Raw genomic sequence first — 60,948 nt, forward strand, 5'->3', positions numbered from 1 at the left:
ACCTTTAGCTCTAGCTATGGAGGGAACCCTAGTTAAACTCGTTGACATGATCATGGAGAAAGCAAAACTTTTTTCTTAAAAAAAAAAAGAACCAAGATGAGGGGTTTCCTCAAAATTTTAAAGGTACCAGATGGCATAACTTGTAATTAAAATTGATTACTTGAATAACTATATATTGTTCGTAAAATGTTTTCCTATATGACTTTATTAATGAAATATTTTTTAATTTCATAAAATTGATTACTACTCTATATAATTATATATTGTTCATTGTACACTTTAATTAGCATCTTTGCTTTTGTTTGTTCTGTTTTAGCAACAACAAAGAACAAATTTGTCTTAGACCCCCTTCTGTCATTCTCTTATACATTTTGATCTTTTTTAAGTCTGGTGCAGTTCATTTATGTGTTGCATCATGATGTTAATTGAAAGTTTATTTGACTATCATGCATGTTGAATTACTATTTTAAATTATATATATATACACACACAGCTCCGAAATATATCATTTCAATTTGGCAATCCAATTGTTTCCATTGCAAGTAGAGAGGTTCTTGCTTGAGCCATGGACCATCAATGGCGACACCATCTGGGGAAAAAAAATTAGTGTGAAAAGCATCTTTGCCCCACGCATCCGGATTTTTCACACTGTCCAACACAAGTCCTAATTTCAAAACATCCAAATTATTTCAGCATGCACACAATGGAGATTATAGGAGACTATACATGAGCGTAAAATTACTTAATTCAACAGCAGATAATGAGAAGAGAATAAAACAGAATGTACAAAGGGCATAAATCAGGTTGTTTAGGATAACAAAAACATTAATGAAGGGTGCAGCCCCTCTCATTGAAAATTGTAATCCGGTAATTTGAACACGTGAACTATAAATTCATAGAAAAGACACCAACATAAATCAAACTTGATGGTATTTTGTAATGGTTCCCTGTAAGAAAATCTTTGTTGACCAGAATGTACATCGGATAAATTCAGGGGCAGACCAAAATTGCAGAACCAAATACCAAAGATATGAGAAACAGCTCAACAGAGACTCCTTAAAAGAGCAGCTAGTACTGTAAGGCTGCTAAACAAGTAGGAAAAGATGAGAAAGACCATTTCTAAATGTCCAGCGCATCCATAATTGTCCATGAAAATTAATATGTACATATGCTCTCTCAATGCATACGACCCAAAGTGATGGAAGCACAGGAATATAATAGCATGGACAGGAGCCCTCCTGCCATATCTCTTGTGCACAATAGATGTCCCAATGTGAGAGAAACAGACACAAATTTAAGGGTGCAAATCACATTTACAGGTTCAAAACTTCCTTTCTCAACATATCCATTTGGGCAATTCATGTAGTAGCATTATACTAAGAGCTAGATTTGTTCCTTTTATTACATTGGTACACGGATGATGAATAACACTACTGAAGAGCACAAATAAACAGAACTAGATGCACATGTAGTAAAACACGAATTGAAGGCAGGCTCAAAATTTACTTGTAAATGGGATCAGCATCGCCAGCACTAGCATCTAAAGCTCCAACAAGACCTGAAAACACCAGAAAGAAACCAACGCAATATTGATCTACCATTAAGAAATAATCGAGAATTAAAAAGCTCAAAACTTGCTAAAAACCAACAAGGGGCAAATACAAGTAAGAGGCTAATACTTCATTCTTTAGTTAACAATAAACACCAAAAAGGAAACAGATTTTCTTCGATGATTTGGATCATGCATTTTGGAAACATGCAAATGGGTTCACATTAAAATTATGTAGTAAAAAAAAACTAAAAAAACTTTACAGTAATTGATTCAACATAGTTAGAAAAGGACCAAAACAAGAGCTTGAATAGAGAAAAATAATAGATCAGCAAAATGGGTGATTTACCTTATGTTTCTTGAAGAAAGCAGTTGGAAAGTGAATTCTTTTGCTTCTGTTTCTATCCCCAACACATTCAAATGAAGATTTACCAATGAATCCAGGAACCTTGGACCGATATACAATCTCCGAGATAGAAGAGTGAAGAGAGATATTCTGAAGACTATTGCGTCAGAAGGAAAGATAAACAGTCGAAACGTGAACTAAATGGTTTCTTAAGCTTGATGGGCCAGAAGATATAGTCCCGTTACAACTATTATCTCCATTTCTAACCCAGCCAAGGTATTGGGTTGTTGGTTAGGTAGTTTAGCCCATGGCCTAGGTAAGGTAACTTTGTTTTGATTTTCTTTTTTAAAGAAAAACACTTAAATAATTACTATTAAATAATAAAATTAAAACAAATTCAATAAATATTAAAAAAATAAAAGGGCCAAAACTAAGAGCGAGCCCAAACACGTCGGCTAGCTAGTTTTTTCTTTTGAGGGGAGCCTTGACATAACACATGCCTATTTTTTATATATATATATATATATATATATATATATATATAAACAAACAAACGGTTAGGAATAAAGTAAGTTGACTTGATTTTTTGAATTAAAAAATTAAAAAAATTAAAATAACATTGTTTTGGTAAAAAGACACTTCAAGATGAAATTTGATCCAACTTGGTTTAACCTATTAAATTTATGATCTAAGTTATAAACTCTACTATTAATCATTATATATATAATAAAAAAATCACATAGTGGAAAAAAATTGAAGGATAAAATTAAAAAAATTCAATAAGAATCCGATATTAAAAAAAAAATTGAAAACAAAATCAAAAAACCCAAAAAGAAAACGGGCTAAAAATAAGAGCCCAAACATACATGCTAGCTGATTTTCTTTTTCCTTTGTAGGGGATGCATGACTTGTCTTCCGCCCTTTTTTTATAAAAAACAATAAGCAAAAGCAAGCAATGTGTCGCTTACTAGACTCTAGTCTAGATTTTGACCATTATTGTGGTGGTTAGAAAATCAGTAAGAAGTTTTTTGAGTATAAAAATTCCATATTTCAAGTTATTTTCATCCAAAAAAAAATCTCAAAGCCAATCATTCAAAAAAAAATCAAAATTGGCTCAATAAAAAAAAAAACTAAACTTGATCTCTCTTTTTAGGGATGTTTTAGATGAGAAAAAAAACATCATTATTAAATTCTTCTCATCAAATAGAACTCATTAACATTAAGAATAACAAGTTTCGTCTCTAAAAAATAACTAATTTTAATGAAAAATTCTTTTCCTAACAAATGAACACCACGATACTCCATTAAAAAAAGTAGAAAATAAAGAAGAACTGCACAAATTGAGATGGTGTTTGTTTCAGAATTTTTCACTTCATTTCTTTTACAAACAATAGGTTAAACTCTTTTGAAACTAATCACGAAAATGATGGCTAACATAAAAATATAAACTAATTTAAATTATCTTGGCCATAATAATATAAGTAAAGAAAAAATAATTTATGATATAATTTGTTTGATTAATATAATGATAATTAAATTACACGTATATTACATATTTACAGTAATAAATAAATAATTACACGTATATTTCAAAAGATGGTTAAAATATAAGCTGGCAATCAACGGTGGTGATGAGATGCTTGCACTGCTAGGAAGGGAGACCAACAAGTTTAACAATGATATTCTGGGATCCTATTAATTTCAACCAAATTGTTTTATGTGCCAAAACTGCAACTTTTCTTTTTATGTTTACGTTCACGTGCTGCATATATTTTTTGGTTCTTTAGAACCTAAAGATGGTTAAAATGTAAGCTGGCAATCAACGATGATGATGAGATTCTTGCACTACTGGAAAGGGAGAGCAATAAGTTTAGCAATGATATTCTGGGATCCTATTAATTTATATCAAATTGTTTTTTGTTCAAAAACTGCAACTTTTCTTTTTAATTTTATGTTCACCTGCTGCATATATTTTTTGGTTCTTTAGAACCTACAGATGGTTAAAATGTAAGCTGACAATCAACCGTGGTGATGAGATGCTTGCACTGCTGGAAAGGGAGAGCAATCAGTTTAGCAATGATATTCTGGTATCATAACAATTTCTATGAAATTGTTTTTTGTTCGAAAACTGAAACTTTTCTTTTTACGTTTACGTTCACCTGCTGCATATATTTTTTGGTTCTGTAGAACTGAAAGATGGTTAAGATATAAGCTGCCAATCAACGATGGTGATGAGATGCTTGCACTGCTGGGAAGGGAGACCAACAAGTTTAGCAATGATATTCTGGGATCCTATTAATTTCACTCAAATTGTTTTATGTGCCAAAACTGCAACTTTTCTTTTTATGTTTACGTTCACGTGCTGCATATATTTTTTGGTTCTTTAGAACATAAAGATGGTTAAAATATAAGCTGACAATCAACTGTGGTGATGAGATGCTTGCACTACTGGAAAGGAAGAGCAATAAGTTTAGAAATGATATTCTGGATCCTATTAATTTCAATCAAATTGTTTTTTGTTCCAAAACTGCAACTTTTCTTTTTATGTTTACGTTCACGTGCTGCATATATGTTTTGGTTCTTTAGAACCAAAAGATGGTTAAAATGTAAGCTGGAAATCAACCGTGGTGATGAGATGCTTGCACTGCTGGGAAGGGAGAGCAAAAAGGTTATCAATGATATTCTGGGATGCTATTAATTTCAATCAAATGGTTTTTTATCCCAAAATTGCAACATTTCTTTTTATGTTTAAGTTCACCTACTGCATATATTTTTTGGTTTTTTAGAAGCCAAAGATGGTTAAAATGTAAGCTGGCAATCAACGGTGGTAATGAGATGCTTGCACTGCTGGAAAGGGAGAGTAATACGTTTAGCAATGATATTCTGGGATCCTATTAGTTTCAATCAAATTGTTTTTTTTCCAAAACTGCAACTTTTTTTTTTTATGTTTACGTTCACCTGCTGCATATATTTTTTGGTTCTTTAGAAGCTACAGATGGTTAAAATGTAAGCTGGCAATCACCGGTGGTGATGAGACGCTTGCACTGCTGGAAAGGGAGAGCAATAAGTTTAGCAATGATATTCTGGGATCATATTACTTTCAATCAAATTGTTTTTTGTCCCAAAACTACAACTTTTCTTTTTTATGTTTAAGTTCACCTGCTGCATATATTTTTTGGTTCTTTAGAAGCTACAAATGGTTAAAATGTAAGCTGACAATCGACGGTGGTGATGAGATGTTTGCACTGTTAGGAAGGGAGAGCAATAAGTTTAGCAATGATATTCTGGGATCCTATTAATTTCAATTAACTTGTTTTTTGTTCCTAAATTGCAACTTTTCTTTTTATGTTTAAATTCACCTGCTGCATATATTTTTTGGTTCTTTAGAAGCTACAGATGGTTAAAATGTAAGCTGGCAATCAACGGTGGTGATGAGATGTTTGCACTGCTGGGAAGGGAGATCAATAAGCTTAGCAACGATATTCTAGGATCCTATATATTCATTTCAATCAAATTGTTTTTTATCCCAAAACTACAACTTTTCTTTTTTTGTTTACGTTTACCTGCTGCAAATTTTTTTTGGTTCTCTAGAACCAAAAGATGGTTAAAATGTATGCTGGCAATCAACCGTGGTGATGAGATGCTTGCACTGCTGGGAAGGGAGAGCAATAAGTTTAGCAATGATATTCTGGGATCCTATTAATTTTAATCAAATTGTTTTTTGTCCAAAAACTGCAACTTTTCTTTTTATGTTCAAGTTCACCTGCTACATATATTTTTTGGTTCTTTAGAAGCTACAGATGGTTAAAATGTAAGCTGACAATCAACGGTGGTGATGAGATGCTTGCGCTGCTAGAAAGGAAGAGCAATAAGTTTAGCAATGATATTCTGAGATCCTATTAATTTCAATCAAATTGTTTTTTGTTCCAAAACTGCAACTTTTCTTTTTATGTTTATGTTCACGTGCTGCATATATATTTTGGTTCTTTAGAACCAAAAGATGGTTAAAATGTAAGCTAGCAATCAACATAAAAAGAATATCTAAAAGTGGTAACCATTATTCTGACGTTACTAGGTCTTTTTTTTCATTTTCCTTTTTTTATTCTTTTTTGGTTGACCCACACTCCTTTTTAGGTTTGGGGGTAGTACAATTATATCTTCATCTTCTGGATCCAATACAGCCTTTAGTAATAGGTAAATAATCTCAAAGTATGTCTTCTTAAATGTTTCCACAATGTAATATGTATGATAGAAATCTTCAACTTCAATTCTTTTTTGCTTCAAACAAAGTACTACATGGCTTAATGGAATTCTAATCATCTTTCATTCACCACAAGAATATTTTTTTTCTTATCCAAATCAATACAAAACCTTTTTTAACCATCATATACTTGATACTCTATGGTAATATTTAGAATCATTATTATGTTTCTCCCTTTCTCAACATAAAGTCTTGTTACCAGCACAGTTATTAAACCCGGCCCAGCCCGGCAGGTCGACCCGGGACCCGGTCGACCCGGTGGCTGGACTGGTCCGGGTTTAATAAAAGACCGGCTGTGGCAACAGCCCGGCCAAACCCGGGCGACCTGGCGGGTTGACCCGGAACCCGGATGACCCGGGCTAACCCGGACGAGACCCGATTTTTTTTTTTTTTTTTCAAATGTGGGATTTGAAACCCATTAGTATATATACTCTATGTTCCCATGAAAAAAACCATGTTTTTTTCAATGTGGGATAAAAACCTTTTGGTTTAAATATTTCAACTTAAAAGAATAACATAATATCTTTTCAATGTGGGATTTGAAGCCCTTTCATATATATACACTATGTTCCCATGAAAAAAACCATGTTTTTTCAATGTGGGATAAAAAACCTTTTGGTTTAAATACTTCAACTTAAAAGGATAACATGGTATCTTTTCAATGTGGGATTTGAAGCCCTTTCATATATATACTCTATGTTCCCATGAAAAAAACCATGTTTTTTCAATGTGGGATTTGAAACCCATTAGTATATATACTCTATGTTCCCAAGAAAAAAATCATGTTTTTTCAATGTGGGATAAAAAACCTTTTGGTTTAAATACTTCAACTTAAAAGGATAATATATTATCTTTTCAATGTGGGATTTGAAACTCTTTCATATATATACTCTATGTTCCCATGAAAAAAAGTTATGTTTTTTCAATGTGGGATTTGAAACCCATTAATATATATACTCTATGTTTCCAAGAAAAAAGTTATGTTTTTTCAATGTAGGATAAAAAACTTTTTTAGTTTAAATACTTTAACTTAAAAGCTTAACATAATATCTTTTTAATGTAGGATAAAAAACTTTTTAAAATATTCTTTTAAACTTCATAATATGTATAATCTATATTTACATGGATTTTTTCATATGAAATATTAAAACTTTAATTTTTTTTTAATTTTTCCGGGTTGACCCGAGTTGACCCGGGTTGACCAATGAAACCCGGGACCCGGCCCCTTGGCCGGGTCAACCCCCGGGCCGGGTTTAATAACTATGGTTACCAGGAACTAAAGAAGCATATATCCACCACACATAACCATCACCCATGCATGTAGCTCCAATATTCTCCTTCTAATTAATGTATCTTTTCATATGATATTTATATTTCACTTTATATTCTCTAAGAACATTTATGAATTGAGTGATATTAGTGAAAATCTTACATTTGGTAAATTTAATTGATCCATTAGCACTCGCCTTAAATGTCTTGCACTTAAATCCATTTGTAGGATAAATAATCTTGTTTTTTTGCTTATTTCCATCACTACCATTTTCATCATCATCATTTTCATCACTACTATCAGAATTTTCACTTTCTTTAACATCAACATCTTCGCCATCAGAACTTAACTCCCATTCATTCTCTAAGTCCAATGCATCATCCAATGTTTGGCCAAAGCAGGCATCTTCTTGCAAGTTATCAATCCATTCATCTTCATTTGCATTTGAGAATTTAAATCATTTATCATCTGAAAAAATATAGTCCTAATCATCTTTACTAAAATCATTATCCTGATAATCTTTCTCACATCCAATATCATCCTTTTTACTAAATCTAGTCCTATCACTTCCTATATTATAATATAAACTACCCACACCAACATGCATACCAACACTCATACCAACACATGCACCTTCACTAGAACTACCAACATTCACTTGAAAATCAACGTCACAACTTGAAAATCAACATCACAACTTCTAACATTAACACCAATACCTATAGTTGCACCTTCTTCAACAACCATACTAACACCATCATTCCTTCTAACATGATTAACATAACTTTCCATAGTTGTAGTTTCACCCTTTCCAACACCTATACCAACATCATCATCTTTTTCATCAAAATCTAAACTTTTTTCTCCAACAATCAGTGTAACTTAACTTCTATCATTATAATCTGGAAAGTATTTTATTCTAGTAGACCTACCAGTAACATTTGGTTTGCTTGTATAACACTTATGCATTTTGATTGTTAATAAAACAACATTAGTATCGACATCAATATAAATATGGATTTCTTCATCTTCTTTTACTTCATGCATATTCAAGATTTACATTATTAACGCATCATCAACTATTTTATTACCTTTTTCATCCTTTATAGTAAAAACATGCAAATCCACTTCGTAAACTTACTTGCATATAGACAACATATCTATGTAAGACATATACTCAAAGAAGCAATTTCTCATAATGTATGAAGTAACTCCATGATGTATAATAATGCTAGGCATTTTGTTTCCTACTGTGGTGATTCAAAACTAACATTACAAGAATAATTATGGTAGAATTTAACATAAATGAATATTTGGAATGATTGTGGACAAATTAATAGTAACCCGTAAGACAACATTTTGGGTTTTATTAAGGTTTGTAATAACAAGTTACTAATTAAGCTAAACCATGGTTTAACAAAGTTAATATAAGTTGCTTAAACATTAATTAAACATGTTACAATAAAAGAATAAAAAACTAAGGTCATATGAGCAGTAACCCTAATTTTTAATTTGAGGATTTCTTTGGGTTTTCAAGAAAACAATCTAGATTGTTTCCCACTTTCCTAAACCCCTTTAAGATTATGAACATTGAAGTTTGAATAAGAAATAACTTGAAATGTTAGGGTTTTAAACTTAGGGATCTACGAGTTCCACAGTAACCCTAATTTTGTGCATTATTGTTTAATCGAGTAATACAATTTATATTATAAGAAAATAACAATAATTTAACAACAACTAAACCTATTAACTTGATTATTAAAGTCTTGATTTGAAAAAACAATTAAGATGACATACTTGTTCGTCATCTCATTCTCAATGATAGAGGTATATGAGAGAAATTCCACAAACTGATGACTTGAACAAACATCTCATTTCTAAGAGAATCATGTACAAACCCCCCTAAACTTTGATTGTGTAAATTTTAGGTTTTGAGATTGTTTTAATTTTAAAAAGTTTTTATTTAGAAATTGTAAGCTCATGAGAGAGAAAAGGGATAGGGTTGTGTTTTTTGTTTGTTGTGTTTGTGGATATAATATATGTAGGGTTATTTTGGTCATTTATACGATTTAAAGTTTTTTGTTGACCGAGAATATTTTCTGTAATTTTCAAAACAAGAAAGGTAAAGTGTAAAAAGAATAAACTATAGGATCCTCAGAATAATTGTTTCTTAAAAAAAATATATAGTTCTAACATAAATGAGTTGTTTTTTAATGAAAAATTCTTTTCCATTTCTGACAAAATGAGCACTACAATATTCCATTCAAAAATTAAAAATAAAAAAGTAATACACAAATTGAGATGGTATTTGTTTCAAAATTTGCCTCTCCATTTCTTGACCAAAAATAAAAATAATTAGTGAGATGGTTGATAGGTTAAACTCTTGAAAACTAATCACAAAGATTAATGGAGTTGGTGGTGTTAAAATAGAATAAAAATGATGGCTAATATAAAACTATAAACTAATTTAAATTATCTTACCCATAGGAATTTAAGTAAAGAAATGGGAAGGGATATCTTTTACACAAGCATTAATGATCATTGATAGAAACAATATCTCTTACACAAGCATGAAAGAAAAAAGAAAAAAGAAAAAAGAAATCCTAGGGTATGTCTTAAGGCTTAAAAAAAAGGTCAAGATCTATTCTTTAGGGCTAGGCTCAGGCGGTGCGCCCGATCCCAGAAAAAGGTATGGGCAGGAGCTCTCAACACCTAGACTCTTGCCTTACTCACTATGGCTCGGGTGCTATAAGGTGTTTTGAAAATAGATAAAAAAAACATATTTCCATAACTTTTATGAGTTTTGTGTAAAAAAAAAAAAAAAGAGGATTAAATCTTAACCCATCAATATCAAATTCCAAGGTACTCATTTTTTTCAAAAATAATTGGAATCAATTTGCTCATGAACGAGCATCAAATGATTTCAATCCAGTCGTGATGGTAAGACATTGTTGCCTGTAAATCACACTGATTCGGCAACAGTTGAGCTGGTGAGCAATAAACCTTATAAATTAATTAGAAAGGATTGAATGTGCACCATTGTCGACATGCATGACGGCTATGGATATGGAAACAACCATGCAAAACAAAATAAAAAGTCTCTGTTATTCCATTCCACATAATCCTCCACTTATTGCTCCAAATTGGCTACTACTTGTTGTACACTAACAAACACCAAATAGACCTGATCAACCTTATACGTGGCTTATGAAAGATTTTTTCCATGCATGGCCCATCATAGCTGAAATAGGTAAAAAGATGCACATACATGACACACGTGTCCTTTAAGAAATTAACAAAATTCAAGTTCACAAAATTATCAGCGGTAACATTTTGACACTCAAGGACTAACAAACCTGAATTCAGGGGGAGTCAATGACCCAATGTTGCCCATCGGTGTGGATTTTAAGCCCATTCATCTGAGCAAATAAATTTACTGCTCTCCTCACACCTCTATTGTCCGCTGCGGTAAAATAATCGTGCCCAAAAATTATCCCACCGGGTCTCAAGATCCGGTACGCCCGGTTTATATCAGCCCACGCCGAGTTAAAATCATGGCCCGCATCGATTTCTATCAAATCACCAAACACACCCCACTCACATAATTTCTCCAAGGCCGACCCGCTCGAAAATGGCATTGGCAAAACCGACCCAGTAGCATTTTTGTGAATAACGTTCTGCATGAACTGGTACAGCAACAAAACGTCGCTGTTTATCATATTAACATAACCAAACCGGTCACGAAACCCGGGCCACCCGCGAAAATCGTCTATGCAAAGAATCTGTGAGTCCAGCCCGAGTTTGCGAGTCAACTCGGCCATGTGGAGAGCCGATGCGCCCAAGAAAGTACCCACTTCGATGATCACTTTAGGCTTCACTTTTTGGATAAGGTGTTCAAAAACTTCACCGTAGGAGCCCCATCCCTTGAACTTTTTCTCTCTAAGGAGGCCGCTAACGTACGCGGGAGGAAAATTGTCATATGGTGACGTGGAGTTGAAAACCCGGTCAAGAATTGTTTGATGGACGAGCTGGGGTGGAAGGGGTTTGGCACAGTGAGTCTTGACTCGGAAGTTGTCGAGTTGGGTGTTGAGGTTATCACCCACCTTCAAGATTTCTGGAGATGGTAAAGGCTGCGGTGGAGAGCGGGAGCTTGGAGCTGATAAGTAACCTAGTGCGTAGGATAGCAGTAAGAGGATAACGTAAACGGCTGGAGAATTCAATAATCTGAATACCAATCTTGTCTTCTTGTTATTGTCGGTGTGGCGATGGTTGAAAGATGGTAACTGCTCTTCCTTCATGTTTCTTTTCAAGTAATTCTTGAAAGAGAACAAAAGATATATACCAAGCTTCAACTGTGCAGGAATACTGGCGGTATCAGATACGTATTTTTGGTGCTGTACTTGCTAGAACTGTAAGGTTTTTCTGAAGAAAGATGAATCGAAACGAAGTTTCTGGTTGCGTGGCTTGAGTCAGTTGCGTCTTCAGTACACAGATGGAGATGGCGTGTTAAGAAAGGACATGGAAAATGTGATGGGCTTCAATGGAATTGCCACAGTTTTGGGGTTTTGGAAGGGTTAAGGTCATAGTCCATCTTATAATCTGTTCAGTCTATGGCCTTATTATAGAAGAAGTGAATGGTTCCATTCTCCGGTCTTAGATGGAATTATCTCTCTCCTTGAAATTTAGCTACCCAGAATTCAACCGACTGCAAAAGTCGCTTTCTTTACTTGTTTTCTTTATAATGGCTTATGTTATACTTTTCATATCAATTTGCTTTTTAATATGTTTTTTTTAATATATTAAAATAATATATTTTTTAAAATTTATTTTGAATGATAACATATTAAAAATATATAAAAATAATAATTTTAAACAGGCGGCCAACAGTTATTAATTGCAAAACAGGTTCTTTGTAGGTTAGACATCAACGTTCAGAAGTTGAAGAAGTTATTCTTTCAAATTATTTTAAGTTCTTAGCTCATATGAGAATTAAGTTTGAATTAATAGCAGCAGTTGGCACATCATGAATGAAGATTAGTATATTTTCTTGGTAAAAGATAGGGTTCCTTACGCAGCAATTCATCAAGCTCAAGTAAGCTGATCCAATATGGATTCTCACATTTTCTTGTTTAACTCAACCAAAAAATGTTTTTTAGTACAAATCCGGCGAGGAAGCTGGCTTCAGGGTCACGATGAAGGTCCCTTTTTCACCGAGTCTGATGAAGGTCCTTTTTCTAAAGCATTGTTTATGGCCAGTTTAAACTTTAAACAATTAGACATTAAGGAATTGTTTGATTGGTTGAAAGTAAATTTTTAAAACTTATTTTTTAAATTTTCTTGTATTTATTTATCATTAAAAAAATTAATTAACAAAAAATATTTTCTAGTCAAAGAAAAATTTAGCTTGGTTTCCAGAAAAGTGTTTTCCTTTTATTTTGGACAGAAAATACTTTTCAGAAGTTGTGAAAAATTTAGAAATATCATATTATTTGTTGATTATAACAAATTTGATCCTCAAACTTTTGATTGCTGTATATTTTGTTTTGAATTTTTTTTTTCAATTTCACATCTTAGAATTTGATTTTTATATTAACTTTTGTCCTTATTTTTATAATTGTTATTTGTTTTTTTCTTATTATTTTTTTAATTAAAATTTTTTATATATCAAATTTGATCATCATTTTTTTAATTGTTACTTATTTTATTTGAAATAATTTATGAAATTATAATAATTATTATTATTTTAATCTCATCATCTTTTAATTTTTTTATCTGTTAGATTTAATTTTTATTATTTTTATTATTATTTATTTTATTTGAGTTAATTTATGAAATTAGATTATTTTTTTAATTTCATTCTCATTTAATTTTTTAATTTGTAAGATTTGATCTTTATTATTATAATAAACTTAAAAAAATATATTAATAAATTATTTTCTAGCTCATTTCCCATGACATAACCAAACACTGAAAAGTATTTTTCAACTGATTTTTCATAACATTGTCAAATATTGAAAAATAATTCACTTTTCAAAAATTCACTTTCTAAAAAAACTATTTTTTAAAAAGAAACTTTCCAGCAAACAAACGGGATCTTAAATTATGTTTATTTACGCTATGTTTTTCAAAATTTTTATTTTTTTAAAAAATTATTTTTATAAATATTTTTAAATTGTTTTAATATACTAGTATCAAAAATAAATTTTAAAAAATAAAAATTAAATATCATTTTAATATATTTCCAAACAAAACATTTTAAAAATCATCACTTGAATAAATATATCATAATAAACTAATCCAAAACTATGATCTAAAAATGCCTGTTGATTCTATGGCCCAGTTAGCAATTCTGGAAAATTGTGCCATTCAAAACTAGCTCGAAACGATGACCCTATGAGACCAAGATTCTACAATACCAAGCATCATCTTCAAGTTGTTACAAAATGACGGACGTACAACTAGAGACAGACATCAATGAGAGAACACAAGCTTCCATCTCTTCCTTCTACACAAACTACAACAGCCTCTGTCTCACCCGTGTTTTGATTTTGATTCATTGGCATACCAAGACCTTGTGATTTACCTACCTAACTTGTCAACACTAAGGGAAACATAAAATGTCAACTCTTTACTCAAACTAACATAGATCAACAGAACAATACCAGTTCTGCAATAAGGGGTGCCTACTATCAACAGCCAAAGGGATTTGCACAGAATCCCTCAGGAAGCCACATCATTTTGCATCCTCAGAGCCATCATCACCATTATGCCTGGCAGCAGAACCCCCCTGGCCATCAGCACCAGTTGTGCCAGCCTCGGAGGCATGTTGTTTGCTTCCCCCACACATGTCATTTGTGCCAGCACTTGCAGAAGGGCCACTACTTCCAAGAGCAATCTCGGCATGCATGGGATGCGTGCCATTGTTAGCCCCTATAGGTCTAATTCCCATTTGCCCTTGAATGGCTTGCTGGTGTAACAACTGAGGATCCTGCATGTGATGTACAGCATTGAATTGTAATGGCATCTTCGGGGGGAAAATACCTGCTTGCTGAGCCATTGCTGCTGCCTGAGGATGTTGCATGTAATATGTTCCTTGTTGCATTGCAAGATGCGGGGCCATCTGAAAGCAATACTAATAAGCATGAGCAGAGTAAATGAATTGCAAATGACCAGTCTCATTAATTACTATACACCTGAGGAGGCATTGCTGGTGTCTGTGGTTGTGCATCAGCAATTGCAGCCAAATACATCAAATTCTTCTGCAGCTGGGTTTGATACCTAGTTCATTGAAATTTTATACATGACTTATAAATGGTGGCAATAAACATGCTTTTAGATAAAAAGGGGCATGCAACATTTCATTCCATATAGTTTAAAAAATGAAGCATTCTCAAAAAAAAAAAAAAAAACACTGTGATATTCATGAGTGCATTGCCTCTTTTTGGCTGGTAAATTCAGATCCCGTCTAAATTTTTATCCTATGGCTCTCCTCCATTTCACCTGGACTGCCATCTAACTGTAAGCACATACTTTATTATACAAGATCCTACCTTCTTCAAGAGATGTTTATTCTTGCTAAGAACATTGAAGCAGTACCAGTACAAACAGTAACCAAGCACTCCCATTATATGATATAGAATATATGTAGTAACATGATGATTGAGCCAAAAGAACAAGTAAATACCTCAACTATGGATGCAATGGCACCATTAATATCTGGCATGCACTCTAACCATCCCCGCCATTATAAACAAATAAAAGATTATTGAAGGCATAAACTGGTAACGGACAAAGCCCACAAGTTCAGTCCCATTTCCAACAGGGCAAAATATAATTGACCCCAAATTAAAATAGGCAATCAAGAATATATAAGATATGCCATTCCATGTTTTCATCACCAATAATGATGCCAGCTACCAACTGAATGTGTTGGATTTGATTGTTTAGAAAATATTAAAATACTAGTGGGTAATTAGGAACTCAGAGAACTGATCCAGTCTTGTTCTGAATAGGTACCAGAACACAAACTTTGAGATTTCTACCTGTTTCTGCCCTAATTATGATGGAGATTCTTATACATTTGATAGAGTCTATTTGTTAGAGAAAAGTTACCAAGATTGGATTTCAAAACCAGCCCATAAGTCATAAGACCCTTTTTTTCAAGTTTCCTAAACAGGAAACAGCCCCACTTACTTCTAATAGATCAGAACTTGCATTATGCTTAACACACAAGAAACACTAGGATAGCATGGGCATACACTCGCACGCATGAGAACAAATCACTTACTGGGCACATTCAGCAAGTTTTCCAAGGTTTTGGTTGTCCCATATCGCCAAAATCAACCTTTTGTTTTCATCAAGGTACTGCAGAAAGAATTAAAAAAGATAAATCAACCATCATATGGCAGATATTAGCAAATAATACATCCTAGAGTTGCACATGAAGGGGCAACCAAAAATGGAAACTAAGATCAGTTATTGCTCAGCATGGCATTAAGGGGAAAGCCAAACTTGAATAGGTGTGAAAGCCTATAAATAAAAACAGCTATTAGCACACGGTACAACCAATCAACCATGGATTTGAATTCACGCATCACATGGTAAATTCTCCACTATTTTTTCATGCATTGCTATATAGCATGACATTTTGTCATGTTTCATGAACAGGAAAACACATCTACTAGCTGCAAGAATGAATTTGCATACATGAATATTGAGGATTTCATGAAGATGGAATGGGTTTGCGATACAAAAATGTACATCATAAATATGGGAATTTGCAGAAGTAGAAGCTTCAAAAGGAATACTTTGAAAAATACAAATTTCCAATAAATTAATTCCAAAACGAGCTTGAATAGCTGAATTCTCCAACTTCTGAGTTCAATCTAATCTACAACTTAATAGCTTATGAACAGTCTCCTTATCTCATATTCTAACTATTATGTTTGCGCCCATCCATGCAAAAATCTGATAGAGGAGCCTTAGTGAGCCTATCTCCTGAAGTGGACAATATTTAAGAAGCCACAATCAATTCGCTATTTATTGTCTCACTTAAACAGTTACTCATTACTTGTGCTACTTATCAGCTTCAAATATTGGTTTAACAAAGAAACATGAAAAAACACCATAAGCAAAGAACCCCAAATCAAAAAATCATAGAAACAAAACCACCAAAAAACCATGCATAAACCAATATATGCATAGAATAAAGGAAGAATTACAAAAAGATACTACCCCTTGGATCTGCTCAGTGGTGATGTTTGTTGGTGGAAATGAAGCCATCATAGGAATCATTTGCGGTGGCTGCTGCATCTTGTTTAATTTACTTTGCTTTCCCAAACCCTAATCCCAAAAAAATCCCCAAATTGTTAAACCCTAATTAAGAGGTGAGAGAGGCAGAAAAAAAAATAAAGGTTTTTTTATATATTTAAAATATATGGAGAGGAGGCGGTGTAGGAGCACCTGTGAGATGGCGAGTGAGCATATTTTGAGGAGTAGGTTTCTGGAATTTTAGACACGGCAGGCAGAAATAATATATATATATATATATATCCGAACAAGAGATACTAGATTTGGTCTGTCTTTTAAAGACAAACTCTCACTGTTTTCAGCCCTGGCCCGATGCTTACGTCACTTCGCTAGTGAGGCTCGGCTTTACTTGTTGTACTTCGTATCTGCCACTGATAGGTGGCTCGACTGTCGAAAATTTGGCGATGAAGCTACTAGTTGAAGTGTATAAAGAGGAAAATTCCATTCGTCTATACACTGGTTGTGGTTCGTGGCATGAATAATCAGCTTTATACTTTCACTTTCTGAAAACCGAGATTTGGAAGTGTGGTAAGTTCTATTTTTAAAGTAGATGGAGAGAAAGCAAAAGATAACGGAAAAAAAAAAAAAGATAACCTTTTTCTCCCATCTTGCCTCACCATGAACCACCATCTCCACCGTATCTTTAAACTTATTTAGAAAATTATTTTGAAATTAGAGTCATCCAGCAACAATAGATCGTTTTTATTTCCATTTCATTTGATATTCTTACAAAATGGTGTACTTGCACAAGGCTATTAATTAGCTATCAGCAGCCAAGCATGTCCTGCTCTGATTACACGACCATTTGGACTTGTCAAAGAGACACTCATCCCACCACATCTGCTCTTTGTTCATCCATTTTCAGTGGGCATAAATGGCTCAGATAAAGAAAGTATCTTAAAAAAACCCTAACAATAGATTAATGGTTTCTAATGAGAAAGAAATGCTTTAAATTTTTTTATTTTATTTTAAATTAATATATTTTTTATATTCAAATTATTTTATGTGATATATTAAAATTAATTTTTAAAAAATAAAAAATATTATTTTAATATAAAAGAGGAGGAGGTGTGGAATTGAAAGAGAAAATAAAAACTTGATCAACTAGCATTCAATATGTTTGATTTTCTCTTAAATCATGGATTTGTGTTTGAGTTTTATTTAAAATAAAAAAAGGTATAATATTTGAAAACTTAGTTATAAAATAAAAAAACTATCAAATTATAAAATGTCAAGGATAATTTACCATTTAAAAAACTATATTTTACATCTTAATATTTATATAGTTGATAACACTTGACATACTTGGAAACAATAAACTTAATTAATAAAAAAGTTCTATTATAATTAATGTTTAACATACCCTTATAATTTCTACATCTTTTTCTTCCTTCTGCCATAATTTTTGCTTCTTCTTCTCTAGTATTTTTTTTATTTTTTCAAGTTTCTTCCCTAAACAAAGATGGTTCCAAAAAGGAAAGAAAAAAGAAAAAAAAATAACATAAAAAATTTAAGAAGCGAAATGCATGATAGATTTTATTTGCTTGATCTTGTTTACATGACAATTTTGTTCTTTGGCAGTGAAATTATCATGTATTCTCTTTTATAGCTCAATTTGTTTCATCTTGTTGGGAAAAAAATAAAAATAAAAAATAGAGAAAAAAATTTAAAAAACTTGTTAGTTCAAACACTTTAAACTCAAGATTATGTTGTAAAGTTCGATCAACTATCTACTTCATGTTAAGCTCGAACAGAAGTAGACCAGATATTTTTTAGTTGTCTTTCTTTTATTTATTTTTTCCCTTTCAAATACAAATGGAGCATTTAATCCATGCGAATGCCAAAGAGAGTGACTAGTGGATGTGATTCCATGTTACTGTCATGAAATATGAAACCGGTTCGAGTTCGAGTATACTATCTGTCTTGGTGGCACATATATAAATAAGATTTTTATTTGTATGTATAATGACTTTAATTTTTTTTTTTATAAAACTCTGTTAATAAAAATAATATTTTTTACTTGAAAATATATTAAGATAATATTTTTTATTATTTTTCATTTAAACATATCAATTAAAACAATCTAAAAATATAAAAAAAATCTTTTAAAGCGTGTTACATATTATAAATCAGGCTAACATGAAATGATTAGCTTACCCCTTACAATATGGTTGGGATATTTTTTATCTTCTTTTGATTGGATAAGTAAAAAGGTGAATGGAATTATGGAGGTGAAATAAGCTCTTTGTTTGCATGGAAAAGGGAAGGAAAGGTAATAAAATATTAAATGTCTTTTTAGTTGTAGGAGAAGGGATGGGGTGACGAAAAGGATACAATTGGATTTTTCAAAAGAGAAGAAATATTAAAATAATGTAAAATAAAAATAAAAAGCCATTTTCTTCCCTTCCGTGACCACCTCCAAGTTGGGATGGGACTTTGAAAGGTAATGAAGGTTGAATTAATCTCCATTTCTTTTCTCCTCCATTATAATTTTCATTTGATGTCATTAATTAACTCATTTCTCAACAATATTCACTCCCTTTTCAAACAATATTATAGAACTCTGTTGATGTTTCGATTAAACCTTTATAATCTTGTTTTACTTTCGTCTATTATATCAAAAAATCAATTTAACTTAAAAAATTAAATTATTAAATAAGATTTTAAGATATAAATACCTTTATTTTGTTTGTTTTTTTATTCAAGAGGAGAGGCTCAAATTCAAAATATTTTTGAGGAAAGTAGACATATGTGTTAGTTAATCTACAGGTTTATTGGCATTGCCATTAGAGTTTCACATCGTCTTTTGAAATTGAGCGTGTAGAACAATCGTTAAATTCTGTGTAGACCCTTTTCATCAGAAGAACACTTATCTTTTGGTGAAAAACGGGGCATAAAGCCTTGATCAGAGCACTCTTACTCGAATATATAAATCATACCCAAAGAACAGACTCGGGGGAGGCAAGATTCTTGCCTCACCTAAACCATCCCTGATTGATCGACTTTAATTTTCAATAGATTATTATTATTATTATTATTTATATTATACAATTGCTTCAATATCAGAGGCTATAATAATTATATATTAAAACTACACAAGTTGATACCTCATACTGCATGACCCTCCACGCCCATGATCTGGAAACGCGTAGCTGTCTTTCATCTGGGTATTATCTATTGAAGCCTACTTAATTAACGCATGCATCCGCCAACTAATCCAAATCAAGATACCACGTTTAGTTTGCTACGTGGGACATTAATTACCCTACTAAACTAACTTAAAGGATTGATCTTATATTATCCTGTTTTATTAATTTAATTTCTTCTTCAACGTTTGTTTTCTTTTATGAATTAGTTTCGTAACATTAATTTCATCCATTTATCGATAATTAATTATACCCTCTAGCTACTTTTATTTGTAATAAATCAAATCAAATCATAAATAAATATATATCATAGATTTTTGAACAACTTGAAGGTAGTATCTGATTTTTCTTAATTATCAATCCCTCACTAAATTAATCTTCTTAATTACTTACCGAGTGCATCCAAATCCAATAAAATTAACTCATGTTAGTTATATTTCTTGTACTTTTTTTTTCAATCTTAAAGTGAAAGCATGTTTTTCTAGTCAATTTGGTTTGAAACTCAATTTTTATGTCTTTAAAATGAATTATTTGAGAAACTTGTTTTAGGGAACTAAATCATGATAGACAATGCTTTTAGAGGGAAATTGAAGGGTTTTTTTTTTTTTTTTTTTTTGAGGCGGAATTGAAGTTTACAACATAACACGTACAAAAGACACAATGGATGGATGAAACTTCAGAAGGTAATTGATAAAAACAAAATTGTAGGAAAACAAATGATAGAACTTACATAGATTTCAAGGGGGTATAACAGAATATATCCAAACTTAAATTAATTTGCACATAAGCTGCTGATGAGCATTAATTAGTCCCATGCATGTCACGGTTGACTTAAACTCGAGTCTGCCTCGTAATATTTAAATTCTTAAAAACTTAAAAATAACGCCAGCATAAATTTTGCTTTATAGTTTATACTGTAATCACACAGGCAAATGCTGCACAAGTAAAACCTACATGTTTCTAACAAGTAGCCAACTAAAATACTGATAAATCAAAACCACACTGACACTGCCATTTTTTATAGTTTCTTTCAGCATCGACTGAGCCACCTGCCTAAACAACAAGTTCATTCGTCTTAGAGGCATCATCTTCTACCTTACAGTTACAGGTTGCAGAGACGACAGCAGCGACCCAAGCAATTACAGGAGTAACCAACAGAATGAGACCTGAGGGCACCATCCACAGCTGACTATTTGTTGGGTGATATTCATAACCCCACCAAAGCAGTAGTGTTCCTCCTGCCATACACACCAAAATTGAACACAAACAAATTACGCATTTCTTCATAATCTTCTCGGGATAATATTCTTGATTTGCCTCATGCTTGTCTTCCTTGAACGTTCCCATCAACCAATACCGGTTCTGTGGCTGAAATTCAGGAAAGAAGAAAAGAAGAGAAGGATTGAACTGTCATTTATCATATATATCTTAGCATAACAAGCTATATACAAATTAAAGACAGTGCCAAGAGTAACAACTTCATAGAGAAACATACCTTACTTTGAAGGAGAATCGGAGGTGTTAGGTGTATATTTTTTTGCTAAAGACAAATTAAAGAGTTGCTAGCAGAACGAAACTGAGAATGCAGTGATATGTTGGAATCGTTAATAAAGCAAGACCTCATGAGTCATGACTAATAATAGATTTCTTGTGTTGTTGCGTTTACAAATATTTTAAAAAAACATTTATTATATTTTAAATTAATTTTTTTTTAATATTATTATATTATTTTAATATATAGGTTGATATTAAAAATAATTTTTTTAAAAAAATATTATTTGAAGTGACACTGTTACTGGTAATAAAGCTAGAATCAACGTGACATCTTGTTTTCTTTCCTTTTGTTTTTATAAAAGTTGTTCCGTATTCAAAGAAGAAAATGATTACGTTTTAGTTTTAACTCTTTGTGATCGATGAAGCTATCTGGGGTAGATTCTTTTGTCTTTTAAATTCTGGTGGCTGGTGCCTGTTTTGATAGCTGGCTGTTAGTTCCAGTATACAGGCGGGTTCACCTTAATAAATTCTCAAAATCATAATCTTGATTTCCTTTTCGATTATGATAATTTGATTGGCTTTCAATCTTCAAGGTCTTTCTTTTAAATAACGTAAGGTGCTTTCCATGTTCTCGAACCATTGTTTTTTCACTCGGTGCTTCACTCTGTTTATACTAATTAACACTAGTTTTTTTCCCTCTCTCGAGACGATCAATGCTAGGACCACCATGAAAATAACTTCTCTGTAAATGAAATGATATATATCATCTGCAAAAAGAAGACGAAAAGGAGAGACTCATTTTTATCAACTCAATTTCTGTTTTAATAGATTAACTCAGTTTCTGATACAACTCACTATACCGAGTAGAGTTTACCGATGGAGTTGGGGTGTAGTGTAACGACAAGAGGATTTTATTGAGTGACTGAAGTTGTTCAGGCCCACCATTTGCATTTGACCTTTGAGGTTATACCGAAGTCTTCTGTAATTGAAATGTATTTTGTCGGCAACGCTGTAACAGGCTGCATCTTAGCCAGTTATATTTAGGGATGCTTTGCTTTATTTGAGCATTATTGTAACATTGTTAGCTTTCTTTATAATTTCAAAAGGTATGCTGGATGATTGAAACTGTTTCCATTTTTCAAATTTAAAAAAAAATTATTTTCATTGTTGGATTTTTTTTTAATTAACGTGGGTGTCCGGGTCAGCTTACGTGCACCTCAACTAATCTTACGGGCTCTGAAGTTATCGACCATGTAAGCTTCCAGTGGCCATCATATTAGTAATCACAAGGTTTGAACTTAAAAATATTAGAGAAATAAATTTTTTAATTCCAAACTTTTTCTACTGAACAATTTACTACTTCTTCTTATTATTATTAGCAAGAGACATTAGCTAGATAAGTGGCCTTTGGATAAGAAGAGACTGTTTAGTGCTTTGGTAATTTCTGTTTTTTACTCAAAAAATAATTATTCAGTTAGCTAAATATTTTTTTTTTCACTTAATCTCACATGTAATTATGTTCTAAATCTTGATTTTATATAAAATAAAATAAATTTTTTTATATAAAATAAAAACCTATTTTCTATTTATTCTGCAAGAAAATCTATGTCATAATAATCTTAATCAAATATATATCTTTTAAAATCTATTTTTTAAAAAATACAACACAAACTCTCAAAGCAAGGAACTTGGTTCCTGGGCCCAGTGTTGGATGGCCTAATCCCTTTGAAGAATAGAAGTCTATGGACCGAAGATACTGTCCACTATGGACTCTAATTCCTTTCCAAATTCAAGCTCGAAACAGCCCATTATAAACGTCAAGTATAGGCTCAAAAGAAAATAAAAATTTAAGCCATGTTTGGACCAAGCCAGTTCAGCAACTTTTATATGAATCCTTAACAGCGGCTTATCCTCTAGAAGTTGAGTGGGCCCATCAAATGGAGAGAAGATTTTCTTATATGACGAGCCCGCTAGAAAATCAGCAGATCTAATACGGTCGTTTGGGTCTAGGTTCCATCATCATTTGAGGAGCCATTTTAAAAGTCAGTTAGGAAACGCGGTGAAAGTTATGTTTTTAATTTTTTTTATTAAAAATATTATTTTTTATATTTTTATATTGTTTTGATGTACTGATATTAAAAATAATTTTTAAAAAATAAAAAATATTATTTTGATGCATTTCTAAGCGAAAAATACTTTGAACCGTAACCACTACCACAATCTCAAATAGGTCAAGCCTAGTATGGTCGGAAATGGAAATATGTTTTAACAATCTAAGATAGATGCTTTCTTTCTCATGCGTCCCATAACCAACAAAAAAAAAATCCTTCACTAAGTATTATCAAAAGATAATAATTAAGAGTGACAAAGATGAATCAGTCCTTAAAAAGGTTAGGCTTGAACTCATTCATCCATCTAAGATTTAATTCATTGTAGTAGATATATTCTTACCCAAGTATATAGATTAGTGGTATTTTAGACACAACAAATTGTTAGGAATAAAAGACAAGATTAACAATGCATCATACCTTAAAAAAGATGTTTTAGGGAGATAATATTTTATTTTTAGCATAATTAGCTCCTTACCTTAAAACTTTATAGATTAATTATAATTTTTTAATGACCATAATACTAAGTGGTAACTATTTTCTTAACATAAGATTTGTTTTCCATCTTTAACATAAAAAAAATGTCTTTCTCCTTTTCTTTTTCCAGGAAAAAGAGTTTTGATTACAGAAATCATATATATTTCACTCACCACTGCCAGGTCAGAATTCACTTCATCTTTTACCTTGTCATATTTTGCCTGAATGACAACCAAGATTTCTTGTACAAAATCAAATTTTGTTGAACAAACCATGTTGTGTTTCACACGATGAAGAGCCTTCTAAAATGTATATCTTCGAAACTATTTTTTATACAATTCATTTAACCAGAGTATATTACTTCATCCCTGATGATGTCCTAAAAAATCCAAATAGATTAGGAATAGAGCTCTTGGGCTCAGGCAATAGCCCAAGCCCATAAGGATGCTGAGATGCATGCCCAACAACACCAAGGGCGTTGGGTGTATTCCCAACAAGGTGTGTGCCCTACATGGGCTCGGGCAGTAGTCTAAGCCCAGGCTTTTAATTTGGGTGTAGGGTCTAGGTATGGTAGCCAGAGCTTACTTTTCTTGGACCCTCTGATGTATTTTAGACTTGAATTTCAAGCTCGAGCCTAAAGAGTATTCTTGATTGGTCTATTTTGAAGAAATTTTTTGGTTTTATTTTGGAGTTTTTTTAATCCGGATCCATCAATCTCAGCTCCTTTCTCAATCCAGTTCCCTTTCAATTACTGCTCCACCACCACCTCCTTAGTCAAACAAGCTGAAGAGGAAGCCAACAAAGCCATATTTCACAACCCCAGAGATGTCGGTTCTCACATTTGAAAAGCGTCATCTGCAATGGTACAAGACATCAGCTCTGGAATCGATAAACCTGGCTATTTCACTGCTAGTAAAAATCTTAGATTTGTTGAGGCAAAAATCTTGTGAATTTTTTTAAGATCTTATCCTCAACTAATCAGATGAGGAATCTTACTAGTAGAGAAATAATTGTCTGATCAATAATGAATTTGTATGCAATTTTTGTCTTTTGATTGAAACAAAGGAGATATGAAGAGAGAAAGGGGAGGGAATTGAAGAAAGAAACTGGAGGATGTTAGCGTGTTCGTGTTACATTATAAATTCATCATTTTCTTTTTACTTTAAATTTTAATTTAATCAAGCATTTAAATTGTAATTTTTTTATAAAATAGTGGTAAAATAAAATAATAATAATTAGGCTATAAAAAAATCAGTATAATTACCCAAATTATAATTATAATATCCAATAATTCAACCTACTAGTACATTATGATCTTGTTTTTATATTTTAAAAGTGTTTTTTAAAAAAGTTAAATTTTATTTTATTTTTTCTTCACTTTAAATTATTTTTTTTAATATTTTCATATCATTTTAATATACTAATATTAAAAATTATTTTAATATATTTTTAAATAAAATATACTTTAAAAACAACTACTATCATATATCAAAACAATTTATCATATTTCAAAACAATTTATATTATATCATCTTGTTGTCGAGTCCATTAATTAGTCACAGAAACACTTCAGATTCGTTTGGACCTCTACCAAGCAGGGCTATTTGTAATTTTTATGTTTTTTCAGGGTCACATTTTATCTTCGTGAGAAAAACCTCTCCAGGACAAAGTTCCACCATGAGACGTCATAGAAAGTAAACATTATAAACCGCACATTGAAATCAATGAAGGACAAAACAAAGGACGAGTTGCCAAAATGTAGCCCACCAATTTCCCATGCGATCTTTTGAAGCCGGCCACAAGTTTTGCTGGTTTTTTAAATAGTATTTTTTAAAAAATTATTTTTTATATATTTAATTTTTAAAAATATTATTCTAATTTAACTAATTGTTTTTGGGTTTTATATGGATAAATTTTAGTTTTAGATAATATTTCTAATATATACAATCTTAGATGATATTTTTTCTTTTTTTATTTTATTTAATTAATTTAATGTTTGTTTATTTATATTATCATTTGATTTAATAAAAAATTGATTTTAATAAAAAAAATTCAGGTAAATGTCTCATGTTGCAGATCAAATATCTTTATCTATAATTATCTCTCAATTTTTCCAGTTTTGCTTGTAGTTATTGTTAATGGTTTTTTTCCTGTTTGTTTATACAAATAATTTTTAATTTATTTAATTAAACGGTTGCAACAAATATCTTAGGCTACAATTATCTCTTAATTTTTCTAACTTTGCTTTTAGTTATTATTATCAATTTTTTTATTTAAAAAAATAATTATCAATTTATTTAGTTAAATATTTATATAAACCTTTCAATTTAAATTTAAATTTTTTATATAAAAAATACATTGAAAAAAACTTTATACTCACCTTTTTTTAAAAAACAAACGTGCGTGACCTGCGACGGGGAACAGGTGAATTAGCTAGTTGGAACAAGACAACGTTGCTTGATAAGTAACTTGTATTTAATTATCTGCCTTTCAGTGATATTCCTCTTTACAGTATGAGCACATCATAGAGCATAACGACCAATCAGGACATGGACCCAGGGCTGAGCATTTCTGGTTCGGTCTAGTTTTGAACCAAAATAAACAACTAAACCAATGTTTTTTTAATTTTTTGAACTGAACTGAACCGAAAACTGGTTCAAACCGATTAATTTCGGTTCGGTTAGGTTTTTTTCCCTTCCAAACCGGTTCAAACCCAATGGTCCTCTCTACTTCTCCTGCAGCCTCGTACAGCAGATCCCAAGTTGCTGGAGGTGAAGACCCATTCGGGCTTCCATGGCTAGACCCTTATCTACAACCGCAACAACAACCAACTGCACATAGCGTTGATTGAGGCGATCCAGACGAAACTCAACCCTGCAAATCAGGCAAAAAACCCAAAACCCGAACATTAGCCCCAAAAAACATAATCACAAAAACCATAGCAGGTTGTCCTACTTTAAAAAGAAACATAAAGGAAGCAATACCTTAGTCTTTTCGGTGCTGCAAGGGAGGTTGTTTCTCTTGAAATCATCTTCAAGGGTGGAGTGAGCCATTTGACGAGTTAACCCAGCCAAGTAATCTTCTTCGTCACTCTCTGTCTCAGTAGAGCCAACCATACAGTCTGTGAATGGGTTATGTTTAGGAGACCTTTATGTGATTTGATTAGCAGATTCTGATGGACGTAGATGGGAGTGAGTTTGATTCTTCGAGGGAACGTTCATCCATTTCATTGTAATTAATCAAATGGCAAGGGGGTGTGGAAATCCACGGATATGAAAAACAAAAGAAAAGGAATGGATCTGCTATTCCAATTCCATTTATGGCACAGACTCAACAGGAGAATTAAGATCCAAAAAAAACCCAAAGGAACCAAATCCATAAGGGAGGGGAGGAAAATTAAAGCAAAGTTGAGAGTAAAATGAGAGTAAAGGGAGAGAGATGCAGAGAAGGGAGAGGTAGGGGGTGGGTGGCGGCTGATGGCTGATACTCTAGGGTTAGAAAACAATGTATTTATACTTGTTTTTTTTTAAGTGCTGGTTGGTTGAACCGGTTCGGTTCGGTTCAATCGGTTTCAGACTTTAGAAACCGAAACCAAACCGAACTGGAAATTTTTTGTGATTTTTTAATCAGTTAATTCGGGTTTTTTTTCGGTTTGGTTTTTTCGGTTATTTTTTTCCGGTTTTCTCGGTTTAATTGGCTTATCGGTTTTTTTGCTCATCCCTACATGGACCTTGCAAATTTTACCCTACTTTTTGTGATCGTATTTTGTTTTTAAAAAATAAATTTTGTGATGATCTTCATAGCATTAAAAATTTTGTATCCTGTAAACACGTGAAGAACTCCAAAGAGATGTCTTCTTCTTGAGAAAATTTGATCTCATTTGATTTAGTTTTTGAATTTGAATTATTTCACTCAATTTAATTTAAACTTTGGATGAGACTTTGTTAATAATATTATATCATTATTATCTAATAAAATCTTTTGAATTTAAAACTTATAAAAATCTATGGATTATTTTGTGTTTAATTTTTAAAATTAATTAAAAATAATATGATAGTATGATTGTAATGGTAATTAAAATTTTGATACCATATAAAAAATATTTTAATTTAAAGTGAAATTACTAAATGAGAATTAAACTAGTGATAGTTTTATATCACTAATTGGAAAGAAAAATACACATGCAAGAAGCATATATGTGGATTGCCATCAATAATTTTTTTTTTAAAGAGAATAATCTAGTTGGAGAAATTATATTATTGAGTTATTAATAAATCATCCATTGATATTTTCAAACATAATAAATCATATCTATTTATAAACGGTTGAATTCGAATTAACAATTATATTTGATATTAAAAATCAAATTACTATTGAGACATATATTTGAGTATTTATCCGTAATTCAAGAATAAATAAAAATATTAATTAATAATTTATTTTATTTTTCACGAAGATCATTTACCGAGAAAGTTTCTCTGTTTGTTTCTGCGTTTCAAAAGTATTTTTAAAAAAATTTAAATTTTTTTTATTTTTTTCTTTGCTTCAAATTAATATTTTTTTAGTGTTTTAAGATCATTTTGATACGCTGATATCAAAAATAATTTTAAAAAAATAAAAAAAATATCATTTTAATAATTTTCCGAACAAAAAAGACTTTAAAAAACAAATATAATTACACTCTAAACAGGCAAACATAGGAAAAAAAAAACATTCCTCATTTAGATGTGACTCGCAACATATTGTAAACATTTCCAAGAAGGATTGATTAAACTATATGTATTTTTCCCATTTTATAATTTGATTTCGAAAAGAGTTAAGATTATGCAAGGGATGAGTACGTAAATTCCCTGGTTCCACAGAAGCCTCCGAGTTCGTAGAAAGAAAAGGAAAGGAAACAAAAATTACCAAAAATAATGTAAAGACACGGAAATCGAGTGAATTGATTGAACTGTGGTACGGACGTTAGATAGCATTCTCTCCTCTCCACTCAGGGACCCGCATCATCACACCATCCTCGAAATTTCCCTCCTCTCTTCTTCCTCCTCCTCCTCCTCCAATCCAAAAACCATTCCATTTATATAATACAACAACAAACTCGATTAATCTGACAAATTGAATTATTATTAACACAAAAAATAACTAATCATGAGTGTCAAGGTACCGGCGGCGAGAACACGTGTAGGAAAGTACGAGTTAGGCAAGACCATTGGTGAAGGTAGCTTCGCCAAGGTCAAGGTCGCTAAAAATGTTCAGACCGGTGATGTTGTTGCCATTAAAATTCTCGACCGTGATCAAGTCCTCCGTCACAAGATGGTCGAACAGGTTCTGATAATTAACGCTAATCTCTTATCAACTTCTGTTCTGTCACTTTCTGTACCGTGGGAATAGCAATATTCTAATTATGATGATTTATTAATTTTGAATCAATGATTAAGAGAACTGCTTGCGTTGTTTTTCTTTTATATATATAATTTTTGTTGGCAGTTAAAAAGAGAAATATCAACAATGAAGCTGATTAAACATCCAAATGTCATCAAAATCTTTGAGGTACTTGCGATTTTTAATATAAAAAAGGGATATATTTCTTGAGATTTTTATATGTATGCAACTGATTTTACTAAAACTACTTGCACATATTTATAGGTCATGGCAAGTAAAACTAAGATCTACATTGTCATTGAGTTTGTTGACGGAGGAGAGCTCTTTGACAAAATTGTAAGAAGATAATTTTTTTTTCTCTTTTGAGTTAATTCCTCTAATTTATTATTACTTTTCGCATTTCCCATTTTCTTGTGCATTGATGTTTTTAATTTGTCAGCACTGACCACGTAATTAATATTTGATTGTTTCCTTGCTCCTAGGCTAAGCACGGGAGACTTAAAGAGGACGAAGCCAGGAGATATTTCCAGCAGCTTATTAAAGCCGTGGATTACTGCCACAGTAGAGGCGTTTTCCATAGAGATTTGAAGGTTTTCCTAAATGCCTTGCATGATTTCCTATGTTCATTTTCCTGATGATTGGCGGGTGTGTTCAGAAATATGTGTACCTACACACACACACACACACACTTGATTCTGGCCTCGTTCAACCAGGAGTTTACTTGTTAATCATTAATGGCTACTCTGCATTTGTGCAGCCTGAGAACCTTCTTCTTGATTCACGCGGTGTTCTTAAAGTTTCGGATTTTGGATTGAGTGCGCTGTCACAACAATTGCGGGTAAGCCTTATCGGATTATTGCTTACATCCTATCCTGTACGTTTATGTCGACAGGAGCAGCTTTCTCTAGGTGGATTGAGTTTTTTAAGAAGTGTGTTATTTGATACTTGGATTTATTGCGTATTTCCCAACATTTATTTGATGAAAATTAATACACAACGTTCTGTATATGAAGACACTGGCCCCTTTCTCATGAATTATCGAAACTGATTACTATTTAAAAGCTTACTGCTGGGAATTGATCGTTTCTGCAATATAAAGCAATGAAGGCAAACCTTTTCCTCTGTTTTTCTAATTTTAGGGTGATGGGCTACTTCACACTGCCTGTGGAACACCAAATTATGTCGCACCTGAGGTATTTTACCTTTAATTTGGTGGAATTAGAATTATCAGATAATACATTTCTCTGGTACTATGTTGATTGCATATGTTATTGTTCTTTCCAGGTTCTCAGAGACCAAGGTTATGATGGCACAGCATCCGATGTATGGTCCTGTGGGGTCATTCTCTATGTTCTTATGGCTGGATTCTTACCTTTTTCCGAGTCAAGTCTTGTGGTTTTGTACAGAAAAGTAAGTAAATTAACCCTTCTCTTTTTCACGTTTTTTAATTTTAGACCTTCCATATGCATACCAATGCATGTCAGAAAGTAATTTCAGATCTGCAGAGCTGATTTCACATTTCCATCGTGGTTTTCATCTGGTGCAAAGAAACTGATAAAGCGCATTCTTGACCCAAAACCTCTTACAGTGAGATCTAGATCCCTCTCTTTGTTGGATGTACATTAAATTTACTCATTCGTTTTGAGTTTGCTTCTGGACCTGTTATTAGTGTGGTTAGAGAATCAGCGTATAAAGTACCGAATGCGGTACTTGATGGCTATGTTCTTGTCTCAATCGTATGCTCATAATCACTAATAGTATGATTGCATCTTCCACAGAGGATAACAGTTTCTGAAATTTTAGAAGATGAATGGTTCAAGAAAGGATACAAGCCACCGCAATTCGAGCAGGAAGAGGATGTAAATATAGATGATGTTGATGCTGTTTTTAATGACTCAAAGGTAAGAATTTTGATCACAAAAGCTAGCTAATTTACCTTAGACAAGGCGTCAAAATAATGTCTTGCTACCGAACTTCTGCAGACCCTTTAAGGATGGGCATTCAAAATCAAGATTGTCAAAAACGTTTTTTTAACATGACACGAAAAATGTAATAAAAACTCGGATCGTAAAATCGTAAAATCATAAATTTTTTTTAACTAATTATATATTAATAATTCTAGTCAAGAAATTAAATTATATTAAAATTTGATAAAATAAATCAACAAAATTATAATCAATGAGTGATCTAAATACAATGAGAGAGATAATATGAAACTATGAATCAATAAATTAATAACATGGAGAAATAAAAAGTCTCAAAATAAAATTTCTCAGTACAGGAGAATCACTGAAAGGTAAGAAGCACACATAAATCTAGTGACAACCTGGTTGTTCCCATCACAATAAATCTTGATAGATTCCTTTTGAGTTGCAAGTTAATGAGTTTAAATTAGTAATTAACTAAGATAAATTCAATAATGAAATAAATCCCTAAACAATGTCTAATACACTAGAAAAAATTCAAATTAAAAATAATTATTTAAAATAAAATAAAATAAATAAAATAATTAAATAAATCTTCATGTTAAAATTCTCTTACTCACTCTATTTGACCTGAAACTTTACTACAATATATGTTTATTAATAACAAATAAGCCTTGGAAAAAACTTCAATAGCATCATAAGTCGGTGTAAATGTTTTTAGATGGAGGAGTAAAATTGCAAAACAGTGTTCCAGTTTTTTTTTTCAAGAAAAAGGCTTTATAGCTTCTTTTAATAAAGCCAGGTAAAAAGAACATAACGATTTGTTTTTGAGATACTCTATTAAATGATTCTTGCTTGAATATAAATACTAGGATTTTGCCACGTTGCGTGTGAATTTAGTCCGTATTCTGAAAGCCTTATCTTCCAAGTGCCGACTCAGCACTCAGCAGTTCACTTTTACAGCGAAATCGGTCCGATTGTACGAGTCAGACCAATTTTGAGCGAGTTTGACCGGGTTTGACCGATTTTACTGATTTTCGAGCTTTTAACCCGATTTTACATGTTTTATATGTTTTTTACGAGTCAAAACGTGTTTTTGATAACATTGTTCAGAATGTTTAATCCCGTATGTTCAATTCTCGGCACTAGACTTTGTTGGGGTTTTGTTTGTGTCCATGATGTCGTGGGGGCAATGTCGGGGTGCTGGCAAGCTTTTCTTGCCTCTTGAGAGGTATGTGTTGTTGGGAAGGAAAACGTTTAGGGTTTAATAATAAAATTATATTTAAGGTTCAGGAGTAGCTACCTAGTATTATAGTTACTAGGAACCTATGGTCTGCGAGAGTCTGGGTGTTGTGTAAGGGGAAGATGCATCACCCCTAGTGCATCCTACTTCAAGTAAGTTGCATTGTTGTTTAATTGTTTTTCTAGGTCAAATTTTTATTCGTTGGTCTCGTCTACGATTCAAGGTAGATCTCCTTTCATGAGAGAGTCTCTTTCTTATCGGGTTAAATCTTAACCGTTCTAAGGTCTGAATTTTAGCATCGCATTTATTTTGCACTTTGTATCTTTAATATCTGAAGGTGTACTCTATTGCGTAGTTTTACACCTCATGGGTATTAAAGTCTACACCTAAACCCTATGAAATAAAAAAATGATTAGTAAAGAGTTTTTGACTTTTTGGCCAAATCCAATGGATAATCATAAACTGGTTATAATATCTATTTTTTTTTTGCTTTTTAAAACATGAAAAAGATGCAATTTTTATGAAAATATACTTGGAAAACTTTTTAGGATTTGGCCGTATGCATGGAAACAAAAAAAATTTTATTTGTTTTATTTGTTTTTTTAAAGGGAAATTAATTTAAAAGTTTTGATATTTTTTTAGAATTTTTTTGAAGTTGTTCAGAAATATTCTAGAGAAAATCGAGTATTTTAATATTGGGTCAGTATCTTACTGTGTAAATATATGGCCCGATATTATAAAAAATTGATAGAAAAACATGCAAGAAAATCACAAATTTTTTGAAAGGATTTTTGAATTTTTTTTTGTTTTTTTATAAAAAAATATTATGATAATATTTATTAATATATTATTATTATTATATATAGCGCTGGGTCGAGCTCAACATGGTTGAGCTTAAATTAGCCTGAAAGATTTGGGCCAAAATCAGCCCAATAGATCTTTTGTTTTTTTGGTGGGTTGGACCCGACCCAACCACTTGGGCTAGGCTAGCACGGGTTCAGCCCAAAATGGGGGTTAATTATTTTTCCCTCTCCTCCATATAGAATGAATTCTGCATGCAGAAAGGAGGGGGGAAATGAGAAGGAGGGAAGAAGGAAAGGGGAGCGACCTAGCATGGTGGACGTGGCTGGCTGACATGGGAGGACGACATGAGGCTAACGGTTGCAACGGTAAAGGCATGTGGCAGAGGGAGAGAGAAGAAGAAGGAAGAGGGTGTCTGCAGAGAATAGAGAGACTGGCGGTGGCTCCTGATGGCCAGCTGGTGATTGAGCTAGCTACTTGTGGTGGAGTTGGTGGCAGACAAGCTGGTGGTTGAGATTGTTGGTGGCTAGGACGATAGAGAGAGGGGGGACTGGTTTTTGGCCGACTTTGGACCAAAGTTTCTTGGTGCTCAGACCATGAAATCCACCCCTATTTATAGGGGGTGGAAGAGGGCAATCTTGTCTTTACATGGGAGAAATTTCAGCCCTTGATTCAGCTGAGAAGGATCTCAACTGTTGGCTTAAAGTAATACCATGAACTGTCAAATTTGACAGTTAAAGGCCATATGAGTGTCAATAGGCCTGAACAGACCATACCTGGTTATAGAGAAATGTCAGTGATCATTTGGTTTAGGTGTTGTCAAATTTGATGGAGATATGAAGAATTAAATGCACCTAAAAAGTAGATATCTGGATATGAAGAATTAAATGCACCTAAAAAGTAGATATCTGGGCAACTTTTTCGGGTAATAATGAGAAAGATAATGAAATAGTAACCAGACGACGCTTTGTCTGGTTCCTTTTTTTTGCCACAGTTCAATTTAGTCCTTCACCTTTCAATGTATGTTAATTGCACCCTTAATGGACCTTAAACTTTTGATTTCATACAATTAAGTCCCTAGAAAACTTCAATTTTAACCCTGGAGTTCTACGCCTTTTTCATTTTGGTCCTTAATCTCAGATTTATGCATTTTGGCCCTCAATTGACCATTAAACTTTTAATTTTCTTCAATTTCACCTCCGGTTTTGTCAATTGGGTCCTCATAGTTCGACACCTTTTACAAAATGGTCCTTGGCTGTAAAAATCCAGAAATGAGTTATGACCCATTGCAAATCAACAATGAATTCAACCTGAAATGGCAATACATTACCAGAACGAGTTCTAATTTTAGTTATTTACTTTGCAGGAACATCTTGTGACAGAAAGGAAGGTGAAACCAGTGTCAATTAATGCTTTCGAGCTTATTTCTAAAACACAAGGATTTAGCCTTGATAATTTGTTCGGGAAGCAGGCAGTACGTATAATTAGATTTCTTTCATCACTTTGGTCATTGCATATAAAATTTGCAATTCGTTGTGCCACTAATGTGAAAGTGATGTATTATGGTGGCAAAATTTTGTAAAAGCAATGGTTTGCCAAGGCAATATCTATGCACAGACCATTTCTATTTTCTTTCTTTCTTTGTTGAAGAGTCTTCAGCTTTTGGCCCTTAGTTTGAATTAGTCCTGACCCAACCCTTGTGATCCTTCTTTCTAACGAAGCTAAAACTCGCAATGGCTACCTAAATGCTTCTCTTAGCCTCTCTATGTTTGTTCTAGGGTGTTGTGAAACGAGAAACCCATATTGCTTCTCATAGCCCAGCAAATGAAATCATGTCTAGAATTGAGGAAGCTGCAAAGCCTCTGGGCTTTAATGTCGATAAACGAAACTACAAGGTAATGGTTTCTTTCTTTTGCCATGCCCCCCCGTTTTTAAACCAACACATCTACTTAAACTTCTAGGTTTTATATTTATGATTCTGTTTTTGAAATTGAATGGTTTTATTTCCAAACTAATTCCAGATGAAGTTGAAAGGTGACAAAAGTGGGAGGAAGGGCCAACTCTCCGTAGCTACTGAGGTAACATTGAGTTGATCCATGGTGCTTGTAAGATACCTTTGAATCCCTTCAGATTAATGAAGTCGAAAATCATTTTTAATGTGTGAATTAAGAATAATGTTTTTCCTTGCTCTGACGTCCCTATCAGAACCATGTAGGGACGCAATGGTTGTGCATTAATTCAAATACTTGATACAGCATATATATGGAAGTTGACAACTTGTTTCTTTTGGACTTTCAGGTGTTTGAGGTAGCTCCTTCTTTGCACATGGTGGAGCTGCGGAAAATTGGTGGCGATACGCTTGAGTTTCACAAGGTACGTCAGCATTCTAATTTGGATATCTCAAAAAAAAAAAAAAAAACATCCTTCTGTTTTGGATGCATTCGTTTTCGAAGGATGGAAGAGTTTCAATGCGCTAAGTTTGTGGTTGGCTAATATCGTATGCATTTCTCTCATCATGTGGCAGTTCTACAAGAGCTTCTCGTCAGGTTTAAAGGATGTAGTCTGGAAATCTGATCAAACTATAGAAGGATTAAGGTAAACTCTCTGTGCCTCTACTCTGCACGTATGCATGAGTCTCTTATGAAGTGCACATAATTAACTCACGATTCTCTTGTGCAGGCCATAGCAGAACTTTTCCTACTGGGTCCATTCCTTTATTCTTGATATTTGTTTTAGATCATTGCACATCAAATTTGAGAGTATATATGTGCAATGTGAAAGCTTTGAACGGTTGGCGTGGTGGTTTCAACTAATATGTGGTACAATGGAAGAAATGGAATTAGATTGTGTTTGTTATGTTGGGAGAGAATGCCTTTACTTGTAATCTAAGACAGTTTATTTTAATATTTAGATACATTTTAAAAATATATTTGACTTAAAAAACATATCAAATTACAAAACATCTAAAACAGAAGGCAAATATATTGTATCCCTTCTCATATTTTTCTATTCATAATAACGTTTTTGTCATTCTCAAGATAAATTTGCTTGCTTTTGAACCAGCAGTAATTTTGATTTTTCATACGGTGCATTAGTCAATATTAATTTGTTTGAGAGTATTTTTATATATTTAATATATTTATAAACAATAAAAGAACAAAAAATAACCTTGAGATAAAAAAAACCTAACACTATAGGATAGGGGTATAGTTGTTTTTTTTTTCTTTTTTAGAATACGAAAAGATTACATATATGACCTTAAGGACAAAAATTTAAGCAATTGAAGCAGGGGTATTGACATTTTTTTCTCACGGTTTTGTTTTGTAATTATTGGTTTGGTTGAGAGTAGTAACGTAATTTACCATTTAATTTATGATTTTTAAATGTAAAAAGTTGTTGGCGTTTGTCTAGCACACGCCAGCGCGTGGGAGACATTGTGCACTTTGGGCGGTGCATGCAATGTCTCCTGGTGGTATAAAAAAAGCTTTTGCCGTCTCATTTGATTCTCTTCTGTGTTCTCTTCCTTTATTTGTGGCACGTGACATCTAAAAGTAATCGGTTTGTCGTTAGTGTCCCTTCCTTTACCCCCTCCATTTCTCTCTCCTATCCCACAAAATCAACATTGGTCCTTATTGTTATGGTGTTTCAGATTCAGTCCATTTAGTTTTGATTTTTGACCTTTTTCTTTTTGTTAAAGTTTTATTTATTTTCGATTTAATTCTTTAATTCTAATTCGTATATGTAATTTTTTCAATTCGGTCCTTCTACTTTTGATTCCTTATTTTTTTGCTTTAATCTTTTGTCAAAGTTTTTATGGTTTTCATTTTTTTTTCTCATCAGGTTTTTGAGTTTTTTTTAATAAGAATATTCAATTTGATCTCTTTTCTTTTGATTTTTTTCTGTCCTTTTATCAAAGTTTTTATGTGGTCTTTAGTTTTATCCTTCAAATCGAGTTTATGTTTTTTGTTATTTTAATAATAATAATAAATATTAAATCATTCTAAATTCTAATTTAGAATAATAATAAATTCAAAGAAATTCTAAATTACATTTTTTAATAAATTCTAAATGAATATAAATTTGAATTCTATTCAAATAAAATAGAATAAAAAATCAAATATATAAAAATAATATATAAATTAAATGTATTATATAAATCTAAATGTATTAGATGTAGTCTATTAATTAAATATAATAGGTAATTAAATATAATAGGATATAGTAGATAGGCAATAGGAGTATAATAGGAATGATCCTAATAAAATATATGATGTAGCTATTCAGAAATAGAATTCAGGTAGTGCATGTCAATATTAACATGTCAATATTAAGACAAAAACAAATATATATATATATATATATAGATATAGTTGAATGTTAAAATTTTTCTATTCCAAGGAGAAAAAGTAGTAACAATAGTAGTTGATGGTGGTTATAATAATAATAATAATAATAATAGCAGTGGTGGTGGTGGTAATAATAATAATAATAATAGCCTTCAAATCAAGTTTATATTTTTTGTTATTTCAATAATAATAATAGTATTAATAATAACAATAATAGTAATGATACTAATCATACTACCAATAGTGGTACTAATGATGATAATAATAATAATAATAATAATAATAATAATAATATAGTGGTGGTGGTGGTGGTAGTGGTAGAGATAATAATGATAATAATAATAATAGTGATAGTAGCTGAGCCGGTTTAAGCTAAGAGCTATTTGGGCAACAACTCAAGGCTACCACTTAACAAAAGGTCCCAAGAATAAATAAGATATATTTGTCAATTATGATATATGAAATAAAGATTATCTTCAATTAACAAAAGACCACAACTACGAAATGAAGATTGTCCAAGACCCCACTTATCAAACATTCATAAAAAATAATAAAAAAATATTTCTTAAATATTTTAAAAGGCTCTATTTTGCTTAAGGCCTCTCATTCACCTTAAGCCGGTTCTGGGTAGTAGTACTAATGGTAATGATACTAATGGTAATGATACTAATAGTAATGGTAATTATAACAACAATAACAATAACAATAATAATGAAGCTGATAAAAAAATAACTAAAAAGGAAGGGGTTTCCTGTAGCCACATAGACAATTCACTATTTATTACAATAGTCAAGTGACGTCTATGACCTTCCCAAAAATAAAAGACATGCCTTAGAGCCAGGGATGTTTATGTATTTTTACACAACTTATTAGTCATTGTAGATTTCATTGGGGGTATTTTTGTCTATTCAATATTTTTAATAATAGTGAAATAACAAAAATTACCCCCAGGATAAAAGAATCAATATAACGGGAGCATGGGCATCTCAGTAGTTTTATTTTTTATATATAAATAGTCAAATTACACATGCGTCCTTAAATACAATAAATGTAAATAATTGGGTCAGGGGTATTGGGGTCTTTTTTTAGTCTCAATTTTTTTTGTTAATTGTAGGTTTGATTGAGGGTGATAATGTAATTTAACATTTAAATAATATTTTTAAACTTGAAAAAACTATTGGCACATTGGGGCCACTAAGCACTTTAGATGGTGCGTGCAGTGGCTCTTAATGGTCAAAAATAGACTTTCGCTATATAATTTTATTCCTCGTTGTCTCCTCTTCTATAAAAAAAATAAGCAATGTTGTCTTAGCCTTAATTCTTTTATATTTAAAAAAACTACTGGCGCATTGGGGCCACCAAGCACTTTGGATGGCGCATGCGGCAGCTCCCGATGGTCAAAAATAGGCTTCCGCTGTATAATTTTATTCCTCGCTGTCTCATTTTCCATTATGGCTAGCACATGTTGTCAAAAAATAAGCAATGTTGTTGTTATAACTCAATTTTGACTCATTTGCTTTTTAATCTAATTTTAAGGTGGTTAAGATTTGAAATTAAAATATCAGAGGCTTGAATGCAAAATTTGGAAACTTCAAGGACCAAATTGAGAAAGGGTCATGCTGGGCCAAAACATCACCGTGTCAAATAGGAACTGTTCTTCGTCTTCTTCTTTCGGCGCTGCAAATTTGCCTGAAAAGAAGGGAAAGAAATTGTGGAATGTCGGCATCCCAGTCCAACCAAAACACAAATTGCAAATCTTATCTTCATGAAAATTACTACCCAGGGAGATAAGGATCGAACCTCAGGTATCTAAGTCCCAGCAAAAAAACCAACACCTCCCTCCCAGCCATGCTTATCAAGAAAAGAGTCGTGCGCGGAGGGAGTACCAGGAATGTTCCTTATAAATACAGAGCTCTCTAGAGGAAAGAGGGGAGGGGGGAAAAGCCAGAAAAACCAAAAACCAAAAAACAGGAGGAAAATCCAGAAAAGCAAAAAACCCAAAAACAGATGGGAGGATCCAATTACAAAGGAAAAAAAGCAAAGAGTCATATAGAGGAAAGAAAAAACCAAAGAAAAAAACAAGAGACAGAGGGAGAAGAGATTGAAAGGAGGGGGGGGGAAGAAAAGGACATTCTTCGACTGGTGCTAGGATAATTACCCTCGTCTTTGTTTTCGTCTTCGCCCAAGTAAGCTTTCTTCCTCCTACCCGCTTAATCCATTTCTAAAGTTTGCAAAATAGTGCGAAGGTAATTATAATTACCTTCGCACTGTGCAGAGCACGCGTGACTTGGTTCACGCGTGCTCGCTGCCAGGGCCGGTTACTGGTTTGAACCAGTAACCAGGCCAGGTCAGATGGGTCCAACCCGACCCGCACGGCGGGGCTAGACCCAGCCCAAAAAAAAAGAAAAAAAGTTTGCTGGGTTTGGGCTTTAGGCCCATCCAGCCCAAATTGTGTTTGCTAAAGGTGTGTTTGGTAAAACATACCCTTATGCATTGACCATAATTTTTATGCTCATTCCAGTTTGATATTTGGCCAAACAAATCTCTTTTCGATATTAGAAAATTCCAAAGATATTTGGGGATCTTCGTTAATTTATTTGTGGGCTCCTCGCGCTTTTTTTATTTTTTTTCTTTGTGTTTTGAATTTTTTCTGTCATGTGCTCAATTTGTGGACCAGTACTGTTAAACACAAAATTTGTTTTGCAATGTCTCTGTTATTTCCGTCTAAAAAGGGCAAATGATAATAAAGGGTAAACAAGAAGAAAATGGCCTAGAAAATTCTCTTTGAAATTCATTTTTTTTGCAAAATTATTCACTAACGCCAGAGTCAGGAATATCGTAATTTTTTAGGTTTGTGTGATATTTACCAACGCTAGATTTGGAAATATTCATAGGAATTGTTCACTAACATCAAAGTCATGAACATAATAGGAAGAATAAAAAGAAAAGAAAAAGGAGAACAAATTCTTAACAATTTTAGACAAAACCAGCAATGCATTCTGCCTTAGGTAGGGTGATAACATCTTCCTTTTTGCGTAACCAATCTTGTATCATAGAATCTCTGTTGACCAGTTAGAGTTCCTAGTGACCATAATATTAGGTGGCGACTCCTTAAACTAGACATTTTCCTTTAAAGAACAAGATGTTAAATATCTGTTTTTTTTCCAGTGAAGATTATTTTTAACCAAGTCGCCGCGATATTAGGGTGTGACAGTTATCTTAGCCTTAGTTTACATTGTTACACATTTATTATGACCGATTTTTTATGTTATTTTTTACCCCATTTTAATACATAAACATCATTTTTTTATAAAAAAAATAGTTTGGTCTGCGGTGAAGCGTGAGCCTCCAAGCTAGTTGAATATAAAGCATTATTCAGAATAGAATAAGTTGTGATATATTTTCATAATTTATACATGAAAAGGATTGATCTTTGTCCGGTCAACAGAATTCTTTTTTCCATCATGGTGGAACAAGCTTGTCTAATAGGAGGGTCAAAAATCATTATTTCTCATTGTTTTATAATATATATTAGTTTATTAATCAACTCATTTATTTATTTTTTTAATTTGATAGACAAAAATTCGATAAATTTTATTAAAATAAATATTTACATGTAGGGTTTTATATGCAATTTGTTTTTAGTTTAGGGACTAAATTGTTCTTACCATAAAATCAGAGGATCCAAAAAATTCTAATAAGTGCTAAACTGTTATAAAAATAAAAAATTTGGGAGCTAAGATAAATTATTGAAAAAAAATTCAAGAATCAAAATGAATTCTTATAAAATCTTCATGATGTCAGTCGTGTTCATTTTTACTATCCAAGCAAGTCTATTCCCATTTACTGTACACCATTTTTTATTTGTATATTGCAATATCGTGCATTCCAGACATCCGAAACTCTACCGTCCCCATTGGCAGCTCATCCCCCTTTTCTCTGTTTCTTTCTGCATTAATTTCTCGAATTGAACATATTTAAGTTTTTCAACTTGAAGATGGTTCGTGTAAGTGGAGGGACCCTCCACTAAGGGAAGAATTTAATTGCTAGATGATACTGGGGGGTTCCCAAAAGATATAGAATTAGTGTAATTTACGGGAATCTCTCATAATTGGATCTCTTTAAAGAGTGATGGCAACACCAATCTAACAACTGCTCTCTAACTCTCCCAATTGAACAATCCATGTTATCCTTTCTTCTTTAATTTCTTTTTTTAATTTCTTTCAAGTTTTTTCCTTTTTCTAAAACTCTGGCTATAACATTGATTAACCAAGCAATTTTAAAATAATAGTCAAGACAAAACACAATTTTAATTAACCACACATTGAGAAAGAAACTGCCTTTGATTTCAACACGTTATCGGCCAACATGCACGTAGAGTGTAGCCTTGTATTAAGTCGAATTCAAGTATTCAACTACTTCCACCATAAGATCTCCTCCTGGTTTGAGAAAGAGATCGAAAATTCAAAGCATTTAGTTCATATGGTTGCAACTCAATATATATTTAGTCAACACAATTCATTGTGACGGGGTGTTTGGAAGGGTGATTGTGGTTGTTTTTTAAAGTGTTTTTCATTCAGAAATGTATCAAAATCTTATTTTTTTTATTTTTTAAAAATTACTTTTAACATCAGCGTATCAAAATGATCTGAAAATATCAAAAAAATATTAATTTAAAGTAAAGAAAAAAATAAAAAAAATTAATTTTTTAAAAATCACTTTTAAACATAAAAATAAATAGAATCTGAAAACATGATTCAATGTTACACAGGCACAGGCACGAACACGGAACACCCGAAATGAGTGGCATATTAGGAATATTCATGTGTACCACATTATTTTAGTTATTTTTATATAAATGAAGAATGTTCATCCGTAGATGAGTTTTTTTCTTGAAAAGGTATGAGCAAGCCTATACCTTTCAGTTTTTGAGGTACCCTAGAATGCCCTTTATTACGAATATAATTCCCATTTATTAGATTCAACTCCTAACAAATGGGCCTTTACTCCGGCAACCTCCCCGTCCCCACCTGCAGTTCATCCCCCTTTTTTCTCTGGTTCATTCTGCACTAATTTCTTGAACGTAACAAATTGAGGTTTTCCAACCTGAAGATATGGTTCCTGTAATTGGAGGAGGCATCCATTCGAAAGGGAAGAATTTAATAGCATTGGTGTAATTTATGGGAGTCTCTCATGGGATCTCTTTAAAGAGTGATGGCAACACCCAATCTAACAACTGCTTTCTAACTCTCCCCATTGAACATTAATCCAATTAAATCTTCATTAGTAATTTTAATTATATTTGTGGAGACTAATGCTAAGTTTACCCTGTTAAGATCTTGAAAAAAACCTTATGGAATCTCATGTATTAAATCTCATTTCCTCAATGAATCTCTTATATTCAGGGATTTTTATTTTGTTTATAACAATTTGAAGATAGCTGAGAAAGAGCTTTATTTCGCGGGAACATCCAGTTAAAAAATCTTCAATCCGTTGATTCATAAATATCATTATAATATTAGAGCGAATAACCAGAAACCAGTCGAATAATAAATTATTAATAATGATCGAGCGACCTATCCCGAGCCTAACGATTATACCCTCTCTCAATTGAATTGACAGATTTCTGGCTGCTCGCCCATAACAAGAAGGTACTCTAAATCTGTGATGTACATCATTAAAAAAATAAAAAAATCTAAGTTAATACGAGTAACTTGTAATTCAGAATATCAAGATAATTTTTTAAAAAGAAAAGAAAAAAAATAAAGCTCAAAACTCAATAATTTAATTTAATGTCAAGAGATAAAATTAAAAAAAATATTATTAAAAAAAACCTTAAAAAGGTTCAAAATTAAGTCATGCTAATTTTCAAAACTTTTAACTCGGGTCATGAGACCAAGATTACTTCATAGACGACAAACATTTAATTTTTGGAAGGGCTAACGTGAAATCCAAGGTGAAGAGAAAGAAAAATAAAGGAAAAGTAAAAAAGTCCATCGTTGCCACACCACTGCTCCACCGTGCACATGCATCTAGGACGACATGATTCTTCCAACATCGTTGTGGAAGGCGGTGTTTGACCACCAGGACAGGCCGCACATATCGCTCAAAGCCTATGCGTGCCTCCCATTAGTTGTCATGTACGAAGCATGCACCAACCATTTTTTTAATTATATTTATATTTGTTAAAAGACTGAATTGTCCTCATTTAAATTGATTATAACTAAAAAACTATGATGAAAATACAAAAAATCCCCTGGATGTTAGTTTTATTTTTTTCTTTTAAAGGAAATTTAGTCATTTCACTATGCAATCAAAACGTTAAAAAGACAAAAATGCCCCTGAATCATAATTTTATTTTTTTCGTTTTAAGGGTATTTAAGTCATTTTACTGTATATTTAAAATATTAAAGGACTTATATGTCCCCAATCAATATGATAATTAAAAATGAACCTCGGAGACACATCAAAGCTCCATCGATAACACCACCGGTACCATAAAAAAAATCTTGAGAAAATGAATCCAACAACATCAAAGAAAATCACAAACGGTAAACAAGATGGGCACACCACACCAAAACCTTAAGAAATTCAAGAGTTAAAACTATGATGAAGAGAAGATGAGTGCTTAAACACATCCATCATGATAATTAAAAGAGAATCAAGAGAGAAAGAGGAGAAACTAGAGAGAGAAGTGGCAACGAAAAGGGGAAAAAAAGGAATAACGGAAAAATTTTGATTGGTTAGGATTTCAAGTTCACTTTATTACTTAGTAAGGGGTTCTAAACCTACCTCAATAAGCTTAGGTGAAACGGAATAGAATTGATGCCAAATTTATGAATTTTATGTTAGGGTTCATAATAGAAATTTTAGGGAAATGCAAATTGATTGTTGTTTTGACCAATTGGGTTAGATTAAATGTTGATGGGTGAAAAACATTATTGGAAATTGAAGAAAAACTTGGCATCAAAGAGATGATAAGGGCGACAAAAAATGAGGAGAATTGGCAAAATTGAAATTTCCATGTATGTTTACTTAGTTGTGTTTGATTAATATATAGGAATACATTAATGATGAATTGAGAGGAAAGTCATATCTTTCCTTCTCTTTTTGTGTGTTTTGGCGAAGAGAAAGGTGAATATGAAGATTTTTTGAAATTGTGTAAATGCATGTGAAATTGTGTTATAGGAAATACATATTACTATATGGATGATATTTCGAAATAAGTTGTTTATTTTTTTCTGAGTAGCGATTGAACGGTTATATTAATGTGACTTGGAGCTCTTGAGGAAAATTGTTAAATCAAAGATAAAATTGTGGTGTTTGTGTCCGATTGTTTAAAGGAAGGAATAAAAAAATATGATTTTGGGTTGAGAATAAATGAATGACTTTGAATTGGTGTTTGATATTTCTTAATATGTATAGATTGTGCTTGCCTACTAATAAGACAATAACAAATTAAAAATCATGTCGATACAAGAGAAATTGTTAGAGTAAAATAGTGAGCATACGTGGCCAAACATAACTAGATTGCAAGTGGGTGTTCAACACCTTAATCTAATTTAATTATTGGTAAATTTCTACTATGTGGATAGTTGATTGTGATATTATGACTATTGGATGTGAAAATGAAAAAGAACTAAATTAAGGAATTTTTAGAGTTTTGGGCATCTGTATAGGATTGTCGAAGTTATAGGTATTTGTGTGGTATTCCTGAAGTTATAGGCATCTGTGTGCAATTGCAAGAGTTATAGACATCCGTGTGCGATTGATGTAGTTATTTGGCACTCATATAGGGTGACTGGATTTATTAGCAATCATGAGGTTTAGCTGGATAATTAGGCGACCGTGAAGGTTAGCCAAAGTTCTGACAATCAAGGGAGTAGTCATGATAATATATAATTATCGAGATTGATCGAAGTTAGATGAATATTCAAGAGAGTTGAATAAATTAATGTACTTGATTAATATGTTTATTTTTAATATCCATAAATATAGAATTATCTTTATAATTTTATTAATTGATTTCAAGATCTTTACAATCCTGATAGGAGTAGTAAAACTAGGAGTAGTAAAACTAAAGTATCATCTTTTGCTATCTTAAACAATGAATGTATGTAATAATATAATGTTGTATGTATTTTGAGACTTACCTAGACTAAAGATGTAAAATTTGATGTTTTGTTATAACATATTTTATTTTGAGATGCTTCCTAATGTATGTGTTTGACTTAGGTATTTAAGTATTAGTTAAGTTATGTCTTGTTAATTAATTGTTTAGTATTCATTATGTTATTATGAATTTGATAAGTAATGGAAGTCTTTAGCGATGATGAGAATAAATGAGAAATGTCTTGTTGTAGTGGGGTTATGATCCAGGATTATTGAATTGAATTTGTGTTGATTGATTTGTGTTTGATGCAAATGATGGAATTATGGATTGACCTTTTTTTAAGGGAAAACACTATCAAAATTTTGGTAGGAATTAATATAAATATTGAAATATTAAAAGATTTTAGAAATGACTGTGATATATGAAATTTGCAAGATATGGATGTCTTATTAAGGATTATAAAAAAATCCAGTAATTTCCTAAACCATGAAAGATTTGTACATTCATTAAGTGTGGAAAATTAGGGATATTACAATTTGGTATCAAAGCTAAGGAATTTATGATTGAGGAATGTTGATTGTTTCAGGATGCTTCATTCATGACATGGAGCTATGACGAACACATATCCTATTAGGAGAGAGGGTTTGGATATGGAAAGGAGTGAGGATCAGGAAAGAGATTCTCTAATAGATACTGCATCATATATGCCTGCAATGTCCATACCATCTTAGAGAGAAAAATTAGTAGGACTTAAGAGAGAATCCTCCTCCTGGAGAGCCAGAAATGTACGACCAGAAGTAGCAAGCAATGATGAATAGGTAAATAGGCATGTACCTGTTGTACATACGGTGGCACCTACACCTTATCTTGATCCATCTTACTTTACACAGATTGTCCGAGCAGTGATGGAAGGGGTGCTAAGGACAACCGATACATCTTTAAAAACAATGTAGTTACCCTGGTACGTTGGGTAAAGGATATGAGAGAGATGGGTTGTGATCCCTTTTTGTGAGTGGAAGATGCCAAAATAGTTGGGCGTAGGTTGAGAAAGGTAGAAAAGACTCAGAACCAGATTTCTGTACTGGAAAATCTTTAAGTAAACTGTGCTACCAAGTTACTCTATGATAGTGCATAGACATGGTGGGAAATGGTGGGGGAGAGAGGAATTATTGAAGTGTTGGAGATTTTGGAACAAAGTTTGCAAATAAATATTACTCTTGTCAACATCAAAAGAACAAAGAACAAGATTTTCTGATACTAAAACAAGGAGATATTACAATTTTAGAGTACAAGAGACAATTTTAGGATCTCTCCATGTTTGTTTCTGTTTACCTACCTACCGAACAACACAAAATGAAGAGATTACGAGATGATTTTAAACAAGACTTGAAGATGAGATTGGTTGCTTTTACAATTTAAAACTGTAAGGGACCTTGTTGATGCTTCACAGTCTTTGGAGATAGTTATGAATGAGGGGTGACAAAGAATTGTTGGATAGAAACCAATAAGGTTTGGAAAAAGAAAAAAGCATGTGTTCCCTTTAGGAAGACCCCTCTTCAGAAGAAAAGTAAAGGCGGTCGATTTGGATTGTTCAAGAAGAAGGGAGGAAATTTTAGGTCATGAGGCACATTAAAACAGTCTCTACAAGGTACTCGAAGAGGACAAACACATCCTAATTTTAGGTTGTTTCTCTTACTTTGTTTCAACCCCAATTACTTTCTTTTGAAAACACCTACATTTGTTTCAAGTCTAGTTGTTTTTTTATAAGGCCTGCATTTTTAAAGCCTATTTCATTTCTTTTTTTCTTTTTTTTAATATGTTCATTTTTAAAAGAAAAATCCCATTTAACTTTCCTGGACAAAGCTTATGTTTGCTTTGGACAAATGGGCTATCACTCTTATTTTTAAACAGGCTTGGGTTTTCAGCTATGTTTAGGGCTCATGAAAGCCTTATATGGGTTTGAGTTTTAACATTGGTCAATGGGTTGATTTGTCTCATTTATTTGGTTTGATTTTTAACTTAATGGTAGGCTAATTATGATTTGCATGTCTTTATTAAATGAAATGAATGATATGATATTTGGTCAAATTTCATGACATATTATATTATTATTCCTTTTAAATCATTAATCTTAATATGTTTTGCTAAAAATACATATGTCCAAATTTGAAGATAGTTTTCATGCATATTTTTGTAAAAATATAAAAAACATTTCTTCATTTTTTAAAGAAAAATCAATTAATTGATTTTACAATTAGTTTATAAATATCCATTAAAATTTGGCCTAAATTTAAAACGCAAAAAAAAAATATAAATTTGTTTATTTTTAATATTAAGATTTATAAACTTATACATAAGACATATTCCAAGTGTTAAGGGAAACAAAAAAAAAATATTATAAAATATATTATGGCTTTAGAATGTCTAGGTTTGACTCCTAAAACCATGATTCATTTTACTAAGATAGATCTGCTTTAACTAATAAATAGATCAATGATTAGAAAAACACAACAAAGCCTTAGTAATAATCAGATAAATGAACAATGCAGTTTACCTTAGGTAGGGTGTATTAAGAGTGATATTGTATTTCTTATATATAACTAGTTCCCTTATCTAAACTTTATAGACCAATTAGGGTTTCTAGTGACCAAAACACTAGGTGACAACTCCAAACCCTTAAACCGTAAAAGAACAAGAATTCCTTGACATTTCTAAACCCAAATCCAATCTGAAACAATGATCATTGCGATATCATACATGTACAGCAAATAATTGCTATTTCTACACCTATCCATAAATACGATTGTCGTCCTATCAAAATCAGAGATTATCAACTCTCATGCTAAGCTTTTCCCATTCAAAGAAAGTGGAAAGATCGAAAACTACGGGTTCAACATGGCTTGGGAGACTAACATGTGGCTAAGAAACAGCAGCCGAAAATAATTGCTATTTACTTCGCTAATGAAATGGTTTACTTCCATGGAAATGTACTGTTGTTACATGTGGCTAAGAAACAGCTGCCGAAATGTTTTTAATTCGTAGTGGAGACTGGGGACAGGTTAGCGGCCAAGTTGTTTGGCACCGCTTCATTTATTGTTCCCTGGACGGGGCCAGTCACCTATACCCACCGACCATTTATTTATATGGCTTTCGATCCCTTCCCTCCCTGAATAGCTTCTTCTTTTTTTTCCCCCTTGAATTCCATTGATAGCCCCCTTCTTTTTCTTTCACATTTCTAATCTGGCTCCCTATTTCTGACTAGTATTGTTTTGTTTGTACAAAACATTAGTGATTATAATGGATACTCATTGATCATATGCTTTTACTGTATTTATATTTTACTTATTATTCATCAAATATAAAATTTAAATGTATATATTTTATTCATGGATTTCGGTTTTCATGGACCAAGTACTATGTATTATTTTAAATGAAAATAAAAAAGTAACATACATATATTAAAATACAAACACACACTGATATAAAAATCTTGAAACAGGTTTTGGATCAAATTTGACAATATCCATATTAACAAAAAACCTGTAAGAGCATAGGTTTTCATTGTAGACGGAGACAAAAAAAATATGGATTGAAACAATGTTTGGACTTTTTTGCCCTTCCATCACAAATCATTAAGCCTTGCATGAGTGTAGAATGGTCTTTTTACTAATGATAAAAAATTGTCATTTATGAATTGAATAGGAACATGAGAATCTTTGCATATTCTTTAACACAGTAAAATTACTTAATCTCCTCTAAGAAAAAAAAATCTTAAGCATGGATCTAATGGCTTTATCATTTTTTTCTTCTTCTTTTTTTAAATAATAAATGACTCATTTGACCTTAAAAGATAAATTTTTTAAAACTTATGTCCAATACCCTTCGTATCTTTTCACATTGGTTTTTTTTTTTTTGGTAACAATAAAGTTGGTTGAGGGGTTGTTTGGTAATTGACTTAATATAGATATTATTAAAAAAATATTGATTGGTGTGTGCAATACACGCACTAGAGTGTGGGTTGTCTCCATGCCCTTTGGTTGGCGGGTGAGACACTATACGTTGGTTAAATTATGGCTTCCATGGCGGTGTTTGAATCATATTGGCTTTCTCTTCATCCTAATATGACGTATGTTCCAAACAGATCTCTGATTTGACGCGTGCAACTCTTGTTTCCTCCCAATCCTCCTAGATTTCAATGCTGACCCTGTACAATTTAAAAGTAGCCCTTCAATTTGTTATTTATTCACATTTGTTCCCTATTTTTTTTGTACTATTTATTTTATTTGAAATGATTTGTGAAATTGATTATTTTTTTTAATTTCACCCCTTTTAATTTTTTTTATCTTTCAAATTTGATAATCATTTTTTTAATTGATATTTGTTTTATTTAAGATGTTTTTTTTTATAAACTTTTTATTTTCAATTTCATCATCCTTTAAAGTTGTTTTTCCTACCAATTTGATCTTTATTTTGTGATTGCTATTTGATTTTTTTTATTAATTTTTTTCTTTGATTTAGTCCCTCATCATTTGGTTTCAGTTAATTTTTTTTTTATCAAATGTGGTCCTAATTCTTTTAATTGCTATTTATTTCTTTTTTATCCTTTTTCCTAATTGAATTTTATTTTCAATTTCATCCCTTAAAATTTAATTTTGAATTATTTTTATGTCAAATTTGGTCCCCAATTATTTTAATTTCTATTTATTTTGTTTTACATCCCTTTTTATTTTATTTTTTTCAATTTTACCCCTCAACATTTTATGGTTAAGAATTTAAGTATATTATTTTTTAGGGTTTGACTTCTATAGTGAACTCATGACAAAGGTCACAAGTTTCATATATTAACACGGGTTGACTTTGGTTTTTTGTAAAGTTTTTTTTTTAAATTTGATATTTTCTTAATTTCATCTTTCAATATTTAATCTTCACACTTTTTCTCCACTTTTCTATTTAGAGGGTTATCTCAATCATATGTTCATGGTTATGAAGTTAACAATTCGGATTGACTAAAATCTTTTTTTCATTGCTTTTTTTAAATTAATTTTTTCAATTCTACCCTTTGATATTGAATTGTTTGATAATTAAACTTCATTTTTTTATTCAACTTTCTTTCAACGAGGTTACCTAGTATCATGATCGGGTCATAGATTTGGTATGCTAATTAAAATGGACCCGGGTCGGTTATTTTTATCTTTTTTTTCATTGCCAATTTTTTTTTCCAGTTATTATCATTTTGTTTTATGTTATCAAGATTATATGAGCTTATTGAACCCAATCAAGTAAATGAACTGGATTGGTTTTGTTTTCTTTTTTTAGAGCTTTGCATCACCTTAGCATCTTTCTCTCACAATAGAAAAAGTTTGGGTTGGCCAACGACGTAATGTAAATCACTTATTTAGTCCTAGCTATTTTTCATTACAGAAGGCAACTATTAAAAAAAAAAACTCACCTATTAAAATTAGTATCAATCATATTCAAGTTAAATTGTAATGTCTAATTCAAGAAATTAAGATGCTCTGCATTATAAGTTGATTTGTTAATGTTAATATTTTAAATATTTTTGTTAAATAGATTGATTGATATAATTAATTAAATTCTAATTGACATATATTATTTACCACATATTAAAACTAAAATAATATGATTACATAATATTTTTATATTATTTAATCTAAATCAATAATTCAATACCAAATTAATGAATGATGAAGATACTTATTTTTTTCTTGTAAATGAAAATTCATATTTAAAACATAACTAATCTTATTTTATTTTGAGTATGAAAGATCTAACTGTAATTAAATCTAATCTCAAATTAAAATTTGGATATTTAATTGTTGTGAATTAATTTTATTTAGAACTTAACTTATTATAATGAGGTGGGAACTACTTCTATCGAAAAAAAAGTAGGAATCTAAATTTGAAAACATAAGAAAGTAATGTTTGTTATGGAAAAACTATCATGTAGAAAAGAATAGAAGTCTAAGAAGAGAGATTGCAGAAATTAAAATGTGCTTGAAGAATAAAAAAAACTATAAATAAAATGAAGAAATAAGTAAAAACTCATTCGGGATGTAAATAAATAGTCTCATATTAATACTTAAATCTAATCATATACATATTTATTTATATCATATGAGAAGATTACATAATAAATTATAATACAAACTGAATTATATTGTATTTCATTGCTAATAATTATATGAATCCTAACTAATCTACAATATTTATCTTATCCTACTTTGAATAAGATTAAACCTTCTGATCAATTAAGTGAACTCTTGTTGTTGTGGTCGATTATTTTTTCGTGATCAAATACTTTTTTTTTTATTGATTGTCAATCATCATGCTTGATCAATTTCATGGATGATTTTAGCCTTTCCTTTCATATAGTGAATAATAAATGTTCTTATTTGGTTAGAAAATGAATACTTATTTTTTCTATAAAAAATATCACTCATATTATTGTATTTCTAAATGGAGTGAAGGAAACCATTCAATTAAAATTTCAAACAAAGTGTTTTCAAGCTTTTTCTCGAACAACTTTCTTGATTGTTTGTACTTAAACAAACAACTAAATTTTTTTTGGATGTTATTTAGAATCAACTATGAAAAAGAATGAAGTTATAAATTAATAATAGCCTAATTACCATGCTTGAAATACATACATTACAATTCTATAGTAATCTCACACTAGTGAACTCCAGGTTGATATGTTAGTTTTCTTAGAATATGGAGAATGTATTGAAAGATCCTGAAACTATTTGCGAATAAATAAATATAAATAAAAGTAAGAAAGAAACAAAAATAACCTCTAAGTAAAAACATAAATGAATTGCAAAAATTAAATGTGTGGCTGACTATATGTTCTAGTAATTGTTACGGCTTATTTATATTGTTATAATGTTAGAGTTTTATATAAATATTTAACTATAATAGATTTATTTATTTCATATAAGGTGATTACATGATAAATTATAATATAAATTTAATAATATTTTATTTATTTACTGAAACCATATCAATCCTAACTAATCTGTAAATTAATAAATTTAATGTACTGAGAATTTCCACTTTGAATTGAACTAAACTTGATGGTCGATTACTTGAACTCTTATTGTCGTTGTCAATCACATTTCCTTGATCAATTTTACTAGCTCAGGCTCGACTTCAGCCTTTCCTTCCTTGGAGGACAATAATGAACAATAACTATTCCTAGTTTTTGATTGACATATAAATATTTAATTTCGTTTACGTAAACATTAGCTTAATATTTCGATTAGCACTGTACTCGGATCCAATGGATTTGCCCACATGAGAACAAATGAGAGACTCGGAGTCCTTTAAAAGTTATTACTTGGAAGAAACCTCCCATCTCACATGTGCTATTGACAATTAGTCAATTGTCCCCATCTCCGTCAACAAAACAGTAACCAACATCTCCTAATCCAGGTATGGAAATCTTGGACTCAATTGGCGGTCCTCTATTTTTAATTACTTTTTCACTGGTTTTCTATGTTCCAATCCATGGTGGTTGAGCTGTCCATCCTTTATTGGTAACCACTTCAAGAATATCATTCCAGCTTTCTTGTAGTTAATATACTAGAGCTTAAGAGGCCTAATTTCCCCAAATATATAGCATCCCTCCCTAGCTAGTTCGTACCACCCAGCCATTCTTAGACGTGTAGCGCTCGCTTTCTTTCAATTTAGATTAGTTTTTAGTTGGAGGGTGATTTAGGTCAGCTTCTTATAGACTTTCGTTTATAAATAAACAATATCTCTCGTCCATTTTATTTGAAAAACCTAACAAGCAAAACAGAGAAAGCGGTACACACAGAATGGGTTGTATAGAGATGGATAAGGAGAGGCTCACGGCTGAGATGGCCTTTAAGGACTCCTCCTCCGCCGTTATCAAGATTCGTCAGCATTTGCCGGACTTTCTACAGTCCGTTAAGCTCAAATACGTGAGGTTAGGTTATGGCTATTCGTGTAACCCTGCTACCATTCTCATGTTTCTCATAATTGTACCTTTATTTATAGCCACACTTGTTCAGTTCACTGGTCTAGAACTAGACCGGGTTTATGAATTTTGGAGGACTCAGTCCCTTCATGAATTCCACGCGGCCACAAGACTTGCCGGTTCGGCCATTTTACTCTTTCTTCTTGCTCTCGTTTGCGCTAAACGGTCCAAGCCAGTCTATCTAGTCGACTTTGCATGTTACAAACCGGAAGACGAGCGTAAAATATCGGTGGATTCATTTTTAAAGATGACTGAAGATCTCGGGGTTTTTGAGGACGAGACTCTTCGATTCCAGACACGTATATCAACCCGGTCTGGTCTTGGCGATGAAACATATCTTCCGAGAGGAATAACATCTAGACCACCGAATTTGTCCCTGGAAGAAGCCCGGGTCGAGGCCGAATCAGTCATGTTTGGTGCACTAGACGATCTTTTTAGCAAAACCGGAGTTAAACCAAGAGATATTGGTATCCTTATTGTGAATTGCAGCTTATTTAATCCCACACCGTCTCTATCTTCCATGATAGTGAATCACTACAAGCTTAGAACGGATATCAAGAGTTACAATCTTGGCGGCATGGGTTGCAGCGCCGGGCTTATCTCTATTGACCTTGCAAAAGACCTACTCAGAGCAAACCCCAATACATATGCAGTTGTGGTAAGCACTGAAAACATCACTCTTAATTGGTATTTCGGTAATGATAGGTCAATGTTATTATGCAACTGCATTTTTCGCATGGGTGGTGCTGCTGTTCTTCTCTCAAACAAAGCACGAGATCGTGTCCGGTCCAAGTATCAGCTGGTCCACACTGTTCGGACCCACAAAGGAGCAGATGATAAAAACTACCGATGTGTTTATCAGAGAGAGGATGATAAAGGAGATATTGGGGTGTCCTTAGCTCGTGAATTAATGGCAGTAGCTGGTGATGCATTAAAAACGAATATCACCACATTGGGTCCCTTAGTTCTGCCTTTAAGTGAACAGTTTATGTTTTTTGTCGCACTTCTTAGAAGAAAGCTGTTGAAAGCCAGAATCAAGCCTTACATACCTGATTTCAAGCTTGCATTCGAACATTTTTGCATCCATGCTGGAGGTAGAGCTGTTTTGGACGAGTTACAAAAGAATCTGCAACTCAGTGACTGGCACATGGAGCCATCAAGAATGAGTTTGTACAGGTTTGGTAACACATCAAGTAGTTCATTGTGGTATGAACTGGCTTACACTGAGGCAAAGGGTCGGGTTGTAGCCGGGGACCGGGTATGGCAGATTGCATTCGGGTCGGGTTTCAAGTGCAACAGTGCTGTTTGGAAAGCACTGAGGGAGATTCCAGCGGGTGAGTCAAAGGGTAACCCGTGGAATGACTCGATTGACTGGTACCCGGTCAAGGTTCCCTCGGCCTGATTGCTTATGTGGCATTGTATTACTGGATGTGACAGTCATTTGGATGTTGATGTGGCATTGGGAGTCTTAGATTTTACTCTCTTGTTTTTTAACCTTTTTTGTCTTCTTTGTATCAGAACACAGCGACATCGCTGTCATTTGTCGTGTTATATGCAAATAATAGTGTAATATAACTAGAAGTCATGCCGCACTAATGCCGCACTGATGCCGCGAGTTTGTGACATGTTTGTATGTTGTTGTAGGTTTGTGAAAAAAATAAAATAAAAATATATAAAAAAAATTGTTGTAATACATAATGTTTTTAAGGAAAAAACTATAAAGTTAAATTTTTAATCAGTTTAATATTTAAAAAATAAAATAAACAAAGAAAATTTTGAAAAAAATCATAACAAAAAAAACGGAAGGAAAAAAAACCATGCAGGAAAACACTATAGCAATCTATAGTGTTTCATGAGAAAATCTATAGTTGTAATTCTTAACCTCTTCAATATTAAAAATAATAAAATTTATAAAGACAATTTTAAAAAAATTCATAACAAAAAAAATCACGTGGGGGAACACTGTAGCAATCCACAGTGTTTTAAAAAAAACTACAAAACTAAATTATCTTACAGCTCAATATGAAAAAAAATTGACAAAGACAATTCTAGAAAAAAAACAAAAAAAATCATAAAAAAAGAAAAAAAACCATGTGGGGAAACACTGTAGTAATTCACAATGTTTTAAAGAAAAAAAACTATAAAGTTAAATTCTCAACTAACTCCATATTAAAAAAATAAAATCAACAAAAACAATTCTAAAAAAAAACACAAAAAAGAAGACAATTTGGAAAAAAAAAAGCAAAAACAAATGAAAAAAAAACATGTGGGGAAAGTTAAAGTTAAATTCTCAACCAACTCAATATTAAAAAAAAAATTCAACAAAGATAATTTTGAAAAACAATCATGTGGAGAAACACTGTAGCAAAACAAAAACCATGTGGGGAAACATTGTAACAATCCACAGTGTTTTAAAGAAAAAAATTACAAAGCAAAATTCTCAACCAGCTAAACATGAAAAAAATAAAATCGACAAAGAACATTTTGAAAAACAAAATTCATAAAAAAAAGAAAAAAAAAACCATGTAGGGAAATATTGTAATAATCCATAATGTTTTAAAGAAAAAAACCACAAAACTAAATTTTCAATCAGTTCAATATTAAAAAAAATTCAACAAAGATAATTTAAAAAAAAAACACAAAAACAAAAAAGAATAAAAAAAATAAAAAAAAAAAGACAATATTGGGAAAGAAGAAAAAAACACATGTAAAACCCAAAAAAAAAGAAAAAAAGGGAAACAAATGTGGGGAAAGACCAAAAAAAAGTAAAAAAAACATGTGGGGCTCCCCACAGTGGCGGAGCTAGAATTTTTGAGATGAGGGGACAAATTACAAACCAATACTATATAACTTTTCAATCTGATTTTTCTTTTAACTTGATTGAGTTACATGACTTGAAGCTTTGAATGACTTTTCATCCTCAAAGAATTTACGCTTGAAATACTTGTTTAATGGCATGTTAATTTAATTGATGAACCTGCTAGTTTTTTTTTATTATTATCATTGGTGTCTACATAATAATTAACACAACTACACAATAATTTGTTGTTAAATAAAAGTCAGTTGAGCTACACAATAATTCTAAATCTTCCATATGAAATTCATAGAAAAATACATATCAATTTATCAAAACTCATTTCAATTCATATCTATATGCATATAATAAGTATGTTGATTAAATTATACTTAATCATTTCTAGACATTTAAATTATTTCTAGATACACAAAAAAAAAATTATATGGACTCACTAAGTCAAATATGTGAAATAAGTTTTAATACTATATTCTAGTTTCAAATAAAAAAATACCGAGAAAGAAAAGGTGTAGCTTATGGGATTTAAACCCATACCCTCTCCTAATTCCAAGCATCTCATTAACAATTAATTACAAACAAATTTGTGATATAAAATGACAATCAATATATATACATTGTAAATTAAGACCTCAATTAAATAATTAATCTATGATTATAGTGAATTAAGAGACATCAGTTAAATAATTTCAATAATCTACTCTGCCAATACAAGAGGTGCCAAGAATACTGGTTTGCATAAATATTAATTTATTCATTTATAATAAGAAAAGAATTATTTAATTAATTAAATTAGTAAATTCAAACATTTATTTTGAACATATTTGAATACATTACTATCAAAACCCCTAAATTATCATAAACCATAATATTTTTAATAACTAATTATAAAAAAATAAAACTAAATTAGACAATGAAATAAATAGAAAAGATAAAAGAAATTTACCTAAAACATAAAGCAAAAAATATTAATTTGAAGAGAAATTTACATAATAGAAGGAGGCAGATAACAACGGCTCAAAAGAAAAAGAGATGTTAATTAATGTAAAAAAAAAAAATAAGTAAATGAGCTACACACATATATTATATATTATATTAAAATATAAGTAAACAATAACTTTCCACTCTCCATGTACCAAACCTTCATCAAATTATTATATTAATATCCTAATATAAAAAATATTAAAAAAAAATTAATGGGGCAATTACCCCTTTTTATCTCTACATGGCTCCGTCGTTTGCTCCCCCACATGTTTTAGAGTATTTGTTAGTAAACGCCAAGATAATTTGATTGTAGTGCTCCAAAATTATTAGAAACTATAACTAGCCGGAACCTTTTCCAGTACATATAATGATTGTTCTACTTCGGCATGTTTTCATCTGGAATATAGATAATGTATGATTCTAGCAGCTCCCTCCTTAGATTTAAATTAGCTGTGGCAAAAAAAAAATCAAACTAATTTTTTGTCTTATGAAATTACTTAATTGGTTTCAATGAATTAAATAGTATAGAAGACTATACACACAAAATTTTGTGTATTAAAAATATACTAAAAATAGTACCCAAATTACAATAATAAATTTAATTACAAGAAAAAGTGGAAACTCTCTTAAAGTGCTTTTCGATCTTCTGATTAACGGTCAGATCTAGATCTTGTTTTGGAAAGATATTCACACAAGCATGAAAACTTTAACCGTTTGAAATCTTAACTTTATTTGATAAAGACGAAAATTATTCACATAAACCTTAAAGTTTTAACCATGTGAGATCTTTAACTTGATTTGATTTGATGAAAATAAATAGTATTCACATGAGCTTGAAAGCTTTAACCATGTGAGCTCTTTAACTTGACTTGGTTTGATAAAAGAAAAGACTTTGATCCTTTGTTTTCTTGATTTGATTTAATGAAGAAAAAAACTTTGATCTTTTATTTCCTTCATGCACTTGAATTTCTTTAAGAGAACTTCTAAATATTTATGCTTGGTCTTTAGTCTTTGCTTGTTGTCCTTATGTTTGATTTGGTGGCTTAGTTGTCTATTTATAGACATGGTAGACGTAATTTACCTTAAATGTCTTTTATCTAAATGATATTTTAGAAAAATTGATATGAAAATTATTTAAAATATCCTTAGTTAGAAGGGTATTAAAGTAAGGACAATGAAACATATTTGGACTAGGTTTTTAATTTAGTCCTCATTCTTTTAACTGTTGTTCATTTTGGTTTGGATCCTTTTTCATTGATTTTTTATTTAATTTCATCCCTTGTATTTTATTGATTGAGAATTTGACTTGGTGATTTTTTCTGGTTTGTCTTCTATGGGGTAATCCCGAACTCATGACTTGGGCCACGAGTTTGAAAGACTAGCTCTGGTTGACTTTGATTTTTTTATGTTATTTTTTATTTTTTTTTAATTTCATCCTTCAATATTAGGTTGGCTTAAGATTGAGCTTCATTGTTTTTTTCACTTTCCTTTCAATATGATTATCTCAATCTTGTGTCTCAAGTCACGAGCTTGGTAAGTTGACCTAAGGTTTTTTTTCAATGTTTTTTTTTCAAACTGAATTTCTTTTTCAATTTTACCCTTCGATATTGAGTTGGTTTGTGAATTGAGTTTCGTAATTTAATTTAATTTATTTTTTATGGGATTATCCTTATCTCTCGACAAAGTTGAAAATTTGGTAGGTTGACTCGAGTAGACTTGGGGTTTTTTATTTTGTTATTTTCTAGAATTGTTTTTTCAATTTCATGCTTCAACATTTGATTTGCTGAGAATTGAGCTTTAATTTTTTTTTTTATGAGGTTTTCCAGTTCTCATTTATTTTTTGCTTTGTTACCAAATAAGATCATGAAGACATTTTAAGTATATTGGAAGAATATATTTCTACAATAGTAGCAAATATTTATTTTTAAAAAATTAATCATTATCAATTTTTTTTGTTTAGTTCGGTTTATTTACTGTCACTGTTTTTTAAAAATATATTATTAAATTAACCGAGCTTATTGAACTCAATCAAGTTATTGACTTAAGTCTTGGATTTTTCTTGCTTCTTTAAAAATATCAGCATCATCCAAGCTTTTTTTTTTTTTTTACGTTAGAAAAAGTTTTGGCCCTACCCCTTCACCAGTTTTTTAGTTGTTTTTTATTGATTTTTTTTCAATTTTATCATTCAATATTCGATTTGCTGAGAATTGAGCTTTATATTTTTATTTTTTTTTATTTCTATGGGGTTATAATATTCTCATTTATTTTTTTTTATTATTAAATAGAATAATGAAGATCTTTTAAGAATATTAAGAGGATATATTTCCACAATATTAGCAAGCGTTCATTTTTTACGGTGAATCATTGTCAAAAAAATTTATTTGGTTTGGTTTATTTATTTTTGTTTTATTTTATAATAATATTATTAAATTAACCAAACTTATTGAACTCAATTAAGTGAATGACCCGGTCCTTGGGTTTATTTTGCTTCTTTAAAAACGGTTGCATCGCCTAACCATCTTTTTTTAAGTTATGAAATATTTGGCTCGACCCTCATCATCATTTTTTTTATCTTGTTTTAAATTGATTTTTTTTTCAATTATGTCCTTCAATATTTGATTTGCTATGAATTGAGCTTTGAATTTTTTTTAATCTTATTTTGCTTTCTATGAGATTATCACATTCTCATTTAATTTTTGTTTTGATATCAAAAAAGAATATGAAGACCTTTTAAGAATATTGAGAGGATAAATTTTCATAATTTGGCAAGTATTCGATTTTTGCAGTTAATCATTGTCAAAATTTGTTTGTTTCGGTTTATTTATTATCGTTGTTTTTTTAATCATATTACTAAATTAACCAAGCTTATTGAACACAATTGAGTCAATGACCCAAAACTCATATTTTTCTTACTTTTTAAAAATGCTAGCATTGCTTAAGCATCATTTTTTTATGTTAAGCTAAATTTGGCCTGGCCTGCTTTGTTGGTTTATTTTCCCTTTTTTAAATTGATTTTTTTCAATTTTGTCCTTTAAAATTTGATTTGATAGGAATTGAACTTCCAGTTTTTTTTTCATTTTGCTTTCTATGGGGTTATCTCGTTCTCATTTAATTTTTAGTTTGTTATCAAATAATATCATGATGACCTTCTAAGAATATTGGGAGAGTATCCTTTTATAATATTGGCAAACATTAATATTTTTCTGTTAATCATTGTCATTTTTCTTTATTTGGTTTGGTTTATATATTGTCGTTGCCTCTTGTTAATCACATTATTAAATTAATTGAGTTTATTGAACCTAATCGAGTCAATATACCGAGTCTCAAACTTTTATTACTTCTTCAAAAATACTAGCATTACT

At 31.5% G+C, this 60,948-nt stretch overlaps 4 protein-coding genes and 2 long non-coding RNA genes across 7 annotated transcripts; 2 read left to right on the top strand and 4 right to left on the bottom strand.

The window, feature by feature from the left end:
* Nucleotides 1–1,029: 1,029 nt before the first annotated feature.
* Nucleotides 1,030–2,071, bottom strand: LOC18096384 (uncharacterized). Its single transcript, XR_002980018.2, has 2 exons — nt 1,899–2,071; nt 1,030–1,558 (listed from the first exon to the last, which is right to left on the bottom strand). It is a non-coding gene; the product is annotated as an uncharacterized LOC18096384 (long non-coding RNA).
* Nucleotides 2,072–10,508: 8,437 nt separating this feature from the next.
* LOC7487733 (uncharacterized) lies at nt 10,509–12,144 on the bottom strand. The gene is made up of 2 exons (XM_024594677.2): nt 10,783–12,144; nt 10,509–10,667 (listed from the first exon to the last, which is right to left on the bottom strand). The coding sequence occupies exon 1, from the start codon at nt 11,722–11,724 to the stop codon at nt 10,789–10,791; it is 936 nt and encodes a 311-aa protein (XP_024450445.1). The 5' UTR covers nt 11,725–12,144; the 3' UTR covers nt 10,509–10,667; nt 10,783–10,788.
* Nucleotides 12,145–13,753: 1,609 nt separating this feature from the next.
* Nucleotides 13,754–17,176, bottom strand: LOC7487734 (GRF1-interacting factor 3). 2 transcript variants are annotated; one of them, XM_002302630.4, is made up of 5 exons: nt 16,889–17,176; nt 16,661–16,768; nt 15,714–15,790; nt 14,620–14,704; nt 13,754–14,546 (listed from the first exon to the last, which is right to left on the bottom strand). In XM_002302630.4, exons 2-5 carry the CDS (start codon nt 16,736–16,738, stop codon nt 14,160–14,162), a joined length of 627 nt encoding a protein of 208 aa, XP_002302666.1. In that variant the 5' UTR covers nt 16,739–16,768; nt 16,889–17,176; the 3' UTR covers nt 13,754–14,159. The 2 variants fall into 2 exon arrangements, with proteins under 2 accessions (XP_002302666.1, XP_052306778.1); XM_052450818.1 differs by having other exon boundaries at nt 16,661–16,939.
* Nucleotides 17,177–20,761: 3,585 nt separating this feature from the next.
* LOC18096385 (uncharacterized) lies at nt 20,762–21,520 on the bottom strand. The gene is made up of 2 exons (XR_002980005.2): nt 21,377–21,520; nt 20,762–21,249 (listed from the first exon to the last, which is right to left on the bottom strand). It is a non-coding gene; the product is annotated as an uncharacterized LOC18096385 (long non-coding RNA).
* Nucleotides 21,521–28,891: 7,371 nt separating this feature from the next.
* LOC18096386 (CBL-interacting serine/threonine-protein kinase 9) lies at nt 28,892–36,238 on the top strand. The gene is made up of 15 exons (XM_024594991.2): nt 28,892–29,285; nt 29,448–29,510; nt 29,607–29,678; nt 29,825–29,932; nt 30,100–30,180; nt 30,482–30,535; nt 30,627–30,752; nt 30,840–30,929; nt 31,121–31,243; nt 34,678–34,785; nt 35,090–35,206; nt 35,333–35,389; nt 35,610–35,684; nt 35,836–35,906; nt 35,991–36,238. Exons 1-15 carry the CDS (start codon nt 29,109–29,111, stop codon nt 35,995–35,997), a joined length of 1,329 nt encoding a protein of 442 aa, XP_024450759.1. The 5' UTR covers nt 28,892–29,108; the 3' UTR covers nt 35,998–36,238.
* A 17,175-nt stretch (nt 36,239–53,413) lies between these two features.
* LOC7478795 (3-ketoacyl-CoA synthase 1) lies at nt 53,414–55,415 on the top strand. Its single transcript, XM_002301400.4, has one exon. The coding sequence runs from the start codon at nt 53,609–53,611 to the stop codon at nt 55,190–55,192; it is 1,584 nt and encodes a 527-aa protein (XP_002301436.2). The 5' UTR covers nt 53,414–53,608; the 3' UTR covers nt 55,193–55,415.
* The last annotated feature ends 5,533 nt before the right edge of the window (nt 55,416–60,948 follow it).

The sequence above is a fragment of the Populus trichocarpa genome, chromosome 2 (genome assembly GCF_000002775.5).
Source record: "Populus trichocarpa isolate Nisqually-1 chromosome 2, P.trichocarpa_v4.1, whole genome shotgun sequence".
NCBI lineage: Eukaryota > Viridiplantae > Streptophyta > Magnoliopsida > Malpighiales > Salicaceae > Populus > Populus trichocarpa.

Bases quoted from the DNA above. Each gene is read 5' to 3' on its own strand.
- LOC7478795 (XM_002301400.4), top strand. From the start codon at position 53,609: ATGGGTTGTATAGAGATGGATAAGGAGAGGCTCACGGCTGAGATGGCC.
- LOC18096386 (XM_024594991.2), top strand. From the start codon at position 29,109: ATGAGTGTCAAGGTACCGGCGGCGAGAACACGTGTAGGAAAGTACGAG. The intron at 29,933-30,099 runs GTTTTCCTAAAT...GCATTTGTGCAG, and splicing joins TTTTCCATAGAGATTTGAAG to CCTGAGAACCTTCTTCTTGA. The intron at 35,207-35,332 runs GTAATGGTTTCT...AACTAATTCCAG, and splicing joins TCGATAAACGAAACTACAAG to ATGAAGTTGAAAGGTGACAA.
- LOC7487734 (XM_002302630.4), bottom strand. From the start codon at position 16,738: ATGCAGCAGCCACCGCAAATGATTCCTATGATGGCTTCATTTCCACCA. The intron at 15,791-16,660 runs GTAGTATCTTTT...TTCTTTCTGCAG, and splicing joins CCACTGAGCAGATCCAAGGG to TACCTTGATGAAAACAAAAG. The intron at 14,705-15,713 runs GTAAGTGATTTG...TCAATGAACTAG, and splicing joins AAACTTGCTGAATGTGCCCA to GTATCAAACCCAGCTGCAGA.
- LOC7487733 (XM_024594677.2), bottom strand. From the start codon at position 11,724: ATGAAGGAAGAGCAGTTACCATCTTTCAACCATCGCCACACCGACAAT.